This window comes from Salvelinus fontinalis, chromosome 34, assembly GCF_029448725.1.
Source record: "Salvelinus fontinalis isolate EN_2023a chromosome 34, ASM2944872v1, whole genome shotgun sequence".
In the NCBI taxonomy this organism is placed as follows: domain Eukaryota; kingdom Metazoa; phylum Chordata; class Actinopteri; order Salmoniformes; family Salmonidae; genus Salvelinus; species Salvelinus fontinalis.
In genome coordinates, this window is record NC_074698.1 from 21,037,386 (window position 1) to 21,100,422 (window position 63,037).

General features: G+C 41.9%; 3 protein-coding genes across 5 annotated transcripts; 1 reads left to right on the forward strand and 2 right to left on the reverse strand.

Annotated features, from left to right (window-relative positions):
- Positions 1–2,397: 2,397 nt before the first annotated feature.
- On the reverse strand, positions 2,398–16,785 carry LOC129833469 (somatostatin receptor type 5-like). The gene is made up of 2 exons (XM_055898098.1): positions 16,496–16,785; positions 2,398–4,922 (listed from the first exon to the last, which is right to left on the reverse strand). Exon 2 carries the CDS (start codon positions 4,835–4,837, stop codon positions 3,392–3,394), a length of 1,446 nt encoding a protein of 481 aa, XP_055754073.1. The 5' UTR covers positions 4,838–4,922; positions 16,496–16,785; the 3' UTR covers positions 2,398–3,391.
- An 11,039-nt stretch (positions 16,786–27,824) lies between these two features.
- On the reverse strand, positions 27,825–48,393 carry LOC129833470 (ras-related C3 botulinum toxin substrate 2). 2 transcript variants are annotated; one of them, XM_055898099.1, is made up of 6 exons: positions 48,177–48,379; positions 41,212–41,283; positions 40,499–40,616; positions 35,458–35,520; positions 29,290–29,449; positions 27,825–28,955 (listed from the first exon to the last, which is right to left on the reverse strand). In XM_055898099.1, the coding sequence occupies exons 1-6, from the start codon at positions 48,209–48,211 to the stop codon at positions 28,825–28,827; spliced, it is 579 nt and encodes a 192-aa protein (XP_055754074.1). In that variant the 5' UTR covers positions 48,212–48,379; the 3' UTR covers positions 27,825–28,824. The 2 variants fall into 2 exon arrangements, with proteins under 2 accessions (XP_055754074.1, XP_055754075.1); XM_055898100.1 differs by having other exon boundaries at positions 28,895–28,955; positions 29,286–29,449; positions 48,177–48,393.
- Positions 48,394–49,367: 974 nt separating this feature from the next.
- On the forward strand, positions 49,368–59,399 carry LOC129833472 (cytohesin-3-like). Of its 2 annotated transcripts, none has more exons than XM_055898101.1 (14): positions 49,368–49,480; positions 49,885–49,993; positions 53,103–53,185; positions 53,466–53,530; positions 54,168–54,234; positions 55,924–56,042; positions 56,174–56,254; positions 56,377–56,489; positions 56,700–56,848; positions 56,966–57,077; positions 57,258–57,334; positions 57,462–57,533; positions 57,841–57,989; positions 58,175–59,399. In XM_055898101.1, the coding sequence occupies exons 2-14, from the start codon at positions 49,912–49,914 to the stop codon at positions 58,260–58,262; spliced, it is 1,257 nt and encodes a 418-aa protein (XP_055754076.1). In that variant the 5' UTR covers positions 49,368–49,480; positions 49,885–49,911; the 3' UTR covers positions 58,263–59,399. The 2 variants fall into 2 exon arrangements, with proteins under 2 accessions (XP_055754076.1, XP_055754077.1); XM_055898102.1 differs by having other exon boundaries at positions 49,927–49,993.
- The last annotated feature ends 3,638 nt before the right edge of the window (positions 59,400–63,037 follow it).

A 63,037-nucleotide genomic window follows, 5' to 3' on the forward strand; every position in this document is an offset into this window, starting at 1 on the left:
GTTATCAGAGTCACCTGCGGTTCTGTTTGCTTCTTTGTGTGCCCATATCATACTTAGGTGGATTTCTGTGGGTGGAGAGAGCGGACAATGAATCACACAGATTCTTAAAGATACCACCCGTCGGCCAATCAGGTGGTGAGCTGCTTGCCTCCCCTCTGTCTACAATAAGCACTGCGCTGATTATCACTGAGGAAAGATCACACAAACAGTGGGAAACAAAAATCACATTTGATAGAATAATCCCGTATACAACTCAAGCATGAGTAAACAAGTGTATATTTTACAGAACAGTGGCAATTATACAACACTTCACAGTATGCTGCTTTGTCACAAGTCTGCACAGCGGAACTGCAAGCATGACATTAGTGAAACAATTCACTTTTCATAAGCCTTTAATGATGTTTTCACACCTCTTAATGCAGCTGTGTGAGAGAGAGTGTGTGTGTGGGAGTGTGGCAGCAGAAATTGATTTATCATGGATCAGGTAGCATTGTTCAAGTGAGTTAACTGCTTTCTACAATACACTGCTATTTGTATCATTGAATGCAGTGAAAGGGACACAAGAGTCAACAATGTTGGTGGAGTGTAACAATATACTGAGGCACTTCATGTGTTGGTCAGTGTGGTTTCACCTAATTCCTTCCACTCCACTGGGCAAAATGGTTTATGAGGGTTTGTGGATTTGTGATAACTCTGGTGTAACGGTCTAATAATGCATATTCTGTGTGCACCGACAGTACCAGTTTCTTTTTCATGGCTTGGTCTGTGCATGATTTACAGTAGTCTTTTCCCCTGATGAACTAGACCTCTAAAGAGAACATCCACTATTTTTACATTCTGCGCTCCTTTTGTTGTCCAAGTAAATATCTATGATAAAACAAATAGATTTATTACACATTTAGTCATATGAATCACCTAGATGTCAGATATTGGGGATACCATCCCTACAATGTTGTGATTTCAGCCATTCATGCTCATATCTTATCTGTCTATATTCTCATATCCTCTCTGTTCAACCTCAATGCCTCCAATGTGGCTCCCCTGTCATAGCTGCCAGATAGCATTCAAAAAAAAAGGAAAAAGTAATTCTTAAAAGAAACAATCAGTGTATAGGAACTCTGATGTTCCTTGACCTTTCAAATGGCATACTATATAGGCTGAGAGTTACAGAAACCAGAGGGTCAAGTGTTGAACAACAACACAGCAACAATCATATATGTGCAACCTTGGTATGCCCTCAAGCAAATTGAACACTCTCACCAGATATTCCACCTTGATATTCAGTAACATGAGACACTGTCACCAGATATTCCACCTTGATATTCAGTAATACGTGACACTGTCACCAGATATTCCACCTTGATATTCAGTAACATGAGACATTGTCACCAGATATTCCACCTTGATATTCAGTAATACGAGACACTGTCACCAGATATTCCACCTTGATATTCAGTAATACGTGACACTGTCACCAGATATTCCACCTTGATATTCAGTAACATGAGACACTGTCACCAGATATTCCACCTTGATATTCAGTAACATGAGACACTGTCACCAGATATTCCACCTTGATATTCAGTAACATGAGACACTGTCACCAGATATTCCACCTTGATATTCAGTAACATGAGACACTGTCACCAGATATTCCACCTTGATATTCAGTAACATGAGACACTGTCACCAGATATTCCACCTTGATATTCAGTAACATGAGACACTGTCGCCAGATATTCCACCTTGATATTCAGTAACATGAGACACTGTCACCAGATATTCCACCTTGATATTCAGTAACATGAGACACTGTCACCAGATATTCCACCTTGATATTCAGTAACATGAGACACTGTCACCAGATATTCCACCTTGATATTCAGTAACATGAGACACTGTCACCAGATATTCCACCTTGATATTCAGTAACATGAGACACTGTCACCAGATATTCCACCTTGGTATTCAGTAACATGAGACACTGTCACCAGATATTCCACCTTGATATTCAGTAACATGAGACACTGTCACCAGATATTCCACCTTGATATTCAGTAACATGAGACACTGTCACCAGATATTCCACCTTGATATTCAGTAACATGAGACACTGTCACCAGATATTCCACCTTGATATTGAGTAACATGAGACACTGTCACCAGATATTCCACCTTGATATTCAGTAACATGAGACACTGTCACCAGATATTCCACCTTGATATTCAGTAACATGAGACACTGTCACCAGATATTCCACCTTGATATTCAGTAACATGAGACACTGTCACCAGATATTCCACCTTGATACTCAGTAACATGAGACACTGTCACCAGATATTCCACCTTGATATTCAGTAACATGAGACACTGTCACCAGATATTCCACCTTGATACTCAGTAACATGAGACACTGTCACCAGATATTCCACCTTGATATTCAGTAACATGAGACACTGTCACCAGATATTCCACCTTGATATTCAGTAACATGAGACACTGTCACCAGATATTCCACCTTGATATTCAGTAACATGAGACACTGTCACCGGATGCCAAGTTGCCAACTCTTTCCAGAGCCCTTTTCTTCCCCCATATAGCAGCAGTACAAACACAACCACGGCTCACAACACACAAGCAAAATAAACCCTCAAAAATCTACAACCACTGTTTGATTTAATGCCAATCAGGGCACCTGTTTCCTCCTCTGATTGTGCACCTCAAAAATCTAAACAAACAAGTGGTACAGTCTTAGAAAAAGAGGTGCTATCTACAGCCAAAGAACCCCTTTGTAACCTTTTTGGAACCCTTGTTCTAAGAGTGTAGGACCATTCTGTTGGCATGGAATAGAAGGTGCCTTCTTTTTCTTCTTTTCTCTGTTCCTCCAGCTAAGGTGTAGCGAGGTGAATGACTAGGATATAAAAGTGACGCTACATTCATCTATATATAATTGATTGTCACATTGTGCAGTAAAAATGTAATACAATTACAATCAGATATGTCAGATAAGTTTGGAAAAAGGCACATACATTATGTACATACAGTGATCATGTGGTAAAACATATAAACACAGATTGAAATTGTACAAATGTCTTCAGAAACAACCTAGTATGTACACCGTTTTACAGGCAGTATCAAGTCATTGTAACACAAATTCCATTGGCTTGATGCAGTTCAAACGCTCTCAGCCCATTGATCAGAAATGTAGCAATAAATTATAAAAGGTGCTATGGCCTTGCAGAGTGCTTCTCTTCTCTATATGTGTATAGCGCTGTACATTTAAATAGAGCCACACTTTAGCCACACTTTTTCCATAGACATTACATGAATGCTACAAAATATTAATGCAAGTTTCATCAGGTAACTGACTTCAGAGACAGTTAATTTACATTATAGGTAGCTTATCTCCAGTGAGGTGTTCTTCTCCACTGGCTCCTCTGGCAGTGGTTTGACACTCCCATTTGTGTGTCCATTATGCAGGGATGCTGGAGGCCCCAAGCTTGGGCCTTTCCCACCAATGTCACCAGCTTTGGCTTTCCTTTCTGGGGATGCCACATGCTCAGATGCCCCTGGAGCTGGTGCCTTGGGTGTTAACAGGGCCTGGGAACTCTCAGGATGTCCGTTCCCATTCTGGGCGATCCTACAGATCTCTGTCATCTCTGTGACGTCCTCCCTGTCTTCATCATCCTCTTCCTCCTCCTCATCTCCTACGACCCTCCTCAAGCTCTCTCGGGGCTTCAGCACCCTACCTCTCTCCTCCTGCTGCTGCTGGCGCTCTGTCAGGTCGTGGCTCTCCACCTTGCGTGAGGAGCGACACAGGGCCTTGCGGAAGCCCCGCTTAAAGTTTTCTGACAGGAAGCCGTAGACGATGGGGTTGGCGCAGCTGTTGGCGTAGCCCATTACCACAACAAAGTAGTAGAGGCCCGGGTACTCTGATGGCAGAGACACCAGCAGGTTGAGAATGTTGAGGGCGTAGAAGGGCAACCAGCAGAAGACAAACACGGCCACCACGATCACCACCATGCGCGTCACCTTACGCTCCGACTTCCTGCGCTTGGTGGACGTGGCGTGGACCTTCTTGCCAGAGCTGCGAATCTTGAAGACGATGAGCAGGTAGCAGAGGCAGATGATGAGGAGTGGGCAGAAGAAACCCACTGTGGACGTGTAGATGATAAAAGCCGCCCGCCAAATGTCGGCCGGCCGAGGCCAGGAGATATTGCAGGTGCCGCCCGTCTTGTGGACGTTGGCGAAGATTACCACAGGCAGGACCACCAGGAAGGAGATGGCCCACACTGTGCCGTTGACCACCTTGGCCACCTGCGGCCGCCGCCACTTGGAGGAGCGTATGGGATGGACCACTGCCAGGTAGCGGTCAATGCTCATGACGGTCAGGCAGAAGATGGAGGTGAACTGGTTGATGGAGTCCACGGTCATGACCAGGCGGCACATAAAGGAGCCAAAGGGCCAAAACTGGAGGGTGTTCTGGACAGCCAGGAAGGGCAGGCCCAGCATGAAGAGCTCATCAGCGATGGCCAGGTTCAGGATGTAGATGTTAGTCACAGACTCCGTTTTGGAGTAGTGCAGCACAATGTGGATGACCAGGCTGTTCCCACCAAGGCCGATGACACAGACGATGATGTAGATGAGTGGGATGAGGACCCCTGCTACACTGGGTCCTAATGGCATCTCTGGAATGTTGGTGGAGTTGATACAGTTGAAGAGGGTGTCGTTGAGGAGGGTGTCATTGAGGAGGGTGTCGTTGCATAGTAGCAAAGACAGGGGGAGGTCGGGGTAAGGGCTGGAGACTGTTCTGTTCTCCCACATGTCCTCCGACATCTCTGAGGGGGCGGCGAGCAGAAGTCCAGGCAGGAGAGATGGAGGAGCAGGTCTGTCTGCCTCTCTCAACTCCCACCTATCTGTCCTGTGGAGAGACCAGAAAGACTTATTAAACTGAGGAGATCTTTCATATCTCATCTTTTATTGAGAAGCATCTGTAGCTTAATGGAGAGAAGGAGAGACACAAATTAAAAGGGACCTTTAAAGGGATGTGACCGACTTGACAGCGGCTTTATGTCTGTTATGCCTGTTATGGGCTCTTTCAGGGCCAAGGCACAATAGTAGCCAGACAATACGTCATTGAGGGTTTTCCAAACAGCTTTAATTGTGTTCTTGCACTTCATTCAGGTGAAAGCCTTGTTTGGTAAATTCCCAGAAGCATGAGGTACATGAGAGAAGAAGACATCAGTGTCTGGCTGTGTGAAAAGCTGTTGTTAAAACAAGTCTCAAGACAAATGAAGAGCTGGGGAAACAATGACAGTGGAAGATGAAACAAAACAAAAAAGAGCAGCAGGTGGTGGAGGTTAAATTAAATGATAAGTATGAAATTATGAAAAAGGACACCCAAACGGGATGTCACTAGGTACGCAGCCCAGCATGAGTCAGACAGGAAATAATTAAGGCCAGACAAGGAGTGAGGGCATGGAGAGAAATTAACCAGATCGCAACACCTGTGTTTGGCTTCTCTTTGTGGCTATTGACCCCTCAGACAAATTAAACAGAGTGTGTTCCCACAAACAGCCACTGCTGGGGCTAATAATTGACATTTTATTGGTAGCTAGGTACTCTGGTGCACCACAGACCACTGTGTGTAGCTCTTCTGCCCACACATATGCTGTCATCGGTGTGTATGTACTTGTGTGAATGTAAATATGGAGTGTGTGTATGTGTGCACAGTTAATGTGAGACGGGAGAAAGCTCAGGTAAGCTCAAAGGCTTTGGAGGGCCCTTTTTGTATCTAGCTGTGGAGTCGCAGTGCCATGCTGGGTAAATATCCACTACTGATGACGTGTAGGGGTTCTGGAACAAATTAACACCTGGCTTTCTCTCTCTCTATCTACCCCCTTCCATCATACTGTGTAGATCTCATGAAAACACATATAGTAATGACCCTGGATTCATCTCTTTATGCTAAGAAGCTGTAACAGCAATGTATATAGTTTTAAATCACTTGCAAAAATGTGATTTAAAAAAAAAATACTTAAGAAGATGATGTATTGATTTAACATAACGACCTGGGTCAAGCAGGTCATCCTTTGTCCCTTGGTACTTGGTCCTGTGTCATAGGTACCATCATCACAAGAGAGGCATTTGGTCAGCAATGAATGTACTGAACTACAAAATGGACACATACACATGAATTCTAGGGACTTCCCACTGGGCAAAAACTGTTTGAATCAAGGTTGTTTCCATGTCATAAAAAATAACTACATGTGATGGTGTTGAATCAATGTGGAAAACTGATTGGATTTGCAAAAAGTCATCAACGTCAGGGAATTTTGCAGTTTTTTCACCAAACTTTTAACCTAAATCCAACGTCATTGGGCAATTTTTTGTTGTTTTCACGTTGACTTCACATTAGTTGACAATTCAACCAAATACACATAAAAAATAGTAGTTGAACGGACATCTGTACCAAGTGGGTTAGAACATGTCATATCTATCACCACAGTTAAATGTAATCCCATTTTGCATATTATCATGGTTTTCAAATCTATTCGTTTCTGTCCCATGAAATATGCATAATAATATTTTCTCTGTTTTCGGAAATGTAATTTAATGAATTTTTTTCAGGAAAATCAAAACTCTACTTATAATAGCACAGATGTGAGCTGAGCTCATTGATAGGGTTCATCAAACACTGACTGTTTCCTCAGTTCAATAAAAGGTTATCATCACTTCAAAATCTGGAAGCTGAGGTGAAGCAGATTCAAAGCAGGCTTTCCACCTCACTGACGCTCAGGTTCTGATCTGAGGGAGCTACATGAAGACCAACTGTGAAAATGTACTGGCAATGGAACGTGAGAGATAAACAGATGTTTTAAGGGTTGAAGAGAAATATTGTACAGTATATACACTGAGTGTACAAAACATTAGGACAGACTGATCAGGTGAATCCAGGTGAAAGCTGTGATCCCTTATTGATGTCACTTGTTAAATCCACTTCAACGCTGATGGGTTTTTCATGCTCAACAGTTTCCCATGTGTATCAAGAATGGTCCACCACATAACGGACATCCATCCACTTTCGACACCTTGTAGAGTCCATGCCCCGATGAATTGAGGCTGTTCGGAGGGCAAAAGGGGGGATGCAACTCAATATTAGGAAGGTGTTCTCAGAGTATATTTCTTAAATGATTCATTTTGACTAAGAGCACTTTCCTCCATCGCACAATTTCTATATTCTAAATTGTTTGATTATTTTCATGCGAGGTGCATACATTTACCATCCTCCAACATTGGTGCTGGTTTCCCCGAGCTGCGGAGACACCAGGGAGAAGGAATGCTTTGGGATTGCTGACATAAATCAAACAGAACCAAATCAATGGCACACATGACAGATCACGCTAACAAGATCACGCTCTGAAGTCTTCAGCTCCACATGGAGAAGAGAGGGAAGCCATTGCATTTATCTTTATCCTTGGGTTATGAACATAACATTGTCACTAATGCCTTGATTTCCTTCAGTTATTAACATATTGTTCGTTTTTAGCTGATAGGTGTGGAACCCGGTGTGGTTGTCTGCTGCAATAGCACATCCGTGACAAGGATTGACAAAATGTGCATTTCGAGATACACAGCACTGTTGTACTGCACCGTTATTTGCCTGTTTGTGGCACGTCTGTTAACTTGCCATTCTATTTTGAGCTCTCATCAATGTGCTGTTTTTGCCCACAGGACTGCTGCTGACTGGATGTTTTTTGTGTGTCTCACCATTCTCTGTAAACCCTAGACACGCTCGTGCGTGAAAAGCCCAGGAGGGAGGCTGCTTCTGAGATACTGGATCTGGCGCGCCTGGCACCGACGATCATACTTTAATTAACATTTTTATTTCACCTTTACTTAATCAGGTAGGCCAGTTGAGAACAAGTTCTCATTTACAACTGCGACCTGGCCAAGATAAAGCAAAGTAGTGCGACACAAACAACAACACAGAGTTACAGATGGAATAAACAAACATACAGTCGATAACACAATAGAAAAGTATATATACAGTGTGTGCAAATGAGGTAAAATGAGGGAGGTAAGGCAATAAATAGGCTCTAGTGGCGAAGTAATTAAAATTTAGCAATTAAACACTGGGGTGATAGATGTGCAGAAGATGAATGGGCAAGTAGAGATACTGGGGAAAGGAGCAAAAAAATAAATAACAGTATGGAGATGAGGTAGTTGGATGGGCTATTTACAGATGTGATCTGTGAGCTGCTCTGACAGCTGGAGCTTAAAGTTAGTGAGGGAGATATGAGTCTCCAGCTTCAGTGATTTTTGCAATTCGTTCCAGTCATTGGCAGCAGAGAACTGGAAGGAAAGGCGGACAAAGGAGGAATTGGCTTTGGGGGTGACCAGTGAAATATACCTGTTGGAGAACGTGCTACGGGTGACTGCTGCTATGGTGACCAGTGAGCTGAGATAATGCGGGGCTTTACCCAGCAAAGAATTACAGATGACCTGGAGCCAGTGTGTTTGGCGACAAATATGAAGCGATGGCCAGCCAACGAGAGCATACAGGTCGCAGTGGTGGGTAGTATATAGGGCTTTGGTGACAAAACGGATGGCACTGTGATAGACTGCATCCAATTTGCTGAGTAGAGTGTTGGAGGCTATTTTGTAAATGACATCGCCAAAGTCAAGGATTGATAGGATAGTCAGTTTTAATAGGGTATGTTTGGCAGCATGAGTGAAGGATGCTTTGTTGCGAAATAGGAAGCTGATTCTAGATTTAGTTTTGGATTGGAGATCCTAGACAGCTAGCGGGCCGCGGCTAGCAGGCTAGCAGATGTACATTCAGGGGACGTCGCGACGGAGGAGCCTGTTGAAAACCCCCTCGGGCGGATTACGTCGGTAGATCAGTCGCGAAGTATCGGTGGGGAGTGGCTGATGGACCTCTTCAGCTAGCCGGGAGATGGGCCTAGCATAGGCTAGCTCCAGGCTAATTGGTGCTTGCTTCGGGACAGAGATGTTAGCCAGGAGTAGCCACTCAGATAGCAGCTAGCTAGCTGCGATGATCCAGGTAAAAAGGTTCAGAGCTTGTGGTAGGAATCTGGAGATGTGGGGGAAAAGGGTTCGGTATGCTCTGGGTTGAATCGCGCTGTGCAGACTGGCAGGAGGTTAGCTGATGTCCGCTAGCAGTGGCTAGCTGACTACTAGCTAGTAGCTAGTTAGCTGGCTAGATTCTGTTGGGGGTTCTGGTTCTAAAGTAAAGAAAATAGCAGATCCATACCACATTGGGTGAGGCGGGTTGCAACAATCCAATGTTGGAGTTGAGGTTAAAAATTATTTAAAAAATATATATGAAATATATATGAGAAGAAAAAGCGAATGAAAAATATATATACACGTGACAAGACAGGACGAAGACAAAGACGCCTAACTGCTACGCCATCTTGGAATGATACCACGCTCAAAGTTGCTTAGATCACTAGTTTTTCCCATTCTAACGTTCAGTCGAACAGTAACTGAATGCCTCGATGCCTGTCTGCATGGTTTACATAGCAAGCCATGGCCATGTGACCATGTGACTCATGGAGCGAACCATTTAGTGAATGGGGTGGTGTACCTAATAAACTGGCAACTGAGTGTGTTTTTTAAAATGTTTCCATAGGCGCTTTCATTTCACTGTCATGAGGATATGTTGCTATGGCAAGGTTATTGGGGGACAGGGAGTGCTCTCGTTTTCTTGGGCATGATATAAATGAGACGACAATAACAGCAAAAAACAACAGCAATCCAATGTTTTTTGACAACTGCCACCCAGTCCTGCTCTTGGCTTCGTCATGCTCTTTGATACAGGTGTCACAGCCTTTGATGCCAGTCTATTTTGATGCTCTTCGATTGGTCGAGGGCCTTGACTCAATGCTGAGCACTTTCTGTCATTTCTCCTCTTTGCCCATCTGAGATAATGGATACAACATGAAGTTCATCGAGATAACGATCCCTTAATTAATCATTTATAAACAGTTTAAAAAGAGTTTACCATTTATTAATCATTGTTCCTACATTTGTAAATGTCAGTAAGCAATCTCTAAAGAGTAATTTATATTCACAATTTGTAAATGATTAATAATGTTCTACTATTGTACTTATAAAACAGTTATATGTTGTGTTACAGCCTGAATTAAAAATGGATTAAATTCAGATTTATTTTCACTGGCCTACACACAATACCCCATAACATTAAAGTGGAATTATGTTTTTAGACATTTTTACAAATTAATTACAAATGAAAAGCTGAAATGTCTTCAGTCAAAAGGTATTCAACCCCTTTGTTATGGCAAGCCTAAATACGTTCAGGAGTAAACATGTGCTTAACAAGTCACATAATAAGTTGCATGGACTCACTCTGTGTACAATAATAGTGTTTACCATGATTTTTGAATGACTACCGCATCTCTCTACCCCACACATATAATCATCACTAAGGTCCAGTAGCAGTGGGTGGGTAAAATCACTTGGGAGGCCAAGCCAGAAAAAAAGACACATTACAACCTATGTGTTGCGTTGTTTGCTCTATAACCTGCTGGTTCATACAGTATGCCTTGCTGCCGTGATATATAGGCCTAAGACCTAGACTATGAGAGGACACAGTGGCAGAATAAATTCAGCCTAACTTTTCATCACAAAACCGGAGAGCAACCTCTGTCCGGTGAAGTCCACAAAGCATATTCTAAGTAGTGACAGCTAAAAGATACCAAAAATGATTGATTCTAATCAATGTAACCTAAATATGATGTGGCTGTCCATGGTTCTGATTTGTCTGTGTGTGTGTTGATTCACCCTACTTGTAGAGAAATGCCAATGCTAACCTCCTCTCTTTCATGTTGACAAAACGTCTATGTCCTAGGCTACCTGGATAAAATGCTTGCTCGCTAGCCTAACTTCATAGATGGCCCACACATACAGAGACAGAGGGGCGCTGTTTCGCTTGCTAAGATGCTTTCTCCGGTGAAAGATATTCATCCTCTTGCGAATTGAAGGAAAATTATGAAACACAGAGAGATGAAAGATAAGTTATTTTATGTTTTTTTTCTAGGTACATTTTTTAGGGAAGCCACTGGTAAGGTCCTTCAGTCGAGCAGTGAATTTCAAACACAGATTCTACCACAAAGACCAGGAAGGTTTTCCAATGCCCCACAAAGAAGGACACCTATTGATAGATGGGGGGGCAGATATTGAATATCACTTTGCGCATGGTGAAGTTATTTGTTACACTTTGGATAGTGTATCAATACACCCAGTCACGTCCTAACTCAGTTGCCGGAGAGGAAGGAAACCGCCCAGGGATTTCACCATGAGGCCAATGGTGACTTTAAAACAGGTACAGAGTTTAATGGCTGTGATAGAAGAAAACTGAGGATGGATGAACAACATTGTAGTTAATATACAATACTAACCTAACTGACAGAGTGAAAAGAAGAAACCCGGTACGGAATAAGAAAAATGACAAAACATACATCCTGTTTGTAACAAGGCGCTAAAGTAATACTGCAAAACATGTGGCAAAACAATTCACTTTTTTTCCTGAGTACAAAGTGTTATGTTTGGGGCAAATCCAATACAACACATTACACATTACATCACTCTCCATAGTATAGTGGTGGCTGCATCATGTTATGGGTATGCTTGTATTTGTTAAGGACTAGAGGAAAACCTGGGTCAGATTAATAACCCTTCAGCATGACAATAACCTATAACAAAAGGCCAAATCTACACTGTAGTTGCTTACCAAGAAGACAGTGAATGTTCCTGAGTGTTAGATTTGACCTAAATCTACTTGAAAATGTACAGCAAGACCTGAAACTGGTTGTCTGGCAATGATCAACAACCAATTTGACAGAGCTTGAAGAATTTTGAAAAGAATAATAGGCAAATGTTTCACAATCAAGGTGTGGAAAGCTCTTAGAGACTTACCCAGAAAGACTCACAGCTGTAATCACTGACAAAGGTGCTTCTACAAAGTATTGACTCAGGGGTGTGAATACTCAAGTGAATGAGATATTTCTGTATTTCATTTTCAATAGATTTGCTAATATTTCAAAAAACATGTTTTCACTTTGTCTTTATGGTGTATTGTGTGTAGATGGGTGAGAAAAAATATACATTTAGTCCATTTTGAATTCAGGCTGTAACACATATAAATGTGGAATAAGTCAAGGGGTATGAATACTTTCTGAAGGCACTGTATATCATGAATGGGATATTTAGGAATTCTTAATGAGTGCATTTATAAATGTGAGTAGGTCCACATGCACTTACTAATACCTCAGATGACGATTCATGTAGTTGCTTAGAAACCATTTATTAATTATTAATCAACCATTTTGCAGCTCCTAATCTAAAGTGGGCACTATGTATAGCTACTTTTATAAATGTTTCATAAATTACTTGTCACTCCCCAAAAGCTGACCACATTTGTAGATAGTACCTGATGCTCCACCAATGGCTAAAAAGAACCTAAAACAAGCAACGGTAAAAGAAGAAGTACACAATTAAGGGACGAATAAGATATTTTTTTATTAAAAACAGAGCATCTCCAGAATACATTTTAATGCATGAATTTGCTTGAATAATTTCAGTTACATATTTCATAAGCTTCATAACTGCAGTCATTAACAAAGGCCTGATAAATCACAAGTGATCATCAACTTGGGTAACTTGCAGTTGAACCAGAAGCATACGCACAGTGTTATATGGCTGCTGAACACTAGACTACTTTAACTACTTTATCTCAGATAAAATGGTGATAATAGCTGTCCATGGGAATGAAGACTCTCAGCTGTTATTTGGTCCCACTAATTGGATGACTAGATGTAGAACACCCTCCTTTGCTACCTGGGAGGTATAATCACTGCTTCCTTGAACTGTTATTTTCTGTTATTTTTGCATGCTGGCATTTGCAGATAACGCTTTTTGCAAGCTGTGACCCTCTAGGGAACACAAAAAATCTCTGAAAAAAAGAGAAGGGCCATTCAGTTTTTAATTAAGTATCAGTCCCATTTTTTTACCCAATCTAATCTTGCCCTTCAAACGGAAAGCAATCTCAAAGATTCTTGCCTCATAAATATCAATCTTGTTTTTCCATGTCGTGCCACTGTCAGAGTCAATAAAAGCTGATGATTTAGAGGCCACTTTGTTTGAGGAAATAAGGGAACTGAACACAATAATGTATCTATCAGTACAGAACGACTTCAGTGTCCCTGAAATGTAGCATACAGCTAAACATTTTCACCAATCAGAAAGCATTCAAGCACAAATTGGCCAAAAGATTCTCCTGACAGATAGATGATCACAGCACACTAACTAATCCAACTAGCACTTGCATCACTCCTAACATATAGTACTAGGTTTACATTTTGGCACTTAATCTGTTTTTACTGTAAAATATATTACATAAAAGACGAATAAATAAATTATCACACTTGTGAGGTAAAACATAGCTGTTGTGACAAGTTGTCTAGATAGTTGTTGGCAAAGATATCCTGTAAACCAAACACAGCCCTAGCAGACAGGCCTCTTGATAAAAGCCTTGTTTTACCTGTATGGGCCAATCAGTTAATTAGTCGGTATGGGAAACACTACTTAGATAGCCAATAAATCCATTCCTTCAGACATGGTAAACTCCGCTCACAACACCCCTCACATAGCCTGGTTTTCCAGTTTGTTTGTGCTTGAGCCAACTCCTCTCTTGTTGTCATGCCAAACGTTAGGTGGCTACAGCACAAAGAGCATGGGACTAGGCTACCTCACACATTCTTATGAAATAATGATCAGATATGCTAAACAACATGCAAAACTAAAGCAACCTAACAGAAATCTAAACTGAACATTCATAGAGCCCTCAAATCAGTTGGCATGTGCCCTACAGATTCAGTACCATGTTAGTAACTGAATAATATGCAGCCAACGGTATGGGTCAAAGTCACGTACCATCATACAGTTGTAGGATCTTAATTTGATCACTCTGTTGCAGGAGAACTGCAATGCAGGAAATGTTTTAGTTGTAGTGTATTTGAGGTTTAAAAATACTTTTGCATTTTGTCATTTCCTTTTGGAACTTCAAACTTGATTTTCCCTATGACAAATGTATCAATCAACCCATATAAAAATGTCCATTAACTATAATCCACATGATAATCCACATTTCTTTTTTGCTGCATGATTACTTTCCTGCTGTAGCAAACTGGCTCAAATGAAGATCCTACATCTGTACATAACCACCATGTATGGCTTGGACACACCATTCGAATCATTCTCCTTCAGTGTTGAACGCAAACAGGACCACGTGAGAACCAAGGTCAATGTCATTGCTATGCAAAGATGTTTACATACTTTATCTGCTTCCATATTTCTGCCTTCATCTAAAAATCCCATCCCAACAGTCACAGCACTAAGACACTGCTCTACTGACAACTCATAATATACACTCTTAGAAAAAAAGATGCTATCTAGAACCTAAAAGGGTTCTTTGGCTGTCCCCATAGGAGAATCCTTTGATGAACCCTTTTTGGTTCCAGGTACAACCCTTTTGGGTTACATGTAGAACACTTTCCATGGAAACCAAAAGAGTTCTACCTCAAACAAAAAACAGTTCTACCTGGAACTGAAAATGGTTCTCCTATGGAGACAGCCAAGGAACCCCTTTGGAACCCTTTTCTAACAGTGTAGTCATTGTTTTCTAATTACAGCAAACATCATTGGACCATCTACAGAAGTTCCTAACATGGTGTGTTTGTTCTGTATGGACTGTAGATGCCACATAACCACACATACTGAGTGTGCATGTGTGTGGGAGGTGCCAGATTCAATGGGTGGGGAAGTGTGTGTGTGTGTGTGTGTGTGTGTGTGTGAAGGCTGCTGGGTTCCCAGATTTTCCATCTGAGCGAGGTCCTACCCACATATTCAAATCTGCCAAGAGGCCTTGAATAAATTAAAGAGTGATGATCCAGCATGTCTATAAATTCATTTTGGATGATTTATTAATGTTATTATTTTTAACCTAATCCTGTGGGTGTTGTTCTACGGGGTATAGCTCTTCAGGGCTTGCTGACTCACATACTGTCCCTCCAGAGCTACGGACAGACAGATGGAACTCATCATGTTCATTGGTGAGTCTGCTCTCCTATGATCTTTAACTTTAACTGAGCTCTAGTTTTTTTTCTTTTGATTGCCCCCGGGCCCTCTGTCCCAGATTTTCCACCAATCGCCCAGACTGAGTGCTAAAAACATCCTCAGACTGCCTCAACTCTGCGCTCTGTCAATCTGCTTGTCCATCACCCCACAGCTTTTTTCTTATCAAAACTAAAGAAGTTTTAAAAAATTATAATAATTTTGGTCTTTTTCGGCTGGTGGGAGGAGGCGAGCAGGGGGGTGAAGGGTGTTTGGAGTGGGCATGGTCTGCAAGAACACCTTGCCTCTGTAATTCACACCTAGGGAATGTTGGCGAGACACTGTGATGAACAGCACGCGTCTAGCAACCCAAAGGGTGCGAGTTCGAATCTCATCACGGACAACTTCAGCATTTTAGCTAATTTGCAACTTTCCAACTACTTACTACTTTTTATCTACTTTGCAACTACTTCGCATGTTAGCTAACTCTTACCCTAACCTTAACCCTTTTAGCTAATCCTTACCCTAACCTTAACCCTTTTAGCTAATCCTTACCCTAACCTTAACCTTAACCCTTTTAGCTAACCCTTCCCCTTACCCTAACCTTAACCCTTTCAGCTAACTCTTACCCTAACCTTAACCCTTTTAGCTAATCCTTACCCTAACCTTAACCCTTTTAGCTAATCCTTACCCTAACCTTAACCCCTTTAGCTAACACTTACCCTAACCTTAACCTTACCCCTTTTAGCTAACCCTCCCCCTTACCCTAACCTTAACCATAACCCCTAAACTAGCTAATGTTAGCGAGCTAGCTGTTGTTAGCAACCTAGCTATTATTTGTAACAGATCATATGTTATGCAAATTCGTAACTTATGATACGTTTACAAACTTGTAACATATAATATAAATCATATTTCATAACATATCACACGAAGTGGGTGATGGAAATCCACAAATTAATACATACCATACAAAACGTAACATATCATACTAAATGATGTGTCTTGGGTTTACAAACAGAATAATACGAAATGCTCTGAGACCAGGTTGCATTCAAAGGCACTTAAATATTTTGTCTTGCCCATTCACCCTTGGAATGGCACACATACACAATCCATGTCTCAATTGTCGCAAGGATTAAAAATCCTTCTTTAACCTGTCTCCTACCCATCATCTACACTGATTGAAGTGGATTTAACAAGTGACATTAATAAGGGATCATGGCTTTCACCTGGATTCACCTGGTCATTCTATGTCATGGAAAGAGCAGGTGTTCTTAATGTTTTGTATACTCAGTGTATATTGCTCTAGTATTAGACTAAAAAAAATCTTACCTTTCACTTTTGCAAACACGTTTTTTCGGTAAGTATCCACAGCTGGGTGATTAAATAATGGTGAAGTTGTGCTTTCTCTTAAGAAATTACCCCCCCAAATTTTACTTGCAAATAATAGGGTACACAATTGTTCTTTCTTTAGTGTGTCCGATATAAAATAAATCAATTAAAACGGAATTAACTTTCTTTTACACGCACTTCCACCTGACTGTTCACAGTCCGAGAGGCAGCCTGCACTGAAAGCCACCAACATTACATTAGGCTACTCGTTGCACCATCACTCGCTTGTAACTAGGTAACGGGTCTTCTGCTCGCAGGCGCCCCAGAGAGAAAAGTAGGAGGTGTTGAAATAAATTACTGTGTGTTTGTGTGTGTGTGAGAGAGAGAGAGAGAGATGGGGGCTTTGGGGATTCTACTCTTTGAATTATATCTAGAGTCACTTGGACATTGCACTCCACCAGTCTCTGCCCACTTAATCTGTAGCCTGGTGTATGCCCTCTTGATAATAACCGAAGTATGCTTTTGTTAACTAGAAGGTGTGGTGATCTTTTTCCCAAGGGAGGATAAATGTTCCAGCACATTAATCAGTCACATACGTTTATAGCATGAGAACATCTGATAAGTACTGGTTTATAATGGCACAATAGAACCTATTGGACCACAAATATCTTCCTCCTATACAGAGAATATGTTTGACAAGACCACCAGTTAAAACAGAGGCGCTAATGCTGGCAGTTAGAAACAAATCTATATCTTGCTTTTCTCCTGTTAGTTTGCTGTCATACGGGCAATTCCAGTGCTCTCTCTCAGGCAAATCCCTCTATCCTCACCAGGAATCCACTCAGCTGCTGTACATTTCTAGGAACAGCCACTATAATGGAAGTCAGAAACCAGGAACATTTGGCCGAGACTGCAGGCTTAAGAATAGCTCCATCGGCAGAGAGCCCAGTGGGCCTGTCTAAATTGTGTTTTTTGCACAAAATGGTCATTAATTGGCTTATAATGGGGGCCTTAAGGGGAAAAAAATGGGCTGGTGTGGGGGCCTCAAAGAACAAAACAAGCCAATGTGTTATAAATGTCTGGGACGATTTCTGTTCTGTCCCAGTCCCTGATGCATATCCCCAGTGGCAGCAGACCTCTGTATATTACAGAGATATTGCGACAGGGAGAGACCTCCCCCACAATGCCTGAAAGGTCACCCATCTCTCGCCTGCCTCCATCATTAGAAAGAATTCTGGTTGTAAATGATAAACCAGCAGTCCCCTCTAGCCCATTAGAGTAGCTAAGCAGGTGAATTAAAAACCGAAGCAACCAAACCAAAAGTTACTGCACACATCACCACTTCCTGTGTTCCCCATCTCTTCTCCCAGAGCCCAAATGTCTGCTGAGGACACTGCATCCTCAGTTACACATCATGTGTCCTAATTAGATTTATTCACTCAAAAGAGTGATTGACATTCTGTGCATGAGGAGATGATCCAAAGCAAGCTGCTCAGTGTTCTCAGGACCATGGAAGTTGTGGTTGAGTGGGAGGTGTTGTGTAAGAAATGGCACAATTGTTACTCTGCCTGCGATGGCATTGACAAATAAGGAAAGAAATGGAGTAGTGAGCTGTGTGTAGGAGTGTGTACTTTATAGAAACAGAATTCTAGACCCAGGAGGACTTCTTATCGTTTTCTATCTTTTTCCTTTCAGCTGAAGAGACACAATTGCTGGCTCACCTCAAAACACTAGGCAGCCTTGAATGACACACACAGACGCACACAGACACAAACATATGCACACACATATGTACACACTATCACGCTCTACCTCATTTTCTCGAGGCAATCATAACAATGTGCAAAAAGCTTGCTGAGTAATGCAGCAACATTTTTTCAATTTGTCTCAGAGCAATGTCAATGTTCTCCCCCTATAGTTGGAAGCCTACATTTATTTTATTTATTTATTTTTATTTCACCTTTATTTAACCAGGTAGGCCAGTTGAGAACAAGTTCTCATTTACAACTGCGACCTGGCCAAGATAAAGCAAAGCAGTGCGACACAAACAACAACACAGTTACACATGGAATAAACAAACGTACAGTCAATAACACAATAGAGTCTATATACAGTCTATATACAGTGTGTGCAAATGGCGTGAGGAGGTAAGGCAATAAATAGGCCATAGTGGCAAAGTAATTACAATTTAGCAAATTAACACTGGAGTGATAGATGTGCAGATGATGATGTTCAAGTAGAAGTACTGGTGTGCAAAAGAGCAAAAAAGTAAATAAAAACAGTATGGGGATGAGGTCGAGAGATTGGGTGGGCTATTTACAGATGGGCTGTGTACAGCTGCAGCGATCGGTTAGCTGCTCAGATAGCTGATGTTTAAAAATAGAGAGGGAGATAGATATAAGTCTCCAACTTCAGCGATTTTTGCAATTCGTTCCAGTCATTGGCAGCAGAGAACTGGACGGAAAGGCGGCCAAAGTAGGTGTTGGCTTTGGGGATGACCAGAAAGATATACCTGCCGGAGCGTGTGCTACGGGTGGGTGTTGTTATCGTGACCAGTGAGCTGAGATAAGGCGAAGCTTTACCTAACAAAGACTTATAGATGACCTGGAGCCAGTGGGTCTGGCGACGAATATGTAGCGAGGGCCAGCCGACGAGAGCATACAGGTTGCAGTGGTGGGTGGTATATGGGGCTTTGGTGACAAAACGGATGGCACTGTGATAGACTGCATCCAGTTTGCTGAGTTGAGTGTTGGAGGCTATTTTGTAAATTACATCGCCAAAGTCGAGGATCGGTAGGATAGTCAGTTTACGAGGGTATGTTTGGCGGCATGAGTGAAGGAGGCTTTGTTGCGAAATAGGAAGCCGATTCTAGATTTAATTTTGGATTGGATATATTTAATATGAGTCTGGAAGCAGAGTTTACAGTCTAGCCAGCCACCTAGGTATTTGTAGTTGTCCACATATTCTAAGTCAGAACTGTCCAGAGTAGTAATGCTAGTCGGGCGGGCGGGTGCGGGCAGCGATCGGTTGAAAAGCATGCATTTAGTTTAACTAGCGTTTAAGAGCAGTTGGAGGCCACGGAAGGAGTGTTGTATGGCATTGAAGCTCGTTTGGAGGTGTCACAATTCCGATGGTGGAAATGAAGGAGTCAGGTGCAGAGAGCAGGGTAATCTCAATCAAGTGGATTTTTATTTCACCCAGAAATAATCTCATAAACAGCGACGCCACACAAACAACGGGCGCGTCAAAATATTGTCCAACATAGGTAGGACTGAAATCCACTATACAAAACACCACCAACACAAACAGAAAAACAAGCCCGCACAAAAGTCGGCGGGCCAACTGGGTTTAAATACCCCCTACCCTAAACACAAAACAGGTGATACCAATTAGACAAACTCAAAAGGAAACAGAAAAGGGGATCGGTGGCAGCTAGTAGACCGGAGACGACGACCGCCGAGCGCCGCCCGAACGGGAAGAGGCACCATCCTCGGCGGGATTCGTAACAGGAGGTTTGTTAACATACTGTCCAAAGAAGGGCCAGATGTATACAGAATGGTGTCGTCTGCGTAGAGGTGGATCAGAGAGTCACCCGCAGCAAGAGCGACATCATTGATATATACAGAGAAAAGAGTCGGCCCGAGAATTGAACCCTGTGGTACCCCCATAGAAACTGCCAGAGGTCCAGACAACCGATTTGACACTCGGACTATATGAAAGAGAGGTTGAACAGACTGGTAATAGAGGTTGCAACAATGGCGGCGGATACTTTTAGAAAGAGAGGGTCCAGATTGTCTAGCCCAGCTGATTTGTACGGATCCAGGTTTTGCAGCTCTTTCAGAACATCTGCTATCTGGATTTGGGTGAAGCAGACGCTGGGGAGGCTTGGGCAATTAGCTGCGGGGGGTGCGGAGCTGTTGGCCGGGGTTGGGGTAGCCAGGAGGAAAGCATAGCCAGCCGTAGAGAAATGCTTATTGAAATTCTCGATTTTCGTGGATTTATCGGTGGTGACAGTATGTCCTATCCTCAGTGCAGTGGGTAGCTGGGAGGAGGTACTCTTATTCTCCATGGACTTTACAGTATCCCAAACTTTTTGGAGTTAGAGCTACAGGATGCACATTTCTGGTTGAAAAAGCCAGCGTTTGCTTTCCTGACTGACTGTGTGTATTGGTTCCTGACTTCCCTGAAAAGTTGCATATCGCAGGGACTATTCGATGCAAGTGCAGTCTGCCACAGGATGTTTTTGTGCTGGTCGAGGGCAGTCAGGTCTGGAGTGAACCAAGGGCTATATATGTTCTTAGTTGAAAGGGGCATGCTTATGCCTGCTTACTTAAGGTGGTGAGGAAAGCACTTTTAAAGAACGACCAGTCATCCTCTATTGACGGGATGAGGTCAATATCCAGGATACCCGGGCCAGGTCGACTAGAAAGGCCTGCTCGCAGAAGTGTTTATGGGAGCATTTGACCGTGATGAGGGGTGGTTGTTTGACCACAGACCCATAGCGGATGCAGACAATGAGGCAGTGATCGCTGAGATCCTGATTTAAAACAGCGGAGGTGTGTTTGGAGGGCAAGTTGGTCAGGATAATGTCTATGAGGGTGCCCATGTTTACGGATTTAGGGTTGTACCTGGTGGGTTCCTTGATAATTTGTGTGAGATTGATTTTAGATTGTAGGACTGCCGGTGTGTTAAACATATCCCAGTTTTGGTCACCTAACAGAACGAACTCTGAAGATAGATGTGGGGCAATCAATTCACATACGTTGCTTTGATGAGAGATTTAGTATTTGCTGTGCTACTAAAAAAACATGAAACATACTGTATGTGTATCGTACTATTTCCAAGAAGATTTCTAGTTAAGTGCTCTGACCTCATTTGTTTTATTGAACTTTTAGGGGTGGGTCACCATTGAGACCAGGGTCTCATTCTCAAGGGAGCCCTGTGAACATGAACACACAATTCAATACAACATAAAGCAAAATAACATCAACACAATACAATACATACAGTACAACAAGATTAATCAAAACAAGCACAACTATCACATATCTCCCTCAAAATGTATCTAAACTGTCCAATGGTGACCAGCGAGTCCAGCTTCAAGTTAGCCTGAAGGCAATGCCCCGCACTCATCATTGAAATGAAATGTACCTCTCGTTATCTCATCCTCAAACAGCCTTGCTTAGTCTTTTATCCAAGACTCATCTAAATCTATGAAGAAAAGACAGGCAGTTTGTATCTATGTGTGTATTCATGTTTGGTGGTGGGTTGTTCTGAATGCTTGGCAGTGCTCTCTTTCATCCTTCAAATGAGAGTGAGATGCAGGTGCCCACACTCCTCTTAATGAGAGAGACTAGCCTCCTCTCATTCTCTCAACTACTTCTGCTATTCAAGCAATTACTATTTCCAATATGACATAGCAGCATCTTCAGTGGAGTGCCAGAGAGGATCATGTGGCCCTGCACCAGCTGGCCCCAGGGTCAGTACCAGAGCCCAGCAACAGAAGGACAGAAAGAGAGATTGAGGGCTGGAAGTATGGAGCTCGTCATTTAATACGCCTCTTCTGGTTAAACTAATGCTGGAAACACACATAATCTGCTTAGACCCATGCCCCTATGTTAATACCACACACACATATTTTAGTCAGAGATTGAGCCGTATTGGAGGGAAGAGTTGCCTACATACTAGGTTTCTGTTGTGGTTATGTAATAATGACGTCTCCGAGGAAAGGTTGTACAAGGTCATCCTGGGTCAGGAAAAGGAGGGAAAATGAATTAACGAATATCCTCATTCTCTCCCCCTCAGCCTGTTAGGAAAGAGAGAGATTCCACACACTAGAGTTTGGAGGCTTCAATAGAACAAGGATGAAAGAAGAAGATTTGGGTACTGTCGTGCCGAGAAAGTGCCACAGTTGAAGAGTGAATCTCAAACCATATCTCAAATAGAGATTGAAATATTTGATTGTGTATTATACCAATAGTGTAATTTTGAGATAATATATTATATTCATGATTCAGTATGAAACATAGTGTCTATGCTGTTAAGAGATATGGACTAACACTATTTTTGTTACTGCCTTTGATTCTGCCTATTGTATTTCAAATAGAGCATGTTGTTTCAGTATTCAGTACAGGATATGGGCCAGAGGAAACTGCAGGGAGACAGGGATAGGTAGCATTGAGACCCCCATGTTGCGAGACCAGGCCAGGAGGCATCATGTACAGTTTTTGTGGAAGAGTGTCTGTCAAATGTTGGCATAGCAATGATTCAAAAGCATGTGGGAAATGTGGGAAATCAGTACGCTATTATGTTGAATGTGTGAGATGACCTTCAAACATTGTCCCCTCAGACAACTGGAAACACAACAACGAAATTACAGTGAATGAAGCTACAGTACAGTACATTCACCCATTTTGTATGGGTGAATATTATGTTCTGTTTCCCCAAGGTGTTTTACATAACCAGCAGTCTTCAACATTATGAGTCCTCTGATAGGCTAATCTGAATTCTGTTCAGGAGGAAAGATACAGCATATCGGACAGTTTTGGATCTGATCCAAAACTCCTCTGGCCACAGTACTTGGGGCGGCAGGGTAGCCTAGTGGTTAGAGCGTTGGACTAGTAACCGAAAGGTTGCAAGTTCTAATCCCCGAGCTGACAAGGTACAAATCTGTCGTTCTGACCCTGAACAGGCAGTTAACCCACTGTTCCTAGGCCGTCATTGAAAATAAGAATTTGTTCTTAACTGACTTGCCTAGTTAAATAAAGAAAAAAGAAAAATACCACCTAATACAGCATCAACGTGTTCACATGCTCTGTTTTCCCTCTGCATCTCAATTAGATCTGCTCATTGAAATTCCTTAAATGCTTCGCCTCGGATGGGGCCAGGCTTTCTCATTTGCAGCCGGTGGCGGAGTCCTGAACCTGGGAGCTAACCTCAGCTGACCCCTTCCCTTTAATCTAAGAAGCTGTTTGGGGCATTGTGCATCAATTGCGCCCACAGAGTGTCTGTGTGCAGAATCTGCTTCGACTCCAGCTGATTGCCTTTCTGCCTTTAGCTCAGTGATGCTCTGTGATACGAAGCGATGGTGGCAACTGCCTCCTTGATCCTCCTCACTGGCAGCATCGTTGAGCATGGTGCCATGGGACCGCCCTGACTTTGCACATACTGCTCTTCTTATTCTCTGAAAGCCACATGTTTATATGTCTGGTATCTTGTTAGGACTGAGCTCTTCCTTACCATGTGTCATGACCAGGAATAATTCTAGGATCTAGCTATAGTCACTAGGCACAAGTCAACAGGAATGTACTGTCTGTGGCCGGATTTCCCTCCACTATAACCTGTAATGTCTCTTCATCTAACTCCACTATAACCTGTAATGTCTCTTCATCTAACTCCACTATAACCTGTAATGTCTCTTCATCTAACACCACTATAACCTGTAATGTCTCTTCATCTGACTCCACTATAACCTGTAATGTCTCTTCATCTAACTCCACTATAACCTGTAATGTCTCTTCATCTGACTCCACTATAACCTGTAATGTCTCTTCATCTGACTCCACTATAACCTGTAATGTCTCTTCATCTAACTCCACTATAACCTGTAATGTCTCTTCATCTGACTCCACTATAACCTGTAATGTCTCTTCATCTGACTCCACTATAACCTGTAATGTCTCTTCATCTGACTCCACTATAACCTGTAATGTCTCTCCATCTGACTCCACTATAACCTGTAATGTCTCTTCATCTGACTCCACTATAACCTGTAATGTCTCTTCATCTGACTCCACTATAACCTGTAATGTCTCTTCATCTGACTCCACTATAACCTGTAATGTCTCTTCATCTGACTCCACTATAACCTGTAATGTCTCTTCATCTGACTCCACTATAACCTGTAATGTCTCTTCATCTGACTCCACTATAACCTGTAATGTCTCTTCATCTGACTCCACTATAACCTGTAATGTCTCTTCATCTAACTCCACTATAACCTGTAATGTCTCTTCATCTGACTCCACTATAACCTGTAATGTCTCTTCATCTGACTCCACTATATCCTGTAATGTCTCTTCACTACAGGAGAAGTTGAAATTCTTCCAAGTTCCTCGGCGTACACCTCATTGACAATCTGAATTGGTCCACCCACACAGACAGTTTGGTGAAGAAGGTGCAACAGCGCCTCTTCAACCTCAGGAGGCTGAAGAAATTTGGCTTGACCCCTAAGACCTTCACAAACTTATACAGATGCACATTTGAGAGCATCCTGTCGGGCTGTATCACCGCCTGGTACGGCAACTGCACAACTTGCAACCGCAGGGCTCTCCAGTGGGTGGTGCGGTCTGCCCAACGCATCACCAGTGGCACGCTGCCTGCCCCCCAGAACACCTACAGCACCTAATGTCACAGGAAGGCCAAAAAGATCATCAAGGACATCAACTACCCAAGCCACGTCCTGTTCACCCTGCTAACATCCAGAAGGCGAGGTCAGTACAGGTGCATCAAAGCTGGGACTGAGAGACAGAAAAACAGCTTCTATCTCAAAGCCATCAGACTGTTAAACAGCCATCACTAGCCGGCTAGCCGGCTAACTCAACCCTGCCCTATATACATAGACATGGAATCACTGGACACTTTAATAATGTTTACATACTGCTTTAATCATCTCATATGTATATACTGTATTCTATTCTACTGTATTTTAGTCAATGCCACTCCGACATTGCTCGTCCGAATATTTATATATTTTTACTTTTAGATTTGTATTGTTGTGAATTGTTGATACTACTGCACTGTTGGAGCTAGGAGTATTTCGCTACACCCGCAATAACATCTGCTTCAATGTATCTTCATCTAACTCCAGGGCTCAATCAAACACGTCCTGATGTGGCTGAGAGCTGGAGCTGTGAATTTAGTGACAGCAGCGTTTACTTCCGCTTAACACCCTTTGATGTCCATGGGAGGGTCTGATTGAAGTTTCTTTACCAGGCAGTCACACAGAGACACACATGTGGCAGATCAGAGCTGGTCTCACAAGGACCTAGAGGCTGAGCTGTGTGTTCACAGTTACAATAACAACATTTGATTTGAAACTTAATCACCATCCAAATCAGCTTATCAGACAGTGCCTGGAGCGGTTGTGGACCAGTGGTTCTACAGTGGATAAGGAGCTGCTCCAGGTTCCCCGTTCTCAATCATCTGTTGTGGAGCGCAGGCACACCAAAGTCTCAGCCAAAAAGCTAGTCTTAATGATTTACTTCATTTTTCTCAAAGCTTTAATGAAACTTAGCTCTACGGAGTGTGTGTGTTTGTCTACATCAGGGATCCTCCCGTCCAGTAGGTTTTTGCTCCAACCCCAGTTGTAACTAACCTGATTCAGTTTATCAACCAGCTAATTATTAGAATCAGGTGCGCTAGATTAGGGTTGGAGTGAAAACCTACAGGACGGTAGCGCTCCGGGAACAGGGTTGGAGAGCCCTGGTCTACATCTTTGGCTAAAAGCAACACAGTCACAGCAGGCTTTCGAGTAGTGATTCAGTGACAGCCTTTATCATTAGGACTCCACACAGAGCTCATGTTTGAATACTGAAACAACTGTTCCAGCAGCATCCAGTCACACACTGTGTTGTAACCTAATGTGCTGTACCTGAGGAGGAGAGAACAGCCAAAGCACCCGTACATAACATGGGTGTTTGAATAAACCCTTAACTGTATGTGTGAAAATGATGAATTGCCAAAGCCATTTCCTATTTTGTATCAAACTTTTGATTGTGAAATGCCTGTTTGCTCAGAGTCTAGTTGCCAGAAGGATGGATCAAAGGGTTCAGCAGACATGCCTGTCATGAGTCAGAGGAATAAACCTCTTCATCCTGCCTCTCTGCAACTCCTCGATCCCCCTACAGGCAACATGAGAGAGTGATGCCTGCGGTTGGAATCAATAAACGAGGCTACTAGAGAAAATACGAGTTTATTTTAAGACAGAGTGTATTTCTGTGGTAGTACATGTCGGTTTCTGACACATCACAGTTCTATGCTGTAGCCCTGGAGGGGAGATGATGTCTAGGGAGCTGTTGTAAAAATAGGCCCCAGTAGAACTTGTATACTGGTATACACACTCCCCTCCATATGTATTTGGACAGTTAAACATTTTTATTTGGCTCTATACTCCAGAATTTTGGATTTGAGATTAAATGTTTTATATGAGGCGAAAGTACAGCATGTCACCTTTAATTTGAGGGTATTCTCATATATATTCCTATCTGTTCTACCATTTAGAAATGAAAACACGATATGTATCTAGTCCCCCCCCCCCCCCCATGAGAATAAGTCAGTTGTATTTGGACAAATTCACTTATATTCAATTAGTCAAAAGTTTAGTATTTGGTCCCATACAGTATTCCTTGATTAGATGTTTCTGAAGACTTCTAAATTAATCCTGATAATGCCATGATTAAGACAAATCACGAATGAATCATAAATAATGCCATTCAACTAAATAAGCATTTGGGGGGGGGGGGGGGGGGGCAGTATGATCTTTGTGACACATATCATTATTCACGATTAATTCATGATTAGCAACAATCATGGTAGCATCCACATGAAACATATTGGCACAAGACATTATTCACCATTCAGTTGCAAAACATAATCAGAAACACAACCAAAACTAAAAACAAAAGCAACAATTAATTTTAAAAAAAACACTTTTTACCCCTTTTTCTCACCAATTTCATGATATCCAATTGTTAGTTACAGTCTTGTCCCATCACCGCAACTCACGTACGGAGTCATGCATCCTCCGAAACACGACCCTGCCAAGCTGCACTGCTTCTTAACACACTGCTCGCTTAACCTGGAAGCCGTACCAATGTATCGGAGGAAACACTGTTCAACCAGCGACCCAACACATTTGAAAAGTCACAAGCTTGATGTAGTCATTGTGTGCAAAGGAAATGGTACCAAATGCTAATCTTTTGACTTAAGTCCAAATACTTATGATTTCTTCAAATGGGGGGACGAGAAACATAAAGTGCTTTCATTTCCAAATGGCAAAACAGGTAATGTATGTATGAAAATACCCTCAAATAAAAGCTGACATGCTGTACTTATCACTGAGTATACAAAACATTTTTGACATAGCTTTCACCTGGATTCACATGGTCAGTCTATGATCCCTTATCACTTGTTAAATCCACTTCAATCAGTGTAGATGAAGGGGAGGAGACAGGTTAAATAAGGATTTTTAAGCCTTGAGACAATTGAGACATGGATTGTGTGTGTACCATTCAGAGGGTGAATGGGCAAGACAAAAAATGTTAGTGCCTTTGAACGGGGTATGGTAGCAGGTGCCAGGCGCACCGGTTTGTGTCAAGAACTGCAACGCTGCTGGGTTTTTCAGGCTCAACAGTTTCTCGTGTATATCAAGAATGGTCCACCACCCAAAGGATATCCAGCCAACTTGACAAAACTGTGGGAAGCACTGGAGTCAACATGGGCCAGCCTCCCTGTGGAACGCTTCCGATACCTTGTAGAGTCCATGCCCCAACGAATTGAGGCTGTTCTAAGGGCAAGGGGACACACAATCACACACACTCATATGTTTTTTTTGTGTTAAATTAAATTGTAATAGAGAGAAAAGTAATACGGTACCTTAGAAATATAGTAGAATGCTGTATCATGTCAAAATATGAAAAATAAATTTTATAGAGTAAACAACATGATCATTTTAGAAAGTTTCTTACATTAGGATGGTGCAATACATTTCTGACTATTCACACTGTAATGTTTGGTCTATGTATTTTTCAGTGTCTTTCTTGTACAGTAAGGACCAGTCACTGCATTAACAATCCATATAGAAGTGTATAAGAAAATGAGTCAGAAACCAAAACCAAATACCAATATATGAATCTAAAACACTTATCCATGTGTACATATCCAGGATTTGTCCTTAAAATATTAAGGACATTTATATTGATGCTCCAAAAAGTCTGATGGTTGTTTTCAGACCTGAACAGTGGTCTAACATTGAGAAGAATTGTAGATCCAGCTATATGCCTCAATCCCCAATCAGTGGGAAAGGTCAGCACCATCTGTAATGGTACAATCCAACGGTCCAACTATCTTCCATTCATTTGGGATTGAGGCATACTGTAATTATAGCTGGATATACACTACAGATGGCAAGACTCAACACTACATATGTTGACTCATCTGAACATTAGACCACTTTGTAAAACTGCCAAACTTTGTATTTAACTAAAATCAACATTTGCTGTTGTGTTATTCCTGAGCCCTTCCCTCTTGGTCTATCCACAGGTCTGAGATCAGATGAGTAGACAGGGTCGTTTCTTCACCTTGGTGGGCTGGGGGCACAGCACCGCTCGGATGGCCTCGTCAAAGACCGTCTTCAGCCCCCGCTGGGTCAGGGCAGAGCATTCCAGGTACTTCACCGAGTCTACCCAGAAAACACACAAAAGATGTATGAGGGACATGAAGAGGATAGACTGTTTATCTGGCATAATGCACGGCTGGCGGGCGATGACTCCAAGAATGTGAAGCTTGGGCGACATGAAATCTCAACAACTATGTATTATAAGGACTAAGAGCAGAATACAAAGTGTTCCATGATACTGTACAGCTCTGTGAACAACAATCATTAAAATGACAGATAATCAATCAATCGCTGATTCAGTCATATCCAATCACAAGCCCAGATTGACCACTGTATACCAATCATGGTAGATATCTGATGCACGATCACTAATTCAGGATCCCAGAGACCCACATACCTATCTCTTTGGCTAGTGCTAAGCCTTGTGGGTAGGTGATGGGCGCTAGCTTCTTCTCCTTCAGCTTCTCAATGGTTTCCTTCTCGTCCCTCAGATCCAGCTTGGTGCCCACGAGGATGATGGGTGTGGAGGGGCAGTGGTGTCGTACCTCAGGGTACCACTAGTGGGAGCAAGCACACACAGAGTAGGTCAACATGGCCGCAGCAAAAGATACTGAATTACTTTTCACTTCCTTTTCTGTGATACAGCTCATTGTTAGTTCTACCAAAGATGATCTATATTCTGACAAGATACTGGACTGACCGCTTTAATAATGATAATAAATGTCCGCAAAGCGGACTGCAGACAGGAGGAGGCGGGGTCCAGCGGGAACATTCTAACCAATGAGAGGGCGCATACACGTGTGAACAACAGGCATAACTCCGAAATTAAATAATTTTTCTCAAAGTTGCAGGAATGCCATGTGTGTCCACTTATATCAGAACATTCGTAACAACCTAAACATTACAAAATGTCTATCCGATCAAATAAGGCTCCCATAGCAAATTAGAATTACATTTTTTAGTTGACGAAATTCAACACTCATTATAAAAATCCCTACTTGTGGACAGATTTTAGGGACAGATTTTGGGGCAGAGTCAAGCCTCTCTTCCCCTCTGGTTCTACTACTGTATTATGGAGTAGCCAGTTAATGCAGAGGTTGATTCCTGGTATAGCTCCTCACACATAAAATCTAGGATACTCTGTCAATTACTATTATTACTACTATCATTACCGTCATTATTATTACACACTATTAAAATAAAATGGCTGCTCTCTTGTTTCTATCAGTCACTCAATGAAAAAGGAAGTTCCTTCTTCCGCATTGAGTTACTGATAGAAACAAGAGAGCAGTGTATGCTTTTGCAGAATAGGAAATTAATGCTTATGAATGACGTTAGTGAGTCACCTTCACTTATTTTACTGTGCCTCTGTTCATTTGGAGGCCTTTCATCAGCTTCTCTGCTTAACACCTGGTTAACAGCTCTACGTATGTTTACACGTCAGTAATTATTGGCGTCTCTAATACAATATAGGACCCATCCTGCAAGCCATCATTAGCTGTTACAGCAGAGTGGAGGGAATGTCAAGGTTGAAAATGTTTCCTTTTTATAGAGCATGAATGTATAGTAATGAGAACAGTGACAGTGAAGCACGCACATACTGTATACACACACACACACACACACACATTTCAGGTATTTCACTGAGTCTACCGAGAAAACACACACACACACACACACACACACACACACACACACACACACACACACACACACACACACACACACACACACACACACACACACACACACACACACACACACACATTGCACCAAGGTTTTTCTGCCTCTCGCGTCTGTCTCTCTTTCATTGCAGCCATTATTTAGTCATCGTCTATGGGGACAAAGCGCCGTCTCCTCTGCACTTTTTGGCCTTCCTGCCATCAAACCTAGAATGCCACACAAAGGACTGGGGTAGATCTCACAGAGTCTTAGCTCCTTAGGAGGACTCATTGGAGAAGAGCAGCTTTACAATAAAAGGCTTTCACTATTCAGGAACTAAGGGGTGATGATAATGGAAGACATAAACCACAACACTTGTCTTGAGAAGCTTGGAGAGAAATTCAAGCTCCAACCATTTACCCAGCGATGGCTAATTGATTCTTGATCTCCTGCTGATCCAAAATGGTGATAGCAGTAGGAGGTGTACCGTGGCAATAATCAGAGATAACACGGGTCAATTGAATCTCCTTTTGACAGGAAAATACCAGAGTGACATGGGTGGGTTAGTGTGAGCAACATGCTACATGGCTGTGACTCTGGCTGTGACTCTTCCCCCACACAGTCTGTAGCCTACCTTCCATGTTAAATAGATCCTAATGTTACCTGAAAGCCTGGTAATCTACTAAGGCTCCATTTGCATACATGGTCAATGTTACCATGGAGACTCATTGGGAACATGCCATGAAAAAACAGACTGAGAAAGATGGAGAGAGGAGGAAAAAACGACTAAAGAGTTTTGTTCTTGAAATGTGAAAAGTGGCAAACATTTGCATAAGGGCTGGAGAAGTGAGATTGCTATTGTTTGAAGCTAATCATAAATTAAAGGGCTGAGTAAAGTCATTTGGGAAAGCGGTGCGATTCGAAATGGCACAAATTGGAATGGATTAACACTGATCTTTTCAATAATTGCCAATATCAAGAACACTTTTCTTTTCGCTCCTTCTTAGTTTGAGCACTTGAAATCTATGTAGTAGAATAAATGACACATGAATACTTTCCAGCGACCTACCAGACCTGCCTTCAGACCACTCTGGACCTTATTAGGGTTGTTTGACAATGTCATATCAAGTAAAGCAGATTTCTCAAACTTCATTGTCTTTTGACTTCCACTGCTCTTGATATAATGCTGTCCTCTCCAACACTGACAGTTCCCAAACTAATCAGCTCAATTCAAACAGTTGACATTGAAGTCAGAGGAGTCAGACACTTAGCTGTCATTTTTTACATTTTATTTAACCTTTATTTAATTAAGAAAGTCAGTTAAGAACAAATTCTTATTTACAATGACAGCCTACCAAATGGCAAAAGGCCTCCTGCGGGGACGGGCGCCTGGGATTAAAAATAAAAATAAATATAATATAAATATAGGACAAAACACACATCACAACAAGAGAGACAACACAACACTACATAAAGAGAGACTTAAGACAACAACATAGCAAGGCAGCAACACATGACAACACAGCATGGTAGCAACACTACATAACAACAACATGGTAGCAACACAAAATGGTAGCAGCACAAAACATGGTACAAACATTATTGGGCACAAACAACAGCACAAAGGGCAAGAAGGTAGAGACAACAATACATCACACAAAGCAGCCACAACTGTCAGTAAGAGTGTCCATGATTGAGTCTTTGAATGAAGAGATTGAGATAAAACTGTCCAGTTTGAGTGTTTGTTACAGCTTGTTCCAGTCACTAGCTGCAGCAAACTAAAAATAGGAGAGATCCAGGGATGTGTGTGCTTTGGGGACCTTTAACAGAATGTGAATGGCAGAACGGGTGCTGTATGTGGAGGATGAGGGCAGCAGTAGATATCTCAGATAGGGGGGAGTGAGGCCTAAGAGGGTTTTATAAATGAGCATCAACCAATGGGTCTTGCAACGGGTATACAGAGATGACCAGTTTACAGAGGAGTATAGAGTGCAGTGATGTGTCCTTTAAGGAGCATTGGTGGCAAATCTGATGGCCGAATGGTAAAGAACATTCCCAATCTGGCCCTCAAACCATCATGGTCACCTAATAATCCCCAGTTTACAATTGGCTCATTCATCCCCCTCCTCTCCCCTGTAACTATTCCCCAGGTCGTTGCTGCAAATGAGAACGTGTTCTCAGTCAACTTACCTGGTAAAATAACGGTAAAATAAATAAATAAATAAAAAACATCTAGCCGCTCGAGAGCACCCTTACCTGCCGATCTACAAATTATGTCTCTGTAATCTAGCATGGGTAGGATGGTCATCTGAATCAGGGTTCGTTTGGCAGCTGGGGTGAAAGAGGAGCGATTACGATAGAGGAAACCAAGTCTAGATTTAACTTTAGCCTGCAGCTTTGATATGTGCTGAGAGAAGGACAGTGCACCGTCTAGCCATACTCCCAAGTACTTGTATGAGGTGACTACCTCAAGCTCTAAACCCTCAGAGGTAGTAATAACACCTGTGGGAGGAGGGGCATTCTTCTTACCAAACCACATGGCCTTTGTTTTGGAGGTGTTCAGAACAAGGTTAAGGGTAGAGAAAGCTTGTTGGACACTAAGAAAGCTTTGTTGTAGAGCATTTAACACAACATCCGGGGAGGGGCCAGCTCAGTATAAGACTGTATCATCTGCATATAAATGGATGAGAGAGCTTCCTACTGCCTGAGCTATGTTTTGATGTAAATTGAGAAGCGCATGGGGCCTAGGATCAAGCCTATAGGTACTCTCTTGGTGACAGGCATTGGCTGAGATAGCAAATTTTCTGACTTTATACACTGCACTCTTTGAGAGAGGTAGTTAGCAAACCAGCCCAAAGACCCCTCAGAGACACCAATACCCAATACTCCTTAGCCGGCCCACAAGAATGGAATGGTCTACCGTATCAAAAGCTTTGGCCATGTCAATAAAAATAGCAGCACAATATTGCTTAGAATCAAGGGCAATGGTGAAGGACCATTGAGGACCTTTAAGGTTGCAATGACACATCCCTAACCTGAGCGGAAACCAGACATCAAGAAAGCCAGTCAGTTGATTATTGACAAGTTTTTCCAACACTTTTGATTAACAGGGCAAAATAGAAACAGACCTATAAAGGTTAGGATCAGCTTGATCTTCTCCTTTAAATAAAGGACGAACCATGGCAGCCTTCCAAGCAATGAGAACCTCCCCAGAAAGGAGAGATATGTTAAAAAGGCCGGAGATAGGCTTGGCGATGATAGGGGCAGCAACCTTAAAGAAGAAAGGGTCTAAACCATCTAACTATGTCAAGTTTAAGGAGCTCCTTTAGCACCTCGGACTCAGTAACCGCCTGCAGAGAGAAACTTTGTAGCGGGGCAGGGGAAAAAGAGGGAGAAGCATCAGGGATAGTTGCATTAGAAGGGGTGGGAGATGAGGAAATGTTGGACGGGCAAAGAGGCATGTCTGAGTCAAATCCTGACTTAATGAAGTGGTGATTAAAGAGCTTAGCCATATGCTTCTTGTCAGTAACAACCACATCATCAACATTAAGGGACATGGGCAGCTGTGAGGAGGGTTTATTCTCCAGGTCTTAAACCATTTTCCAGAACGTCTTGACAAAGCCTATGGCTGAGGCAATGGTATGAGAAGAAGCAACAATAGAAGTGTTTGAAAAGGGTAACGTTTGGCAGGCTTTTTTGGTGATATTATAACTCTTTGATGTGAATTCAACTTCTATAGTAGTGAGTCTAAAACCCATGACTTCTGGAGAGATGGAGATGGAGAGACAGGATGGGACAATTACTATCTTTTCATCAGAACGGCAGTAGAGAGATAGAGGGCTCAAGGACAGCTTCGTTCAGCAGTAGCTGAGAGCTGCCACGGTGACATGTGAACTGTGTGCCCCGTGCAGTGAAAAGACACGGACCCTGACAGTTACCTGGGGGAGTAGGTAGAGGTCTCATCGTGCATTAGGCCAGTTAAGTTCACATGGGACATCCATGTTTGACTCCGTTAAAGAAGAGATAATTACTTCTCTCTGACCTGAATGAATATGATTTCTATTGATGAACAGATTTCTATATCCTATCCAAATGGAGTGAGGTTCATTGGAATCCAATGGGATGCAACGTGCCACCTGAATAGATGTGCTGTTCTAGTCCTTGGATTTTAAATATTTTATTTATGACTGTCTGACTGAAACGACTAAGCCATGGCCTCCGCAACAATAGGTAGAGCTGAAAGCAGCAGAACACAAAACAACTATTGATAATACCATTACGCAGACAGTTAAAATAGAAAAATATTAGTTGTCCATTGGACTATATCCTATTTCTGTACCGTAAATGCCAGAATCTGCAATATGTTTGTTTTATTATACGGTACACTTTGCTTTTCTATTGAAAGCAGGTAAACCAGAGTAGCCTATCCTTTTAAATTGATTGATGTCTCTATGTGTTTAGCCTCACTTCATTATCTTAATCTTGACAGGCATTTTCTAGATTAACTGGCATACTACTGTTATCCTGCTCTGTTTTCCATCACCCCCCTCTGTATTACTGACAGATGATGACCCATCTATATTCACAGAAAGGTAAGCACATCTAAATACCCCTGTGCTTTAGGAGTGATCAACAGTATTGACACGTTAATCTCTCCGTATAGTAATCTATAATGTATGCTATATACTGCAGCTCTTGGGGATGCTGCAGCCTTTATAATGGCACTGTGTCAATCAACGCCAATCAACACCTACATTATGAGAACAATGTCATCCGCTATCCCTGCATTAGGTACAGAGGAAAACACCGGCGGTGGATCAAATAGAATATGTGTGTATTGCATACTATATGTACCTATACATTGTAAGACAACAGCCATGAAGATCACACAGCATCCACTCACCTTGGCTCTGACGTTCTCAAACGATGCTGGGCTCACCAGAGAGAAACAGATGAGGAACACATCCTAGGGGACAAACATAGTGTCTGATCAATGGTAGTATTAAAGGTGTAGGGAGATGTTTATGTTGTAAACAGATTAGATCTAGTGATTCATGAGTTCCCGACGTGGAATTCCGAGTTGGATGACTTAAAAGATTTCTCCCAGTCGGAGCTTGTTTTTTTCAGAGTTCCTGGTTGTCTTGAACACACCGAAGTCGGATATTTCTGAGTTCCCAGTTGTTTTGAACACGGCATTAAGAGACACTAATCAGTGCATATTATTGTGTGTGCTGTACGACAGGGTTGACGATTGTCAATACAGTGTTGTGCTTTTGGTAACAGGTTGTGATAAAATGAACATTTATCATTGGACTGACAATTTACACTGCTTTCATTTTTAATAAACAAAATGCTGTTTGAAGTTCCAAATTAAGCAGCAGCAGCTGAAAAGATGAGCTCCTACAAATATTGAAATGTAAATGTTTTTTTAGAGTAAAGTACATCGAAAAAAAATCAAAAGAAAACTGCAAACTGAATAGGAGACCAAACAAGCAGCAAACAAAGAAGAAAGGCTTTTGAAAAAGTAACAATTTTTTCATAAAATTATACCGTTTTCTTAGCTAGCTAAGTTGTTTACCTGTTGCTAGGCAGTTGCTAGGGACATTCCTGGAAGAAGCTAGCTAGCTAACAAGGAGTGTCTAGTTGGCAGAAGAGAAGAAGGGACAAAGAAGGGACAAAGTGGGACAAAATAAGGAAAGAAGAAAAGGGAAAGGGGGGAAAGGGGACATTAAGGTGAAGCAGTCCTCTAAAGACACAAAAGACAATAATACAAGAAACAACACTTCTATTGCCTCTCCCTCTACGATACGCACTTCCGGGTTGGAGCGAGTAGTTGCATTCCGCTTTGCTCCACAGGTAGTATTACATTTCATTTCATTACAGTACAACAGTTTGATTTGTTTGATCTTAGCTGGCTACATAGCCGTCTTTGTATCCAAGATAATTGTGTAGTCTAGAGTAATTGTCGAGGTTACCTAGCCAGTTAGAGGTTACCTAGCCAGCTACACTTTCAAACAAAGTCAACAACGCAGCCACTGCTAGCTAGCCTATTTCACCAGCCAGCAGTACTATATAATTTTAGTCAATAAGATTTTTTGCAACGTAAGCTTAACTTTCTGAACATTCGAGACGTGTAGTCCACTTGTCATTCCAATCTCCTTTGCATTAGCGTAGCCTCTTCTGTAGCCTGTCAACTATGTGTCTGTCTATCCCTGTACTCTCCTCTCTGCACAGACCATACAAACGCTTCACACCGCGTGGCCGCTGCTACTCTAACCTGGTGGTCCCAGCGCGCACGACCCACGTGGAGTTCCAGGTCTCAGGCAGCCTCTGGAACTGCCGATCTGCGGCCAACAAGGCAGAGTTCATCTCAGCCTATGCTTCCCTCCAGTCCCTCGACTTCTTGGCACTGACGGAAACATGGATTACCACTGATAACACTGCTACTCCTACTGCTCTCTCCTCGTCTGCCCACGTGTTCTCGCACACCCCGAGAGCTTCTGGTCAGCGGGGTGGTGGCACTGGGATCCTCATCTCTCCCAAGTGGACATTCTCTCTTTCTCCCCTGACCCATCTGTCTATCGCCTCCTTTGAATTCCATGCTGTCACAGTTACCAGCCCTTTCAAGCTTAACATCCTTATCATTTATCGCCCTCCAGGATCCCTTGGAGAGTTCATCAATGAGCTTGACGCCCTGATAAGTTCCTTTCCTGAGGATGGCTCACCTCTCACAGTTCTGGGTGACTTTAACCTCCCCACGTCTACCTTTGACTCATTCCTCTCTGCCTCCTTCTTTCCACTCCTCTCCTCTTTTGACCTCACCCTCTCACCTTCCCCCCCTACTCACAAGGCAGGCAATACGCTTGACCTCATCTTTACTAGATGCTGTTCTTCCACTAATCTCATTGCAACTCCCCTCCAAGTCTCCGACCACTACCTTGTATCCTTTTCCCTCTCGCTCTCATCCAACACTTCCCACACTGCCCCTACTCGGATGGTATCGCGCCGTCCCAACCTTCGCTCTCTCTCCCCCGCTACTCTCTCCTCTTCCATCCTATCATCTCTTCCCTCTGCTCAAACCTTCTCCAACCTATCTCCTGATTCTGCCTCCTCAACCCTCCTCTCCTCCCTTTCTGCATCCTTTAACTCTCTATGTCCCCTATCCTCCAGGCCGGCTCGGTCCTCCCCTCCTGCTCCGTGGCTCGACGACTCATTGCGAGCTCACAGAACAGCGCTCCGGGCAGCCGAGCGGAAATGGAGGAAAACTCGCCTCCCTGCGGACCTGGCATCCTTTCACTCCCTCCTCTCTACATTCTCCTCTTCTGTCTCTGCTGCTAAAGCCAATTTCTACCACTCTAAATTCCAAGCATCTGCCTCTAACCCTATGAAGCTCTTTGCCACCTTCTCCTCCCTCCTGAATCCTCCTCCCCCTCCTCCCCCCTCCTCCCTCTCTGCTGATGACTTCGTCAACCATTTTGAAAAGAAGGTCGACGACATCCGATCCTCGTTTGCTAAGTCAAACGACACCGCTGGTTCTGCTCACACTGCCCTACCCTGTGCTTTGACCTCTTTCTCGCCTCTCTCTCCAGATGAAATCTCGCGTCTTGTGACGGCCGGCCGCCCAACAACCTGCCCGCTTGACCCTATCCCCTCCTCTCTTCTCCAGACCATTTCCGGAGACCTTCTCCCTTACCTCACCTCGCTCATCAACTCATCCTTGACCGCTGGCTACGTCCCTTCCGTCTTCAAGAGAGCGAGAGTTGCACCCCTTCTGAAAAAACCTACACTCGATCCCTCCGATGTCAACAACTACAGACCAGTATCCCTTCTTTCTTTTCTCTCCAAAACTCTTGAACGTGCCGTCCTTGGCCAGCTCTCCTGCTATCTCTCGCAGAATGACCTTCTTGATCCAAATCAGTCAGGTTTCAAGACTAGTCATTCAACTGAGACTGCTCTTCTCTGTGTCACGGAGGCGCTCCGCACTGCTAAAGCTAACTCTCTCTCCTCTGCTCTCATCCTTCTAGACCTATCGGCTGCCTTTGATACTGTGAACCATCAGATCCTCCTCTCCACCCTCTCCGAGCTGGGCATCTCCGGCGCGGCCCACGCTTGGATTGCGTCCTACCTGACAGGTCGCTCCTACCAGGTGGTGTGGCGAGAATCTGTCTCCGCACCACGTGCTCTCACCACTGGTGTCCCCCAGGGCTCTGTTCTAGGCCCTCTCCTATTCTCGCTATACACCAAGTCACTTGGGTCTGTCATATCCTCACATGGTCTCTCCTATCATTGCTATGCAGACGACACACAATTAATCTTCTCCTTTCCCCCCTCTGATAACCAGGTGGTGAATCGCATCTCTGCATGTCTGGCAGACATATCAGTGTGGATGACGGATCACCACCTCAAGCTGAACCTCGGCAAGACGGAGCTGCTCTTCCTCCCGGGGAAGGACTGCCCGTTCCATGATCTCGCCATCACGGTTGACAACTCCATTGTGTCCTCCTCCCAGAGTGCTAAGAACCTTGGCGTGATCCTGGACAACACCCTGTCGTTCTCAACTAACATCAAGGCGGTGACCCGTTCCTGTAGGTTCATGCTCTACAACATTCGCAGAGTACGACCCTGCCTCACGCAGGAAGCGGCGCAGGTCCTAATCCAGGCACTTGTCATCTCCCGTCTGGATTACTGCAACTCGCTGTTGGCTGGGCTCCCTGCCTGTGCCATTAAACCCCTACAACTCATCCAGAACGCCGCAGCCCGTCTGGTGTTCAACTTTCCCAAGTTCTCTCACGTCACCCCGCTCCTCCGCTCTCTCCACTGGCTTCCAGTTGAAGCTCGCATCCGCTACAAGACCATGGTGCTTGCCTACGGAGCTGTGAGGGGAACGGCACCTCCGTACCTTCAGGCTCTGATCAGGCCCTACACCCAAACAAGGGCACTGCGTTCATCCACCTCTGGCCTGCTCGCCTCCCTACCTCTGAGGAAGTACAGTTCCCGCTCAGCCCAGTCAAAACTGTTCGCTGCTCTGGCACCCCAATGGTGGAACAAACTCCCTTACGACGCCAGGTCAGCGGAGTCAATCACCACCTTCCGGAGACACCTGAAACCCCACCTCTTTAAGGAATACCTAGGATAGGATAAAGTAATCCTTCTAACCCCCCCCCCCCCCCTTAAAAGAGTTAGATGCACTATTGTAAAGTGGTTGTTCCACTGGATATCATAAGGTGAATGCACCAATTTGTAAGTCGCTCTGGATAAGAGCGTCTGCTAAATGACTTAAATGTAAATGTAATTCATATAGTGTATATGGTCATTGGTCAGTGAAGGTGTAGGGAGTAATACATGTGGTTGTACTGAAGGGTAGAAAGGTGTATCAGAGTAGTAGAAGACGTGGGGTCCGAAATGATTGACACTTTTGATAAATATGAGCGAAAAGGACTATATAAAATGTAGTATGCAAATACTGAACTATATTGTGTGCTCCAAACAATGTGGAAATTATTTCATGCTAATACAATTGCTCAAAGAGATTTAGTTTAACAAGTAATATTATGTTTTTCTCAAAAAAGTAGTGGTCAAATTTATTGACACCCCTAAAGATTCTTATAAATAAAGTAGTCAACAGCTTACATCCTGAATGAATCGTGAATAATGATGAATGAGAAAGTTACAGAGGGTCATACCCCCAAGACATGCTAACCTCTCACCATTACAATAACAGGGGAGCTTAGCATGTTTTTTAGGGCTATGATCTTTGACCCTCTGTAACCTTCTCATTCATCATTATTCACGATTCATTCAGGATTATTCGTAATCATGGCAGCATCCATTATTAATTGGACAGTATACAGTCATTACTGCTCATCTTTATCAAGGGTGTCAATAATTCCGGACCCCATTGTATATAATTTGTAATAGAGATTCTGTATGTGTGTGTGTGTTACCGTCTGAGGATAGGACAGAGGTCTGAGTCTGTCATAGTCCTCCTGTCCTGCTGTATCCCACAGTCCCAGGTTCACTGGCTTACTGTCCACCATCACATTGGCTGAGTAGTTATCAAACCTGGAAGACAAATAAGTCCATTACATCTAGAACATATCACGGTGAAAAACCTTACACAGAATATACAGTATACAGTTTATTAGGTACACCACCCCGTTCACGAAAATGTATCGCTCCTACAGACAGTGAGTCACATGGTCGTGGCTTGCTATATAAAGCAGGCAGACAGGCCCCAAGACAACTTGAATCCATGGACCCATCCTGCCTGGTGTTAACGGTACTGGTGTGGGGAATGTTTTCCTGGCACACGTTAGGTCCCTTGACACCAATTGAGCAACAATTGAACGCCATGCCCCAAAGAATTCAGGCTGTTCTTAAGGTAAAGTGGGGTCCGACCCGGTACTAGATAGTGTACCTAATAAACTGGCCACTGAGTGTATAAAAACTGCATAACATAGGTGTTTGTGAAAGTAAAGTCAATATCTAGCATACCAATTCCTAGAATTGATGTGAATATAATATTATTTCCTATTTCTGGTTATTGGTTGCATTATGTAGGCCTTTGGTTGTATGATGTTTGTCCATTCAGCCCACACATTTGTCACTGTACCAGCCATATCATGTCCACTGTGTCTGTCTGTGGTCCAGTACTTACACTGTGGGGATGTACTCTCCAGGGAAGGCGTTGGTTGTGTAGCTGATGAGCAGGCATGTCTTTCCCACAGCACTGAAACAGACATTGGGCAATCAGTTGTGTGCCAACACATACACACACATTGTCTTGCTGCAATAGCACATTGACACACTCGTGCGCACACACACACACACACACACCTTTACTCTAGCACACACTGAGAGAACCTATAGTCATTACAGGGTAGCTGCCAGAGTAACTCCCTTCTCTTACAAAAAAAACACATGTCAAATTCACAGTTTCACGTGAAATACTGTAGCTGTTTTCATATTGAGGTAAAATTTCACAAGTGAAACCATATTCATTTTTTATTACATAAGTTAGAATTGCATTTTCACATGTGAAAAACATTCACATGAGAAATTCACATCTGGAGTTGCATATGTGAAAAAAAATCCACATGAAAGTAAAAATAACATTTTACTCCAATGTTTGTTAACAAAGTTCATGTCAACAAACCCTGTATAGCCTAAACATATGGTTAAAACTATCATTTTGATATCATGGATGGTCAGTCCTTGCATCCATAATGGATGCAATTATGGATTTGAAAGTGGTTGCGTTTCTCCAGCCCCATCCCTCAGCGTTTTACCGAAACTGTGGTGGGGAGGACACCTGTTAATGTTTCAAATAAGGATTGCCGCTATAAACTCCTTAGTTTAAATTACAGTTTTCCCCAATTGCTAAAACACAATTTTTCAAACTAGGCTGGTTTTATCAAAATACTTAACACAATTCACAAAACCACACCCAAACTGCAAAATATCTCATATCCTGCAAAATGAAGCACTGCAACCAAAACTACATATAGCATTATTAAAATCAAACGTTTGCACTAAATGGTACACACTTCATTCATATTACCAGATTTGTCTTACCAACTACACACTGTTGGGCATAATGAAAAGCACTCATCTTTAGGATGATTATGTTGTCCCATAATACTAAAATAGTTCAAATTGTAGAAAATTCTTCAGATGCACAGAAATATTTGCAGATACACACACATGCTGTTGAAACATTTTATTTTTCACCAAACAAGTCAGTGCAACATATGCACAGCAGATATACACTGCTCAAAAAAATAAAGGGAACACTTAAACAACACAATGTAACTCCAAGTCAATCACACTTTTGTGAAATCAAACTGTCCACTTAGGAAGCAACACTGATTGACAAGAAATTACACATGCTGTTGTGCAAATGGAATAGACAAAAGGTGGAAATTATAGGCAATTAGCAAGACACCCCCAAAAAAGGAGTGATTCTGCAGGTGGTGATCACAGACCACTTCTCAGTTCCTGTGCTTCCTGGCTGATGTTTTGGTCACTTTTGAATGCTGGCGGTGCTCTCACTCTAGTGGTAGCATGAGACGGAGTCTACAACCCACACAAGTGTCTCAGGTAGTGCAGTTCATCCAGGATGGCACATCAATGCGAGCTGTGGCAAAAAGGTTTGCTGTGTCTGTCAGCGTAGTGTCCAGAGCATGGAGGCGCTACCAGGAGACAGGCCAATACATCAGGAGACGTGGAGGAGGCCGTAGGAAGGCAACAACCCAGCAGCAGGACCGCTACCTCCGCCTTTGTGCAAGGAGGTGCACTGCCAGCGCCCTGCAAAATGACCTCCAGCAGTCCTGCTAAGCATTCAGAATGTAACAAGTACCTTTGGGTGTCAGGGAAAATGTATGAAGTAAAAAGTACATAATCTTCTTTAGGAATGTAGTGAAGTAAAAGTAGTCAAAAATATAAATAGTAAAGTACAGATACCCCAAAACACTACTTAAGTAGTACTTTAAAGTATTTTTACTTAAGTACTTTACGCCACTGCTTTTTCCAGTTGCAAGTTTTGGCACATTCATTCCAGCAGGATAGCACCCTGCATCCCACTGTTGGTTTGCTAAGCAGGGTCGGTCCTGGTCCGTCCATGGATGGGAGACCAGACGCAGATGGAAGTGGTGAAAAATGTTTTCTTTTTTTGTAAGGGTTAGCTGCATTAATATGGTAAGAAACGTAAAATTGCAGATTACGTAAATTCTTAACATTTTTCTGGTTTGGAAAGCTTCCACCATATTTTCGCCAGAATACCATCATTAAATTCAGCTTGGTGTCTATCATGGTCCTCTCCCACTCATGATAAATTGGTACAACAACAGCACACCAACAAATTTTTTGTTTTTTCCCTGTGCAAAGAAGATGCCAATATACTGTCCTTATTGCTTGCTACAGTTTGATGAATGGCCACAGGCATTCTAACTATGTACAATGTGCTGAATGAACAGCATAATGGGGCCTGGCTTCTTTCAAACTTGCCTACATTATGAGAAGCAGTAATCCACTTTCTCTAGCTTCTTGTCAGTGTTCTAAAACACCTCTGACAGGCAGCAGCTAAAAACACAGTCAAGGTTTTGTCAGAAAAATTCCAATAAGAAGCACGCACCTGCATGTACAGACAGGAGGGAAGGAATGCTAGTCTGAGGAGTGCTCCCAGAGTTACATTTTTAGGGCAAGGTTAGAAAGTGACACCCCGGGCTATACGTAGGCAGGCTACCATCAGCTTCTTCTACAGATTGGCTCCACCTTGAACATCATTAGGTAAGCATTCAAGGTTGGGTAGAAGAAACCTGATAGAGGCCATTGAAAAGAACTGGAGAAACATTCATAGTTTATACCCTTGTGGAAGACATGATTAGTAATAACTTACTGTATATTATATTAGGTGGCAAGAAGCAGTTCTGTCCACACTAACTGAAGTCAAGAGAGATGTGACATGAGAGAGAGAGAGAGAGAGGTGATATGAGAGAGAGAGAGAGAGAGAGAGAGAGGTGATATGAGAGAGAGAGAGAGAGAGAGGTGATATGAGAGAGAGAGAGGTGACATGAGAGAGAGAGAGAAAGAGGTGATATGAGAGAGAAAGAGAGGTGACATGAGAAAGAGGTGACATGAGAGAGAGAGAGAGAGAGAGAGAGAGAGAGAGAGAGAGAGAGAGAGGTGATATGAGAGTGAGATACAGGGTAGTGTGATAGTGTCTGTTTCCCTCTCTCAGTGGTGAGTTAGTGTGTCATTGACTCACACACACATGCTGTTGACTGTGGTCTAAGTGTAGGGGCCCGTGCTTCCTACTCTCCACCTGCTCCTCCTGCATGAGGCTCCCTCTCTCTTCTTACCCCCACACACAGATGGACAAGGGACAGGGGTGGATGGAAGCCCTAAATCCAATGATGGCATTGTGATAAACTTACTACATGAACCTGATGGAACCATGTGAAATGCTATATTCTATGGTGCATCTGAAAGGTAGTCCTTTTAACAGGGCAATTACTTTTCAACTCAAAGTTCTACAACGGAAGGAAAGACAAAAAAGTGCCAATCATGCTACAGTAGTTAAAAGTTACTTTTCAATGCTTTTCAATGATACTTCATGGTGGGAATCCAACATATACAGCATCTGACTTTAAACACCATCCTAATTACCAACGGCTGGGCAGAGTTCATTTTTAATGCTCTCACTTCTCACTCAGAAGGCCTAAAACAAAAATCAACAGAGGAGGATATAGATGTCAAAATCACACTTACACCTAAATGCCACACTCCAGAATGAAGTTGTTGGCCTATTTGTGTCCTATTTTGTTTCTGTCACCTCTGCCTTGATGTATCCTACAGGAATAAACATATCTATGTTCCCCACGTATACATACTGTTTGACTGCATTCAAACAAGTAAGCCGTCACAGTTTCAAAGCTATTCAAGTCTCCTGATCTACAGGGGTTCTCCACATAGGGGACCGGGGTGTCAGAGTTGGCAGGAGGCAGGGCGGTGACACTGAGTGACAGTCAGGACGATAGGGGCATAGAACCTCTCATGAAGTGTACCTTTGTAAAGTATTTATCTTTTTCTGTCATTCTCTCTCTCTCTCTCTCTCTCTCTCTCTCTCTCTCTCTCTCTCTCTTTCTTTCTTTCTTTCTTTCTTTCTCTCTCTCTCTCTCTCTCTCTCTCTCTCTCTCTCTCTCTCTCTCTCTCTCTCTCTCTCTCTCTCTCTCTCTCTCTCTCTCTCTCTGTCTCTCTCTGTGAAAAGTTTAGACAACCACTCCCCCTCTCTTTCTCTTCTCTCTCCCTCCAGTTAATCCACAGACGTCTGGACATGCATGACTGGTTCAAAAGTTTGGACAGTAGAGTATAGCACAGTACAGTACAGCACAGTGAGGTAAAGAATAGTTCAGTACAGTAAAGAATAGTTGAGTATAGTTCAGTACAGTACAGTACTGTAAATAATAGTTGAGTATAGGTCAGTACATTACAGTACAGTAAAGAATAGTTGAGTATAGTTGAGTACAGTACAGTACTGTAAATAATAGCTGAGTATAGTTCAGTACATTACAGTACAGTAAATAATAGTTGAGTATAGTTGAGTACAGTACAGTACTGTAAATAATAGCTGAGTATAGTTCAGTACATTACAGTACAGTAAATAATAGTTGAGTATAGGTCAGTACAGTACAGTACAGTAAAGAATAGTTGAGTATAGTTCAGTACAGTACAGTACTGTAAATAATAGTTGAGTATAGGACAGTACAGTACAGTAAATAATAGTTGCGTATAGTTCAGTACAGTACAGTGTAGTAGAATAGAGTGGAGTAGAGTTCAGTACAGTACACAGTAGAACACACTAGAGTTGAGTACACTATAATGTACTATACTCTACTACACTGTAATCTTCTCTACTACACTGTACTGTACTGTACTGTACTGAAATCTACTGTACTCTACTGAGCTCTACTGTGTAGAGCTGGGAATTGCCAGGGACCTCGCGATATGATATTATCACGATACTTAGGCGCCGATACATTATGTATTGCAATTTTCACGATTCTCACGATTCTATATGTATTGCAATTCAAGACTCTGATTTTATTGCGATTTCATGGTCAAAACATATTGCTCACCATATGTCTGCTGCAGAAGGACATGAGAGAGCCATGAGAAAGCAAGTTTTTTTGTATCCTTCGTGGAAATAAAAGTGCTGAAAACAAATTGGCTCCCTATTTTAAAAAAACACTGGTGTTTTGTTGCAGGTACAGCCAACTAGCCCAAAAATAATATTGCGATATTGTCAAAACGAGTACGCCCAAAAATAATATCACGATATGTAACTGTATCGATTTCCCCCCCATCACAACTACTGTGCTGTACTTTAATGTCCAAACTTGGAATTCTATAATTGGTTCAGATTTGGTCCGGTCCAGAGCAACAGAATGTAGTTTTGTTTGGTGGCGGAGCTCATAAACAAAACAGCCAGTGTGTAGAATGATACCCAAATATGCATATTTCTACTTGTGTACCTATTTAGGATACATCACCATGAAGAGAATGACATTCATATCCATAATTATGCATTTCTGTGTAGTACAGATCAGGAACCCATGATGAACTTCCATTCTGCTACTGGGTGTAAATCCACTTCACTTACTATTCTAAAGCTTCCTGTTGAAGTTTCCTGTTGAATACAGGCCATTTGCTGTATAACTGCACTTTGTCGAAATACAAAGAACAAGCAAAAATGTGTCTTTGGTCTTTGCATCGACCGTGTATGAGAATGGTGTTGTGGGTGTTAAAGGTGACTGTGTTATAGGTAGCAGCTGTGCTTTTGTTCCTTAATTAACCATGAGACTGTGCAGAGTGCACCACAGACTAAAGAGGAAGTTAAAAACTAAAACTGGAGGATAAAAGCAGCATAACAGAACTTCTCTTTTACAAAACGAGAAGAGGTTTAACGAACGGAGAACAGGAAAAGACTGCATTGACCTCACTGACTGCTGTCTGTCTGTGTCTTTGTAAATGTTCTCTTTAATTGAGGCCCTCATTATCACCAACTACTCTCCATCTCCTCTCTCCTACAGACATTACACCCACGGATCCCAATCTCCAGATAGCATCTCAGCATCCATTTTGTCTTATTCAACTTGTCACCATACTTACATACACTCCAAAAGGGTTCTTCGGCTGTCCCCATAGGAAAACCCTTTTGGGTTCCACGTAGAACCCTATGTGGATAGGGTTTTTACATGGAACCCAAAAGGGTTCTATCAGTAACCAAAAGGGTTATTCAAAGGGTTCTCCTATGGGGACAGCCGTATAACCGTTTTAGGTTCTAGATGGCACCTTTTTTTCTAAGCGTGTAGGCACTTCCTTCCTGTCTTCTGAATTCGGTGTGTATTGCTACACTGTCTCTTCCTTATTGATTTAAGGGCTGTTGAACAATGTCATTATCAAGTCATCATACATTCCTCAACCTGATGTTAAAACTGCGCATGCAAATTAGGAATTTAAAGTGTTAATTGTGTGGCCTGTTTTACAGATAGAGGTTTGCTCTACTGGGAAGTTCCTGCCTTGAGGGCGTCATTATGTTGTTGTATTGACTCTGTGGTAAAGACCTATTGAGCTTCTGGACATCAAGGTTAATACTGTACACAAAAGGACTGTTACTTAAAAGTATTAGTTCTTTGTCTAGCTAATACAGATTAGAACAAGGTTAGATTGTTCTGTGGAACCTTTTACAACTTTGCCCCCCTCATGTCTATCAAGCTGACAGAACACAGCTATGAGAAAGGTATGAAAAGTGCAAACTGCATACAATAACCTCATCATTAAGAGTATGACAACCAAATTGAAATAAAAAGTACATACATTCCACATTACTGCAGCTCCTATATGCAATATAAAACAATATAAAATTCATTCAGAAAAAACAGAAATTGTCTCTTGACACAAGAATGTGTAGTTCAATACGCAGAGAAAAATGAATCTCATAATTAATAGATCATTGAAAGAAGGCTAAAACGAGTTTTTCTAAATGACCACTTTTTAACACACCCAAATCCAAGTAGCCTACCAGTTGTTGAACTGCGCGCATACATAATTTAAAGAACTTACCCATCTCCAACCACTACACACTTGATGGCTTGCATTTTCCAGGGGCTGATTTAACAATTTGTGAGTTTACATTTAGTAGGCAAGACAACAATGTAGAATCAGGTACAGCACAGGAAATACGTTTGCCTATCTTTTCTTGCCCACCGCCTCGACTCTGGTGTTTACTCTTGCGCAGCGCAGTTGAATGCAGCGAAGTTTATCATTGGGTCTACTGAAGCACATCTCTCATAGCAGGAAGTTGGCCTATGTGAAACTGTGATATTAATGTCCTTCAAATGTGATTAACAAAATGCTCAGTGAAGCTTTCAGAGGCTGACATTATGACTCACACTGACATTTAAGCATATCTAGGCTATGACTTTATTGTCCCAGCGCGAACACACTTTTTTTCACCTAGGCTATGACAGTGTTATGCACTTCCGTTTTATTTTCACTAGATGGTGTCCTATATCAAGAAACTGGGCGCAGCGTTTGACAAGTAGCCTATACTCACACAAGTTATATAAACTGGGCCGACAACTAGCCTTTACTCACAGAAGTTCTATGTTTATTGTTGCAGAAATCTGTAAATGAACATGAAAAATCTGAAAAGGCTGCTTTAAGGCCTAGCTAAGAAGTAGTCAGTGAATTATATCATTTCAAAAAGTAGTGGATTTATTAAAAAAAAAACTTTTGATGCCTAGGGGTGCGTTCGTAAAATGTGTCTTGCTATCTTTTCCGATTTCAGATCACTCTCGTCTGAGTGTGCAGTAGTGCAGAATAACGGATGAATTTACGAACATGCAACACCCGTTGAATATGACCGGTGTCGGCAAAAAAAACGTAGTTAAATTGTTGCCATCAGCACAGTTACAGTCACGAACGCTCTAGAAAACATGAAAACAGCCTAACCAGCTCTGCTAGGGCGAGTAAAATGGTCAGATGAGGTGTTCTCTCGTTCATGTCTGGAAGTAGCTAGCAAGTTAGCCAACTTTAGCCTATTAGCTTGGGTGCTTGACTGCCATTGTGAGGTCAGAACACTCGGATCAACCCTACTCCTTGGCCAGTGTGCGCTTTGAACGTCCCCCCAAGAGCGAAACACGTTGAATTTACGAACGCTCAGAGCGCACTCTGGCAATCCAGAGTGAATTTACAAACGCACTCACAGTTTGAGTTGCGCAAGTCTGGGCATGGTACTTGAGTTGAGGCGTCACAAGTGGCTTCCACCCCTGCCTGAAGCGCTCTTCCCATCTACTGTACATGTCTACATGAGTGTTGTCAGAACGTAATTACTCTCTCATGACCTCATACATCTATTTATGAAGGTAAGCAATTGGTTGATCTATTAGTCTCCCCAGAGTTTCAATCTGTGGTTGTTTGAGTTCAGCACAAGGGATTTTCAAATGGCTTAAGGTCACTTATGTTGGCTACATATTTACACTGACTGCTGAATAATTATCGATATTGTGCATTAGATCTATCTCGAATTGGTATCACCAGTCAATACACACACACACACACACACACACACACACACACACACACACACACACACACACACACACACACACACACACACACACACACACACACACACACACACACACCTTCTTTACTTGTACAGTATATGTATATTGTACAGTATATCAGTAACGTCACTGACTTTAGGTGGTCAGTTCATTATGTTTTGAGGATGCTATTGACACTGTAGCTTATGCCCTTCTTGCAGAAGGCTACATTACTTCAAGACTGACACATGTTTCCTGTACAGTCACACTCTCTCTACAACACCTCCAACATGGGCAGCCAAAGAAAAGACAGCTTCCTCTGGGGAAAAGGTAAGGTTTTTACGTTTTACAGTCCATTTTAAAATGTAACAACATCCCTAATTAGGCTATAGTATCTGGGGACTAACACCATGAACAATACATGAGTGTCTTTATGTAAGATGATGAAGTGTTGAAGTGTCAGTAGACAATGGGGGTTTGAGCCGTTGCTGTGAATATCTTACTTGAGAAATGAAAATGAAATACCCTAATAAGAAAGTGTACTGATATAATACCTGTCTTCACAATAGATATTCACTACCGTCTACACTGACTATTGTGCTTACAGTCTGTTTACCTTGACCTATATACACTGTGGTATAAAGTCAGCAGTGTTCAACGTATTCAAATGCTTTGTTTTGATCACTTTTACCACAGTGATGAATGTTATTCACTTTATTATAGCATCACCTGACTTTATAGAGACATATTGTTGTCATATAGCCTGCATATACCTCAAGTTCTCATTACTGACTATCAAGTAACGTTCAGAGGTGTTGCTCACAGTATAGTGTTCAACAATCTAATTGCCAAGATAGATGGAGTTTGGTGATGTTGTATTATCTAGTTAATGTTGTATTGTCTAGTTAATGTTGTATTGTCTAGTTATAATGGTGTGTTGTCTAGTTATAATGTTGTATTGTCTAGTTATAATGAGGTATTGTCTAATTATATTGTTGAATTGTCTAGTTATAATGCTGTATTGTCTTGTTATAATGTTGCTTTGTCTAGTTATATTGTTTAATTGTGTAATTATAATGTTGTTTTGTCTAGTTATAATGTTGTATTGTCTAGTTATAATGTTGTGTTGTCTAGTTATAATGTTGTATTGTCTAGTTATAATGTTGTATTGTCTAGTTATATTGTTTTATTGTGTAATTATGTTGTGTTGTCTAGTTATAATGTTGTGTTGTCTAGTTATAATGTTGTATTGTCTAGTTATATTGCTTTATTGTGTAATTATGTTGTGTTGTCTAGTTATAATGTTGTGTTGTCTAGTTATAATGTTGTATTGTCTAGTTATAATGTTGTATTGTCTAGTTATAATGTTAAATTGTCTAGTTATAATGTTGTGTTGTCTAGTTAATGTTGTATTGTCTAGTTATAATGTTATATTGTCTAGTTATAATGTTATATTATCTAGTTAATGTTGTATTGTCTAGTTAATGTTGTATTGTCTAGTTATAATGGTGTGTTGTCTAGTTATAATGTTGTATTGTCTAGTTATAATGTTTTTTTTGTGTAATTATAATGTTGTTTTGTCTAGTTATAATGTGGTATTGTCTAGCTATAATGTTGTATTGTCTAGTTATAATGTTGTATTGTCTAGTTATAATGTTATATTGTCTAGTTATAATGTTGTGTTGTCTAGTTACAATGTTGTGTTGTCTAGTTATAATGTTGCGTTGTCTAGTTATAATGTTGCATTGTCTAGTTATAATGTTGTATTGTCTAGTTATAATGTTGTATTGTCTAGTTATAATGTTGTGTTGTCTAGTTATAATGTTGTGTTGTCTAGTTATAATGTTGTGTTGTCTAGTTATAATGTTGTGTTGTCTAGTTATAATGTTGTGTTGTCTAGTTATAATGTTATGTTGTCTAGTTATAATGTTGTATTGTCTAGTTATAATGTTGTGTTGTCTAGTTATAATGTTGTGTTGTCTAGTTATAATGTTGTGTTGTCTAGTTATAATGTTGTGTTGTCTAGTTATAATGTTGTATTGTCTAGTTATAATGTTGTGTTGTCTACATATAATGTTGTGTTGTCTAGTTATAATGTTGTATTGTCTAGTTATAATGTTGTGTTGTCTAGTTATAATGTTGTATTGTCTAGTTATAATGTTGTGTTGTCTAGTTATAATGTTGTGTTGTCTAGTTATAATGTTGTGTTGTCTAGTTATAATGTCGTGTTGTCTAGTTATAATGTTGTGTTGTCTAGTTATAATGTTGTGTTGTCTAGTTATAATGTTGTGTTGTCTAGTTATAATGTTGTGTTGTCTAGTTATAATGTTGTGTTGTCTAGTTATAATGTTGTGTTGTCTAGTTATAATGTTGTATTGTCTAGTTATAATGTTGTGTTGTCTACATATAATGTTGTGTTATCTAGTTATAATGTTGTATTGTCTAGTTATAATGTTGTGTTGTCTAGTTATAATGTTGTATTGTCTAGTTATAATGTTGCGTTGTCTAGTTATAATGTCGTGTTGTCTAGTTATAATGTTGTGTTGTCTAGTTATAATGTTGTGTTGTCTAGTTATAATGTTGTGTTGTCTACATATAATGTCGTGTTGTCTAGTTATAATGTTGTTTTGTCTAGTTATAATGTTGTGTTGTCTAGTTATAATGTTGTGTTGTCTAGTTATAAGGTCGTGTTGTCCAGTTATAAGGTCGTGTTGTCTAGTTATAATGTTGTGTTGTCTAGTTATAATGTCGTGTTGTCTAGTTATAATTTCGTATTGTCTAGTTATAATGTGGTATTGTCTAGTTATAATGTTGTATTGTGTTATATTGTTTTATTGTGTAATTATAATGTTGTTTTGTCTAGTTATAATGTTGTGTTGTCTAGTTATAATGTCGTGTTGTCTAGTTATAATGTTGTGTTGTCTAGTTATAATGTTGTGTTGTCTAGTTATAATGTTGTGTTGTCTAGTTATAATGTTGTATTGTCTAGTTATAATGTTGTGTTGTCTAGTTATAATGTTGTGTTGTCTAGTTATAATGTTTTATTGTCTAGTTATAATGTTGTGTTGTCTAGTTATAACCAGAGAAGAGAGTAATGAATAACCCTCATCTAAACACCGTGAGAAACTGTTATGAGGACAAGACTAGAGCAGATCACTTACTATTGGACATTACTGGGGCTCATTCTATAAAAAGCTGAAGTTCAGCAGTTATATTTAGCTTGTGCTGAGAAGTGCAGTATGTTGAGTTACTGTATGCTAGGGTTGGTGGGAGGGTGGTTGTCAAGGCACATTTCTGACACCTTTGACATTTTCAGTGTATACAGGAAGATGTCTCAATTAGGTCTCAGGGGTTTTGTCCGCCAGCTTCCTTTATGCATTGGATGATAATGATGGTTTCATCTGTATGTTTGTGTTTGTGTGTATAATCAATTCTACAGCTTCGACAGTGCTTAGCTCAATGGAGAGGCAGGAGATAGACACCATGAAGTTTCATAAGAGTGACCTATTAGATGACATTCAGGTATAGTAAATCATCCTCTCAACCATGGCTCTTTTTGTACAGTCAAAATGCTTTATGAAACTGCATTTTGCCAGAATAAAACTGACTGTATTTTGACATTACCTACAGCAGTTATTACATTCACAAAAGCCTCCCTCAAAAGTTACAACATCTCAGAAGCATCCAGTTTTATGAGTAGACTGACCCTGTACCTCTGTATGTGCCAAGGGCTTGAATTAGCTATGGCTAAAATACCACATATTATCATCTCATCCCTTTGACATCATTTCCCCTTGTGTAGAAGCTGAGGTTGGAGATTAACAGCGTCATGACGGAAATCCACAACATTGAGGCGGACGAAGAGAAGTAAGTTAGAGCTTGCACAATGGCTCATTCGGATAGGTTACCATTGACCAGTAGGCCTCTTCCTCTGTGGGAGAGTTAGCTACAGTAACACTTTGCAGTGTGTGGTAGCTTCTTTTGAATCTATCACAGCACAAACACCAGATCAACAATACTCCCTGACATCCATCTTGACAAAGAGGCTCCTCTCACATCTGTGACGTCCTATCCCTCCCTAACTCAGACTAAGAAAGGTATGGAGGCATAGCCGCAGGTAGTAGAGGTGCACCCCCTGAACCCCCCCCCCCCCCCCCACTGTGGTCACCTCTTCGTCCTCATAAGTGGGCTCTGGGGGCGTTGTCGTCAAGAACAAGAACAGATTCTGCCCCCCATCTGTAAGGCCCCTCTGTATATGTGTGCTTCCTGTTTCTTCACTAGCAGCTACAGGAATGTGGTAAAACTCTTATATGTCAGCAGCATGAAACACTGAGACATGTTCCAGGCAGGACAACCCCAGCTTCCTTTAATTGTCTCACTCTCACTGTGTGTGTCATCTCTTATACAGTGGACACATACTGTAGCTAGTATAACGCTCATAGGTAAAAGTGGTGTAATTAACCTTTGTCAATATTTATTCTGTTTTGTCTTTGTCTCTCGTCAGCAAAAATGTTGTGAGAAACAAGAGGTTCTTAAGTGGGAAAAAGAAATTCAACATGGACCCTAAAAAGGTGAGCTCATGTCACACACTGTAATTAGAGCCCTTAGTTTTTCCTGGTGAGGTTCTCTGGTAAGACAAAGTCATAACATTACTCAATATGGAATACACTAAACACAAATACATACGGATCAGATATGTACCGAAATGTGAAGTGCTTCAATTATAGAATTTAAGTAGTAAAGATCTGTATAGTTATCACATCTCTACTGATGGAGGCTTGCCACACCTAGAAGTTTAAATAGTTCACTGCAAGATGACAGAACAAATAATCTGACACAAACGAATGAATGCTGAGCGAGTGACGTGACTTATGTGCAGAAGTGTAACTGTGCGGAGGCAGAGAGAGGGGGAGAGAAAATGAGAGAGAACCACATCCTGTTCCGTGAAGAGGAGCGGAGGCGTACACTCCTGCTCAAACCACAAACACCCCTCCTTTCCTCTCATCTGAGGAGAGGTCAAAGCCATAATATAAAGTCCCCCTGGCCTGTATGGCCACCCTGGAGAACAGCCTGGCCTGTATGGCCACCCTGGAGAAAAGCATGGCCTGTATGACCACCCTGGAGAAAAGCCTGTATGACCACCCTGGAGACAAGCCTGTATGGCCACCCTGGAGAAAAGCCTGGCCTGTATGACCACCCTGGAGAAAAGCCTGTATGACCACCCTGGAGAAAAGCCTGGCCTGTATGGCCACCCTGGAGAAAAGCCTGGCCTGTATGACCACCGTGGAGAAAAGCCTGGCCTGTATGGCCACCCTGGAGAAAAGCCTGGCCTGTATGACCACCCTGGAGAAAAGCCTGGCCTGTATGACCACCCTGGAGAAAAGCCTGGCCTGTATGACCACCCTGGAGAAAAGCCTGGCCTGTATTACCGCCCTGGAGATAAGCCTGGCCTGTATGACCACCCTGGAGAAAAGCCTGGCCTGTATGACCACCCTGGAGAAAAGCCTGGCCTGTATGACCACCCTGGAGAAAAGCCTGGCCTGTATGACCACCCTGGAGAAAAGCCTGGCCTGTATGACCACCCTGGAGAAAAGCCTGGCCTGTATGACCACCCTGGAGAAAAGCCTGGCCTGTATGACCACCCTGGAGAAAAGCCTGTATGACCACCCTGGAGAAAAGCCTGTATGACCACCCTGGAGAAAAGCCTGGCCTGTATGACCACCCTGGAGAAAAGCCTGGCCTGTATGGCCACCCTGGAGAAAAGCCTGTATGACCACCCTGGAGAAAAGCCTGTATGACCACCCTGGAGAATAGCCTGTATGACCACCCTGGAGAAAAGCCTGGCCTGTATGACCACCCTGGAGAAAAGCCTGGCCTGTATGACCACCCTGGAGAAAAGCCTGGCCTGTATGACCACCCTGGAGAAAAGCCTGGCCTGTATGACCACCCTGGAGAAAAGCGTGTTTTTGGGTGTGTGCAGAGGCTAGAGATACAATCAAGCAGATCATTGGTTTCTTTAGCTGGAAGGTCTGCATTGTTTAGATATAAGAAGATATATTGCTTCTGGTGGCTCTCTCAGAATGACAGACAATACATACAGAATATTTCATATGTCCATGACCACTACTGCACATCACAGTGCTTTGGACCTCATTATGATTTCTGCAAAAAAAAATATTACACATACAAGTATGTGATAATGCATTCATATCCTCCAAGTTCAAACATGTTCATTGACTTGTCATGGCCTCTTCCCCCAGGGTATTCAGTACCTGGTTGACAATGACCTGTTGGAGTGGACAGCAGAGGCAGTGGCTGAGTTCCTATACAAAGAGGAAGGACTGAACAAGACAGCCATTGGGAACTTTTTAGGAGAGAGGTGCACAATGCTTCTGAACATGACCAGGATAATGATGGCTTTGTTGATGGGGATAATGATGACTGTCATAACCACTCATTATCTCAATAATCTCCATATCACTGATTTGACTCTTGTTTGTGTTCATGCAGGGAGGAAATGCACCTTCAAACTCTGAAAGCCTTTGTAGAACTACACGAGTTCTCCGACCTGAATCTGGTGCAGGCACTGAGGTTAGTGCTGCACTACACTGGTGTATCTCTTACAATCATACATGAATATATTCTCATTATTATATTCATTTCCACAGTAAATCCTGTCTGATCCCTGTCTGTTCCCTGCCTCATCCCTGTAGGCAGTTCCTGTGGAGTTTCCGTCTCCCTGGAGAAGCCCAGAAGATTGATAGGATGATGGAGGCATTCGCTACACGCTACTGTGACTGTAATGCAGGGGTCTTCCAGTCAACAGGTACTGTACAGTACTGTAGTGCACAGGAACCAGCCTCCTCTACCATGCTGCTGACTCCCTACACTGACAGATCAGCAAGACAGATGGGGAGGGGGTTGAGGAGTACATTTTGAGGCATATTCAAATCATTTCACAAAGGTGATGCTGATTAAGGATGCAAATACATATCATTGACCCAACAGTAATGAAATGTGTGGGTGTTTCAAACAGACACCTGCTACATCCTGTCCTTTGCCGTCATCATGCTGAACACCAGTCTCCATAACCCCAACGTGAAGGACAAGCCCACTCTGGAGCGCTTCTTCAGTATGAACAGAGGCATCAACAACGGGGGTGACCTGCCCAACGACCTGCTCATGGTGAGTCCTCAGGGGTCAGAGGTCAGGAGTTAACTCCACTCTCAGAATGTGACCCCTATTTGGTTGTTGTTGTCTGTAGCTGTAGTTAACTCTCATCTACTACCTCATTAAATCCAGAAACTCTATGAGAGCATTCGGAACGAGCCATTCAAAATTCCAGAGGATGATGGGAACGACCTCACACACACCTTCTTCAACCCGGACAGAGAGGGTTGGCTGCTCAAAATGGGTGAGATGATTTGCAATATAACTAGCTGAGGGAATTGTCTTATAATTGTGCCATTACCAAGCATTAAAAATAAGCTTACCGCAGAATGATCTGATTTCCTTTATGGAGTGTGTTGGATGGAGAATTGTATGATTAAACGTTTTATTTGTGTAATGAAATGTTAACCTTTCCTCTCTGCAGGAGGAAGGGTGAAAACATGGAAGAGGCGGTGGTTTATTTTGACAGACAGCTGTCTGTACTACTTTGAGTATACCACAGTGAGTATGCTATACCCTCAACTTTGTCACAGGGTTTGCCAGTAATGGAATTTAGGATAAAAGATGATAGTAGTTACTGCTAAATGATAGTCCTTGACCAAAGCATCTCTCTCTCCTCCTCCCTCAGGATAAAGACCCCATAGGAATCATTCCCCTTGAGAACCTCTGTGTGAGAGAGATAGAAGACTCTATCAAACAGGTACAGTGTATTCCACTGACTGCATACTTCTTTTGAAGGTTTATGGCAGTGCCACCTGTTCTATGGTGTTTCAGTCTCATAGTCTGTGCAGAAGTCACATTTACAGAAGCTACTCTCTCAGCTGTCATGGCACTGTATGACTCATAGCCTCCGTGTGAGAAAGGAAGGTTTTAACTGGAAGATTAGGAGTAATTAGAACAATATACTATGGGATCATTTCCTTTAAAAAAAAAGTTATTACCAGTAATTTGGCTTGGGTATGTGTTTGTGAACATTTGTATGCATGTGTGTGCTTCTTTGTGAGCAGTATTGTCTAGAGATCTACAACCCCAGAGGGCAGAAGATCAAGGCGTGCAAGACAGAGAACGGAGGCAGGGTGGTGGAGGGGAAACACCAGTCCTACAGGATGAGTGCAGCCACAGCAGATGAGAGAGATGACTGGATAGGCTCCATCAGGTCAGACACCTCAACCCAGGCTTAACACATACCTGTACTACACGCCATACACTTCACAAATGACATCCCAAATGACAGTTGTGTCCTGGCACCAGGACACAACTGGCAATAAATAGGATAAAGTGAACTTGATGATGATGATCATTTGGACACTTGGCTTATTTTTCTCTCTGTCTTTCCCTCAGAGCAAGTATCACCAAGGATCCCTTCTACGACCTGGTGTCATTGCGCAAGAGGAAAGTCATCAACAACAACAATGCTTCACAGGACTGAGACATCGGACATGATATAAAGCATCATGGGAATTGAGCCCGGTAATGATCTGTAGAGGTCCCTCTCCGTTACAGCCAGTTTTTTGAAATGCATGGAAATGATGGACTGGTTCAAGTAAATAGACATGGCGCTTAACGTTACAATGCTGTACAGTACAGCATTAGTGCAATACTATAACTCAGAATGAAAAAAAATAATTGTGACCTGTGTGTGGTTTTAAGCTGTCAAACCAGAATCTCCCCATACCTCATAATGTAGGTCTAATTTTATGTTTGAAGTTAGTCGCTCGGTCTGTTCAATTACTAATAGAAAGTGATTTCTGTCAATATTTCTTAGAAATAAGAATTTAAAAGTACGGGAGAGAGTTGCAAACCAAAATAAGTGTGTAGCACTGTCAGAATAATGCATCATTCTATAAGGACAGATTTGAACATGTAATGTATAATGCAAAGTTACTAAAATGTAGTTGTATATAGTTATAGTTGATTCTGTACCATAAGCATAGAACAAAGGAAATATCAGGTAAGTATTACGGAAATGCACCACCTTTTTACCTTGCACCAGGCTCAGCGATTTCAGTTCCTAGTAAGCCTCTGTACTGCTAGCCTTTTCCTCTCCCAAGCCTATAGAATTCCTGTTACGTGGACACAAATCTTCAACACTGATTCAGTGTTGTGACGTTCTTTCATTATCTTAGAGGCATTGTATAAATATTTTTTTAAATATGTATGGATTTATTTTTCAACTCATAACATATGTATTTTGTAAATACTGTATTATAATAGAAAGTTATTTTGCACATTGCCTTTAAAGTACAGCAAATAGTAGCAGATTATAATTACATCAAACGGGCCTAAAAAGCGGGACTGAAGACTTTTCTCTTCAGGAAGGCTTTATGTTGATAGCGGTGCTCATTGGTTTCATTGTCCCTTGTAGCTTCAGCTGTGTTCTTTGTGTCAGTTTCCCTGTTCATTTTATATTTATTCTGTATAATGAAATGCGCTTTACAAATGTAATACACCTTCTTCTTCTTCTTATTATTATTATAATCATAAATATCTTAGATATTTACTGAACAAAAATATAGACGCAACATATAAAGTGTTGGTCCCAGGTTTCATAAGCTGAAATAAAAGATTGCAGAAAAGTTCAAAATGTTCTACATTTTTATTTTTACAAATTAGTTTACATCCCTGTTAGTGGGCGTTTCTTCTTTGCCAAGACAATCCATCCAACTGACAGGTGTGGCATATCAAGAAGCTGATTAAACAGCATGATCATTACACAGGTGAACCTTGTGCTGGGGACAATAAAAGGCCACTCTAAAATTTGTTACACAACACAATGCCACAGATGTTTCAAGTTTTGTGGGACCGTGCAATTGGCATGCTGACTGCAGGAATGTCCACCAGAGCTGTTGCCAGATAATTTAATGCTTGGTTCTCTACCATAAGCCGCCTCCAATGTCGTTTTAGAGATTTTGGCAGTACGTCCAACCGGCCTCACAACCACAGACCACGTGTAACCACACCAGACCAGGACCTCCACATCCGGCTTCTTCACCTGCGGGATCGTCTGAGACCAGCCACCTGGACAGCTGATGAAACTATGGGTTTGCACAACCAAATAATTTCTGCACAAACTGTCAGAAACCATCTTAGGGAAGCTCATCTGCATGCACATCGTCCTCACCAGGGTCTTGACCTGACTGCAGTTTGGCATCTTAACCTTCAGTGGTAAATGCTCACCTTCGATGGCCACTGGCACGCTGGAGAAGTGTGCTCTTCACGGATAAATCCCGGTTTCAACTGTACTGGGCAGATGATAGACAGTGTGTATGGCTTCGTGTAGGTACAGTGCCCCATGGTGGCAGTGGGTTTATGGTATGGGCAGGCATTAGCTATAGACAACGAAGATGATTGCATTTTTATCAATGTCAATTTGAATGCACAGAGATACCATGATGAGATCCTGAGGCACATTGTCGTGCTATTCATCCGCCACTATCACCTCATGTTTCAGCAGGATAATGCACGGCCACATGTTGCAAGGATCTGTACACAACTCCCGGAAGCTGAAAATGTCCCTGTTCTTCCATGACCTGCATACCAACTAGACATGTCACCCATTGAGCATGAGTTTGGGACGCTCTGGATTGACGTGTCCAACAGCGTGATCCAGTTCCCATTAATATCCAGCAATTTCGCACAGCAGAGGAGTGGGACAACATTCCACAGGCCACAATCAACAGCTTTAAAATCTCTACGCAAAGGAGTCGTGCTGCATGAGGCAAATGGTGGTCACACCAGATTTGATGGTTTTCTGATACACACCCTTACCTTTTCTTAAAAGTATCTGTGACCGACATATGCGTATCTGCATTCCCAATCATGTGAAATCCATAGATTAGGGCGTAATGAATTTATTTCAATTGACTGAGTTACTGTAACTCAGTAAAATCTTTGAAATTGTTAATTGTTTCGTTTATATTTTTGTTCAGTGTAAAATCTAATTAAGTACAGTTTTAAACAATTTTTATTATTTAGTGATACAAATTTAATCAATCTGATATTGTTCAACACAAATAAGGAAAAACACAAAGATATTATCGAAGAAAACACTATTTGAATTTCTAAAATGTCCAGTAGATGGTGCCAGATTATAATCTGTTGTTGGTTTTCAGTTTTTAATACTTATTAGGTGTCAGAGTTTAATAACCACTCATCAATATGCTTTATGTCTCCCATGATATGGGAAAATATATTTTAGCAACCCAAATGCACAGCTCCTAATGAAGAAACATTGAATCATGTCATGTGGTCATCCTGAGGTACTGTGTATTGAGGTGCTGCGGTTTTTTAGCATCATGTGATGAAACATGCATCATACCGGCTGTATTTCTCTATTTTGAAAGTTATACATCTTGAAAACTTTTTGGGACATTTTGGGACTATATCAGCAATGGACAAATGAACCAAATACCAAAATATTGTTTTGGGTGGGGTTTTCCTTTAAGTGCTGTATTTCTACTGTGAAATGAGGCCTGCACCTGTGGTATGAAAAAAACAAGCATCCTTCCTGTGCACATCAGTTCCTGTGTGCGTGTCTGTCATAGGGCTGTGGTTCTGCTCTGAGGTTACTATAGCCCTTATGCAGATATGAGAGACAAAACATACAGGGATAAGAGTTGATGCAGGGAGTGATACACTAACACTCCCCACGTGTGACAGCAATATCCATGAAGAGGGCTACTGTAATATACACAGTATGTATATGTTGTAAGTCCTCTCTCACTCAGTTAAATATACAGTACTGTATGTCCACACACAATATACAGTACACCGTTTGAGTGAAGGTACAGTAAGCATAGGCTACAATCTTATGAAACCTTTCCCTAAAGCTTTACAGGCAAGAGTGAAACAAAGAAATGTCTATATGCTTTTTGTAAAAGTGAATTCTCGCATAAATTTCTCTTCAAACAAGGGTGGGAATAAAAACACTGATGCACCCAGAGAAAACAAACAAAAAACAGCTATCAATTGCACTTATTATACCAGCAGCCAAAACATTTGTATACCACCCAAACCATATCTACAACAAGCGGAGCTTATGCATATTCATCCAATTCTTCGACAAATCTACAGATAAGATAGTGGTAGGAAATGTATTCTAAAGGTTGCGCAAGAAAAATATGATCATGTCCAAAAACAAAAAATCACATGACTGTGGAGAAGAGAACTTTATTTAGCAAAACTATCTACATGTCCTCCGTAAATGATTGCAAAACAAAATACAAAAGTTGTTTTTAATATTATGATTTCATATAAAACAACAGTCACACATCAGAGATAGGAAGTCAGTCAATTACATGAAGTATGTGTGGTCTCATACATCTTTGGCATTTTTATATACAAGACGTCACACTATAATTTCAATGAGAAAATGTCCTTTGCTCTTTGTAATTGCTATGCATAAAAAAGAAGCAAAATACGTCTTCTTTTTTATTAAGATGACAAATATAGCCATGGACCACTGACATGGTTATAATGTCACATAGGTTTAGAGACAATGTATTGTTGCATGTTAACAGCAGAAGCACGTGATCTGTGTCTGATCTGTTAAAACAACATCCATTATTCAGACACTACACACTCCAGTGGAGATAAGGGCCAGTCCACGAACAATTTAACAAAGTGCCCTTGGTAAGGTGATACCTTGTGTGAGAGAAGAGAGCTGATCACTTTTCCTTCTCCATAGTAACCTGAAGGATAGACACATTCACAATACATCTATACCTGAGATAGATGTGTTTTTAACGCCATCCATTTATTTAGGTTCAAACACTGCCGTTTCAATGACAGTGATACAGGGAAGAGCAATACAACATGTTGATTTCTTATGACATGTGAGCAATAACATAAGATCAGTTTTCAAGCATCGAATGACTGACCGATCATGTCTGTACTGGCATTTCCCTGACACAGGTGGTGAATGCCATCTGAGACGGGCAGGACTCAGGAGACACTCGCTGGTATGTGGCATCAAATCACTCCTGCTAAACAACAACATTAGGCTCATATTAAAGGAACAGCGGATCTGGCATTGAAGACTCTCACTACTCTAACTGATAAGGCAGTGGCGGTCCACACAGTCTCACACCAAGTCTCACTAAGGAACATTACAGTAGTTCATAGAATGAGCAGCACATGTCATTACCCTACTCCTGTCATGACATCTAATCACCATAATCCTGCCATGACATGTCATTACTATAC

What these genes read in the sequence shown, in the direction of transcription:
- LOC129833472 (XM_055898101.1), top strand. Translation starts at nt 49,912, where the DNA reads ATGTTTCCTGTACAGTCACACTCTCTCTACAACACCTCCAACATGGGC. An exon ending in GGGAACTTTTTAGGAGAGAG is followed by an intron (nt 56,043 to 56,173) that starts GTGCACAATGCT and finishes GTGTTCATGCAG; the next exon opens with GGAGGAAATGCACCTTCAAA. An exon ending in TGCCCAACGACCTGCTCATG is followed by an intron (nt 56,849 to 56,965) that starts GTGAGTCCTCAG and finishes CATTAAATCCAG; the next exon opens with AAACTCTATGAGAGCATTCG.
- LOC129833469 (XM_055898098.1), bottom strand. Translation starts at nt 4,837, where the DNA reads ATGTCGGAGGACATGTGGGAGAACAGAACAGTCTCCAGCCCTTACCCC.
- LOC129833470 (XM_055898099.1), bottom strand. Translation starts at nt 48,211, where the DNA reads ATGCAAGCCATCAAGTGTGTAGTGGTTGGAGATGG. An exon ending in GGAGAGTACATCCCCACAGT is followed by an intron (nt 40,617 to 41,211) that starts GTAAGTACTGGA and finishes TTTGTCTTCCAG; the next exon opens with GTTTGATAACTACTCAGCCA. An exon ending in TTGAGAACGTCAGAGCCAAG is followed by an intron (nt 29,450 to 35,457) that starts GTGAGTGGATGC and finishes TGCTCCCACTAG; the next exon opens with TGGTACCCTGAGGTACGACA.